A 72,089-nucleotide genomic window follows, 5' to 3' on the forward strand; every position below is an offset into this window, starting at 1 on the left:
TTAATAATATTCCCACTTGCGGGAGATACATTATTATACTCTAATTTATAGGATGTTCCAAATATATTGAGGCATAAAAGGTGGACACTGTTATTGTTTAGGGACAGAAATGTATGTTCCTACTGTATCATTGCCACTGGGGAGGAGGCATTATTGGTGTATTTGAGCATAAAGAAGGACATTACTTCTGAATGGGGCCACAAAAAGGAATTCTAATATTGCATGGCGGTCATAAAAAGGAACTTACGCATAAATACTGTACGGGTGCTACAGTTTTCTACTGTAAAAGAGTCACAAAGGGAGACATCACTACTGTAATATATTGTATTTTTGCAGATTATATTACATGGGGGAACAAAAGGGAAGTACTGTTACTGTGCAGGACACCAGGGTAATACTATGAATCTTTTCTTCTTCTGGAAAAAGTGTGGAGGGTGCTATGGAAGTGATCAGCCATAGATGCATGTGCGTTACTTGATGAGTCCTGGCTGGAAGAAGTCATGGCGGTCAGCGACAGATGAAGAAGAAAAGCAAAAATGAAGGACTTTATTTAGCTGAATTACCGGACAGTCATGGGATTTATCATACACAGTATATGATCTACAGAGCTCCTGTGCATAATGTCACTGGCAGTAAAATTAATGTTAGTACTGTGGTTTTTGATAATGGTCAGTATGGTGGTATTATTCAGTTACTGGGGGGGTGTATTCTTTGTATGTGATATTATTGCCTTATTAGTCTTGATATAGTGGATTTTGTTAATTAACAGGATGGTGGCTATACTCAGACACTATGTGATGACAATATATGTTCACTATGTGGTGGTCATTATGTGGTGGTCATTATGTATCGGTCCCCTTTATGTGGTTTATTACCAGTACTTACTTTTTTTTTATTGGATTTATATATTTTATCTGTATTCTTTTTTAAAGGAGGGAAAGCATGCACATATGTCTTTATAGCTTCTAGAATGACCCGTACCTCTGACCAACATGCCATTGGGGCCCAAGTCTAAATTTTACACCAGGGCCAATAAAAGTTTTTACAAACTTCTGAAATTCTTATAATTGTATTTCAGTAACGATAGAAACAACTGCCGAAAAGATGATGATTGTAGAATAAGAGGAGTTTATATATACTAATTTGTGTGAATATACTATAAGAGGACCGCATACACAAGAGCATTGCATATAGGTTATGCAGATATGCTCTAGCACTTCTCGGCCTATTTGCACACGATCCGCCTAAATGCTGGAGGGCGACCCATGGCTCTGCTATTTACAGTCTCTAATGTAAAAAGATGAAAGTGCATTTAATTCCTACAACAAAGGACACATTTATATGCTAACTCCTCAACTTATAGAAAATGAGATCCAGGTAGCAGACACGGTCATAAATCAATTATTAATACAAGTAAAATGCTGGATATTCTAATGACATTGTAAATGTGAATGTCTTCTTTGCAACATTGCAGAACACATTGTGACTTCTTTCCTTAGGACAGACCGTCATTGTTTGATTAATGGAGGTCACTGATCAGCACAATTAAGGGTCACAGTGTTCCCCCTCCCTCTCCCTATGGAAATAAGCATGAACACAAGCCCGTAATCTGCTTAAGAAAAATCTGTATAGAGCTTTATATTATTACTTATGTTGCTGTTCCTGTTGCAAAATACACTTTAGATTGGCCATAGGTAAAGCCTGAATTTGTGGCTAAGGGAAACAATAGCAGGTTTGAAACGTTTCAGTTTTATAATAAATTGAAGGGAGTGTCACTGAACTTTGCAAAGATGCCAATTAATTTATGTACCTAGTTTCCTGTCCAGGAGGTTATATATCTATTTTTGCAGCTAGGTGCTTGGGTCATCCTTTAAATCCTAAGTAGTAAAACACGGCACTTCTGGAATTCTGGTGGTGCACAAGTAGGATAACCAAATCCGTCAACTGTGATGTAGAAATACTTGGCACTCGTATAGATGTGTTCAAAAAATTATTGAGTGAAGAAATTCCAGAAAAATGAGACGTTTTGGTCAATACCTGACCTTCATCAGTCATCTGTGTGGCACTATACGAGTGCCAAGTATTTCTACATCACATCCTTTAAATCCTGTCACCTATTGGAAATAGCAATCCTAAAAGTCGACATTGACCTTTTAATGAGTTCTGCCACATGACTTGCACACACGTGTTTCGGGATGTTGCCTCTCCTAAGTGCAAAGCAAGAGATCTGATTTGCCTGTATGACAGGCTTAAGACTGGAGCATGTAGACATGTCACTCAACACAAGGAGAGATGTTACTGCTTAGACACTAGTCCTCATGCAGCCAAATCAGATCTCATACTTTGCACTGAGGAGGGGTATTACCCCAAAACACATGTCTGCAAATAGAGATTCTGGTTTGACATTTATCCTAAGCCACGCTCATTGAAGCAAAACTCAAGAATTTTTTTTCAGTGCTGAAGTGGTGCTACGTAACTAAATTCCTTGACCCTAATACTTACCAGCCGTCTTGTGACTGCAAGCTCTGACTGACCGGAGGTCAGAGGTAACGGTCACAAGATCCCAAGGTAAGTCTATGAGAGCCTCGTTCTCATAGGCCCTAGAACTGTAATCTATACATGAACACATCCGCACATCTGTATCCTGTACATGAATACATCACCAGAACCTTAATCAGGCAATCCCATAACAGACGTCATGATCAGGGATACCATGAATTCTCCATTAAATGTCACCTGCTTAACCCAGGAAGATGTATGGATGCTTCTTCAAAATCACTAAAGTAGACAAATCAGCAGGCACAGATGGGTACACCCCCGAGTACTGCAGGAATTAGGGGACATGATAGACAGACCATTATTTTCATATTCAAAGATTCAATAATAACAGGGTCTGTACCACAGGACGGGCATATAGCAAATGTGGTGTCAATATTCAAAAATGGGACAAAAACTGAGCCTGGAAATTATAGGCCAGTAAACTTAAATTCTACTGTGGGTAAAATCCTGGAGGGCATTCTAAGTGATGCTATACTGGAGTATGTCAATAAGAATAACCTCAAAACACAGCATGACCATGGAAGTATGAGGGATCGGTCCTGGCAAACTAATCTGATCAGCTTCTATGAAGAGGTGCGTTCCAGACCGGACCAAGGAAATGCAGTGGATATTGTCTATATGGACTTTTAAAAGGCGTTTGATATGGTGCCATACAAAAGGTTGGTTCATAAAATGAGAGTAATGGGACTAGGGACAAATATATGTAACTGGATTAACAACTGGCTCAATAATAGGAAACAAGAGTACTTATTAATGGAACACATTTAGATTGGGTTACAGTTAATAGTTGGGTACTACAGGGGTCAGTATTGGACCCTCTTCTTTTTAAACATATGAAATAATAATCTTGCTGGTATAATTTTAATATTTGCAGGTGATACTAAACCTTGCAAGGTAGAGGAAGATAATGCAATGTTACAGAGGGATTCACGTAAGCATGAGGCTTGGGCTGAGAAATGGCAATTGAAGTTTAATGTAGAAAAATATAAAGTCATGCACACAGGCAGAGGAAATAAAATGTAAGCAAAATACCCAGGCCCATTTTCCTCATACAATGAGGGGGCAACACTCCATACACTGATATATCGTATAAATCATGTCACAATTGTGCAACATATGGATCAAAAGTGTCACATAAACATGAAATCAAATCCAAAATACTTTATTTCAAAATATAAACTATGACATAACAAATATAAAAAGGGTTGCCTCATAACACATTAATAGGGAGAACAGCTACAGCAGTAGGATATTAATTATATATATACATTTAGCCATTTTTGGCATTCAAAAAATATATTTCATGCACATATATGCAAATTGCACAGATACATTTATATTAAGCAAAATAATCCCACATTTGCACGAAGTCTGAATAACATTGCACACTTTGGTGAGAAGGGGAGTAACCTATTCCCTAACACACAAAAATAAATCTTTTTCTTGGGTCCTGTGTGTCAGTGACCGTATTATAGGAAAATGTTATAGTGTGTTAGAGGTATATTTGCTGCTATAATTAAAGACCGCAGCTAATATTGCTCAACAGACTATTAAGTTCATGTGCCCAGTTGCACATTAGAGACTGCAGCCTGTATGCGGGTACATTACATCCCCACGCTCAATTACACAGAGACCATAGCATCCAGCTCTCCAAATTGATATTTCTTAAATGGACATACAGCTCTGGCAAAAATTAACAGACCTCCACATCAAATCCTTGTCATGGGCAGCCCAATCTCCAGACCTGAACCCCATTGAAAATCTCTGGAATATAATCAGGAGGATGATGGATAGTCACAAGCCATCAAACAAAGAAGAACTGCTTACATTTTTGTGCCAGGAGCAGTGTGAAAGACTGGTGGAAAGCATGCCAAGACGCATGAAAGCTGTGATTAAAAATCATGGTCATTCCACAAAATATTGATTTCTGAACTCTTCCTGAGTTAAAACATTAGTATTGTTGTTTCTAAATGATTATGAACTTGTTTTCTTTGCATTATTTGAGGTCTGAAAGCACCATTTTTTTTTTATTTTGACCATTTCTCCTTTTCAGAAAAAAATACAAAATTTATTGCTTGGAAATTAGGAGACATGTTGTCATAACTTTATAGAATAAAAGAACAATTTACATTTTACTCAAAAATATACATATGAAGAGAAAAATCAGAGAAACTGAACATTTGCAGTGGTCTCTTAATATTTGCCAGAGCTGTATATCCTACTAACAGTGCAAGATGAAGAGTAAGGCAAGATACATATTACCTGAATCCGTGCTGCTGATAGTATGGACGCCGTGTGGCATGCCGTTTCCCCACACCCCGACGCGCGTTTGGCTCGTGCTTCTTTCTCCCCATTCTCCTTTATGAACTATAACCAACACAGTTTCCCCTTTTGAATTATAGCCTCCACACATCCTCTCTTATGAACTATAACCACCACACGTCCTGTCCTTATGAACTATAACCAATACACCATCCTCTCTTAATAATTATAGTGACAACACTGTCAGCCCTTATGAACTATAACTGCCAGCTTGTCCAGTGCTATAAATTATTGCCTTAATATTGTCTCCGTTATGAACTGTAATCACCACATCACGTCCTCTTATGAACTATAGCCATCACGCTGTGCGCTCTGTATGAATTTCTACTTGCCACATCATAGTGCCTCATGAACTATAACCACCATGCTGTCCCCCCTTGTGAACTATAACCAATACAGAATTTTCTTTATGAACTATAACTACCTCATGGTCATCCCTTATAAAGTATAATCATGCTACTGTCATGAAATTTAACTTAGACACCATCCTCCCTTATAACTTATAACCACCACACCATCCTCCTTTACGGACTTTAACAGCCTTACCATTCTCGTATGTGGACTATAATTACAACGTTTCCCGCCACACTGTACACTCTTATAAAATGTTGCCTCCACAACATATTCCCTTATGAACTATAACATCCTCACCATCTTCCTTTATGGCCTATACATTGTGACCTCCCCACTATTTTCCCTTACGTTGTCCCTATTTCCACACTATTTCTCTCTCATTTTAGGCTGTCGCCATCTTCAAAGTATCCATTCCCCCATACTGCCCCTTCTCCATACTGTGCCCACTCTTCACACTGCCTCCTCCACACTAACCCCTTTAAATGCGGTACTTTTGCACTTCCCCTTCCTCATAATGGTGTACCCCCATACTGTAAAAGTTCCCTTAATCTTTGGCTCCTCTATAAAGCACTTACCATATTTCAAGCCTTCATCTTTTCTTGGGTGCTGCGGTGATGTCAAGAGCATGATGAGGTAAACCTCAAGGCCAGGCGCTGATTTGTGCTCCTTTGACCCTGCAGCGCTTGATCTCATATTTATTTTTATTTATTTATTTTACTCATTTACATAGCGCCATTAATTCCACCGCATTATCGGAACTTTCCCCATTGGGGCTCACAATCTAGATTCCTTATCAGGATGTCTTTGGAATGTGGGAGGAAACCGGAGAACCCGGAGGAAACCCACACAAACATGGGGAGAACATACAAACTCCTTGCAGATGTTGTCCATGGTGGGATTTGAACCCAGGATCCCAGGGCTGCAGTGCTAACCACTGAGCCACCGTGCTGCCCTATCTTCATTTGTATTCATGTCTTAAAGATGAGAATAAAATTTATTTCAGGGAACGGCATCCTGCACTCACGAACTAACTGTCATCAACTATTAGTTCAGGCAAACCGATAAAAACTGACCAAATCCAATCCGCATGAATCTAATGTTCAGCCCTCACGGTTAGTGGTGCGGGCAGACCGGTGAGATGTGCTAGCGACTCACTGACACTGCTCACCTTTGTGCTTCTTCTCTGGAGGTCGCCTTCCTCTGCCTACCCTTCATCCTGGCCTTACTCTGTAAGTGTAAACTATAGAATTTAAGTAAAAAATTATATATCTTGGTACCGTGTTAGCCAGTAGATAGAAAAATATTTAGAATTGAGAGTCCTCAGTGGTTGATACCTTTTATTGGCTAACTGAAAAGCTTGTAATTTGTTACCATCTTTTCAGCTAGCCATTAAAAGGTATCAACCCCTGAGGACTCTCAATTCTAAGAAAAAAAAAATATCATTTCACAGGTAAAGCGGCAGTGATGGTAAACAGCCACTGGAGGGCAGCAGAGTACACATTAAAAAAAATGACATTCCATATAAATTCTTGTAGAATATGTGTCTGTACATCAGTTTCATCTTCCCCCAGGTAACATTCAGATCTTCTTGCAGCACTGGAATGAAGAACGGTCTTGCATGGCTCATGTATGAATTGGATTATCGTTAAACTGTAATAATCCAATTTTAACAATATACATTACTTTCATGCAGGGATGGGATTTGATCAGTTCCTATTGGCTCACCTGAACCAGCTGTAAAAGAGGAGGCTGCATGGGAGAATACTATGAACATGGGGATAGCATTATCAAGGGGGCCAGCATTAAGAGATGGTATGGCAATAGGGAGAGCATGAAAGGGAGTAGTGTAGAGACATATTATGGAAGCAGACAACATGGCCGTTATAGTCAAGCAACAAGCAGACAACATGGCCGTTATAGTCCATACAGGGGCATGTTGTGGAGGTTACAGTTCATAAGGCAAGATTGTGTGGGGACAATATTTTAAAGGAAGAGATAGTGTGGCGGTTATAATTCATAAGTGAGGATTGCGTGGTGGTTATGTCATGGCTCCCGGGTAATACTGCTGCAGGGAGAGCTGCACACAGCAGCAAGGGAGCTGAGCAAAACGCCAGGTTACTAACCAGGTAACAAACAGGACCTGAACCATGTGACAGAGTGGGAGGTGGTTGGGGCGGAGCCAGACACCGGGGTGCAGAGGAGACGATACACCCAGGAGAGTAGTCAAAGAAGCTAAGATCAGAAACAGGAGATCACAAAGTACCAAAGGGGAGAGACAAGGGATTGTCAGAAGAGAAGCCAGAGGTCAGAAACCCAAAAGAACAAACGAGCAGAGTAACGCTCGGAGAGCAAGGAACACAAATGCAAAGCGAGCACACACTCCAGGGGTCAGGCACACAGACAAGACATAAGTATAGCTGACAGGGAATCCTAGTCTGGAGTGAGTATAAATACCCCTCCCAGATCCAAGGGGAGGCCAGCAAAATTATCCCTGAGAGAACAGGACATTAACTATGTCCTAACCATGACAGGTTATCTTTCATAAGGTGGAGACATTGGTTTTTATTGTTCATAAGGGGGGCAGGTTTGAGGCAATGTTTTATAGGAGCAGACAATATAGAGGTTATAATTCATAAGGGGGTTGGTATGGTGGATATAGTTCATAAAAATGGGGCAGGTATAGTTCATAAGGGAGATAGTGTGGAGGCAATATTTTATAGGAGTGGACAAAATGTCAGTTATAGTTCATAAGGGGAGACGGAGTGGTTATAACTCATAATGAAGACGTTGTGGAGGCAATATTTTAAAGGGGCGGATAAGGTGGCGGTTATAGCTCGTAACAAGGCATGGTGGTTATAGTTTACTAGATGGTGGCCCGATTCTAACGCATCGGGTATTCTAGAATATGTATGTAGTTTATTTATGAAGATTTTAGAATAATACAATGAATACACAGAATTCGGCTGGCCGGGTGCGACCAATTAGCTTTAGCATGGTTCAAATCCTGCGCCAATTCGCAGCTGGAGTGCGCCTGTCGCTGATTGTTCACGGCCGGCCACGTAGTATATAGCTAAGCCAAGTAGTATATAGCACAGCCACGTAGTATATAGCAGCCCACATAGCATGTAACACAGCCACGTAGTATATAACACAGCTCACGTAGTATATAACAGCCCACATAGCATACAACACAGCCACGTAGTATTTTACACAGCCCACGCAGTATATAACACAGCCCACGTAGTGTATAACACAGCCATGTAGTGTATAACACAGCCCACGTAGTATATTGCACTGCCACGTAGTATGTAGCACAGCCCACGTAGTATATTGCACAGCCCACGTAGTATATTCCATAGCCCAAGTAGTGTATTGCAAGACCGCTACGTCATCTCCTGTCATTGCCGCAATGCATTCTGGGGACTGGAGCGACGCGCGAGGAGCAGGAATGGCTTGGGCTGGATCCGGCGGGCCGTCGGAGGGTGTAATGATTTTTTTATTTTTTTTATTATTTTTAAAATTATATGTTTTTACTATTGAGGTTGCATAAGTAGCCTCAATAGTAAGAAGTTGGTCACACAGAGGGTTAATGGCAGCGTTAACGGACTGCCTTACTCCGCGGTGTAAGGCAGTCCGGTTAACGCTATGTGGGCGCTGACTGGGGGGGAGTAGGGAGGGGGCACTGACTGCAGGGGAGGAGGGAGGGGCCAATTTGCGGCTGGACTGTGCCCGTCGCTGATTGGTCGCGGCCTCGGGCCGCGACCAATCAGCAACGCAGGATTTCCGTGACAGACAGACGGAAGTGACCCTTAGACAATTATATAGTAGATAAGGCAGAATAGCGTACTGTTTATAGTTAAGCAGATTATAGGACAGTTATAGTTTATAAGGGTGGCCGGTGTGGCAGTTATAGTTCATACAGGGGGATGTTGTGGAGGTTGCAGTTCATAAGGCAAGATGGTGTGGGGACAATATTTTAAAGGAACAGACAGTGTGGCAGTTATAGTTCATAAGGAGGAGACATTGTGGTTTTTATTTTTCATAAGGGGGACAGTTTGGAGGCAATGTTTTATAAGAGTGGACAATATGGAGGTTATAATTCATAAGGAGGGATAGTATAGTATTTATAGTTCATAAGAGCAGACAGTGTGATTTATAAAGTTAAAGGGAGTCTGTCATAAGGTTATTGTTATTATTATTATTAATGAGGAAATAATTAAAACAACATAATAATAATGATTCATGAGCTTAAAAAGTTTAGAAAGGACAGTTGTATGGTCAAACTGTTGCACCAATAAAGCATAGTGGGAGCAGAGGTGATGGTGCAAGCCCCCTTCCTCTGTGACCTACTGATGTCAGTGGTCAGCATTGACCGCTCCATCTAAGGGGTAAATAACCAGGTGCAGAGTCATCTCTGATCCCGGTAGTTGCAGCAGAGTGGAAACTGTTATATGCTCCTGACGATCCACTGCTGACGGCGCAGACTCAGCTTTTGAGCTCTTACCATCTCGTACTGAACATATATAACAGTTAATAGTAATACTGTACCGTTATAACAGTGCCAGATATTGGGTCCTTCGTATCCCCAAGTTATGGAAATTACTTTATGTCCTGTTGGAGGGTAGACGTATAATGAATTGTAGTTATAAAAACTGCATAAAGCTTTAAATTCTCGATGTGGATGATGTCTTTGTATTATGTTAAGTCCTGGGCATTCCCATGGGGCAATTTGTCAGTGCCCATCGTATTTGTAGCAGCAGTTGTGAGTATAAATGACATTTATTTACATTTTTTTAATTATATTTTTTTTTCACTGTTTGATTTATTTTATTTTTTTCCTTGTCATCATCTAAAAAAAATTCAAAAATTTTGGACTTTACAAAGTGGCTAGCACTTACAATAGTCTGACACTTCCTTTCACTTTTCATCTTGTCCTGTGTACATTGGGAACTGTCAACATTCATCACATTTCCATCACCGGTTCAGATTACAATAAAAGTGAAACCCTTAATGTAAAAATGGCTGTAAATGTCACAGCGCTGACAATAGGTGATGAGAACAGCTCCTCCTTCTTCCTTCCCTGCCCCGCATGGTAAGCTCTGCACATACCATAGAGCATGCTCACTTGTCTCGTAGAAGTCAGTAGTACCGACCGTAAAGAAAATCTCTGATGCTGCTAATTCAGCAAATCAGGCTGCCCCCAAACATGTAAAGAAAATACAATAAAAATGTACAATAAGAAAATAAAAATATTAGAATGATAAGTGTATGTCAATATATATGCTTACAATAGTATATATTCACTTTATTTCTATTTATTTTACTCACTTATATAGTTCCATTAATTCCACAGCACTTTACATATATTATCGGCACTGTCCCCATTGGGGCTCATAATCTATCAGTATATACTGGAGTGGGGGGAAACCAGAAAACCTGGGAAAAACCCACCCAAACATGGGGAGAACATACAGACTCCTTGCAGATGTTGTCCTTGGTGGGGTTTGAACCCAGGGCCCCAGTGCTGCAAGGCTGCAGTGTTAACCACTGAGCCAACATGCTGCCCATTTAGTCACAATTAGAGGTCACAGTGTTTCTTTATAGCAGACAACGCTTCCTGTAAAACATTCTCCATGGAGGGGCCGGCATCAATAATAACACACCCGGGGTTCTCCATCCTCTTGTATACTTCTTCCACTCTAGAACAACAATAGTTGACATGGTCAGAATTTGTTGGGAGTCCCAACTGTTATTCGCAGTATTTCGTAAGATGACCCAAAAGGTACGAGACCTGTAAGTTGTGGACTGGGCCTCTTTGAATCCCAGAAAAGTTTGCCCTTGTCCTAGTTAGAATTTGCTTTTGTTTCTTTGATTTTGTTACCTTTGTACATTTTGCACGGGTAGCAGTAGAAATAAGAAAACTGCTGAGATGGGCCATTGGCTGATATCATATTAGCACTCCAGATATTATAGGTCAAGAAGACACTTTCTCCCATTCTCCATGGGGGGGGGGGCATGGTTCCAACCCCTAATGCACGAGAAGCTATCCAAAAGTGCTGCTATACAGGAGATTGTGGTTGGCTTAAGAGGAATCTGTCACCCCCTGGACGCTTTCAAGCTATTACTATGGGCATACAGGTAATAAAATGGTTAAAATATTATTACCTGTATGCCTCATAGCTGCGGTCTAGTTGTGGAGAAATAGAGTTTTAATGTTTTATGTTAATGATTTCTTCCAGGCTCCAGGGCGTGCGGTGCCTAGAAGAAATCTCTGCCTCGGGATTTCATTATAATGCCACTTCCCCACCCCCATGCATCTGACACTACCCTGTGTCGTGCAATTTTGTCACCATAGACCCGCACCTGCGCTCTGCACGCACGCTGTTCTGGGTACCTTATCCGCCCTTCTTTGGGCAGTGTCTTCCTCCTGCTTCTGCATCGGTAAGTCACTGCTACTGCGTAGAAGTAGGATGAAGACCGTGCCATTGCAAGGGAGGATAAGGTACCCAGAACGGTGTGAGTGCAGGGCGCAGAGATTTCTTCCAAGCACCACAGCCTGGAATAAATCATTAACATAAAACAATAAAACTCTATTTCTCCTGTATGTCCATAGTAATAGCTTGAAAGCGTCCAGGGTGTGACTTATTCCCTTTAAGGGGCACCCAATAGATTTACCAACTCTTTTTCTGAGAACTTCCCAAGAATGGACAGTTATTATGGTGCCAAGTAACATGATGGAAGTTATGGTGTTACGTTTGTTATTGCCATCTACATTGGTTCACTACAAATGGCTATGACAGACCCCTATCCATGAAAAACAGGTCAGTGAATGTGCCATTTTACGGAATCAGGGATTCTCGAAGAGAAAGTTGTTGCTTCTCCCGGACCATTCCTGCTTCAGATTCAACATGGAAACTGCACATGTGTCTTCTCCGTGGTGAACTGATTTTTGGACTTCTTGAAGCACCAAGGCTGGAGGTGACTATTCTTTGTACACCTCCCTATAGATACACCCCTACATTGGTGTTAGAATGCAGATTGCAGAATAAGTTTTGGGCCCCCTGTGGCACCAGGGCCAGGTGTAACTTCCCAATAAGAAGATTATATTACATCTAGGTAACAACGGCGATTTCGAACAGTCCGTAATATCATTAGGATAATGAGGATACCTACTTTTGTCTAAAAATGCTGTTATCTTCTAATTCCTTCTCTTCTTTGGTCTCCTCAAGTCCCCGTTTGCGGATTCGGCGGATTCTCTCCTCATCACGAACTGTCAGCAGAATAACAAGGTCAGGCTGAAGAAGATCCTGTGGCCACTGGTAGACATCATGGTGGGGATCTGGCAGGTTGCGGATACCACCTCCCACCTCGGTGGCGATAGCATAGGCGGCTGTACTGTGCCAGAACCTATAAAGACCAAGCAAACAGTTTATCTACTAAAGTTTGAGATGAGAATCATCTCTACATCTGAATGCCATCTTACACTTACCTGTCCACAATAACGGGGGATGTTTTTGATGCTTTTGCTATTTCCGCCGCTCCAATGTAATTGCCTATGGCGTAGTAGGCTCTTTTTATCAACGACGACTCTGAATCGAAGATTTTCCTCCATTGGTTGATGGAATCAGGGGGGGATTTAAGTAAAGTTGCATTCAGGTGACTCTTAAGAGACTCTGTCAGAGTGGATTTACCTTAAAAAAAAAATAACATGCTGATTGTACTGTATGTCCTAATGATAGTCCGCAACCAAAATTCATGAGGAAATCAAACTAAAGCTCTGGTCTGGAACCACCTAGAAGTTGAGAAACTAATTCCTTATACATTTTTTTTGTATATAAACCATTCCTCTTAGGGCATGTTCACACTTTGCAGATTTTGCTGCGGATTTTTCCCCAGCGGATTTGGAAAAACCGCATTGAAAAACCGCAGCGGTTTTCCCTGCGGATTTTCCTGCGGTTTCTTCTGCGGATTCCTCTGCGGGTTTTCAACAGCACTTTCCTATTGGTGCATGTTGAACACCGCTGCGGAATCCGCAGAAAGAAGTGACATGCTCCTTCTTTTTTTCCGCAGCAAATCTGCGCGGTTTTTAAAGGGATTTTCTGCAAAGTGGGAACAACGGATTTTGTTTTCCATAGGGTAACATTGTACTGTACGCTGCATGGAAAACTGCTGCGGATCCGCAGCGTCAAATCCGCAGCGGATCCGCAGCAAAAACCGCAAAGTGTGAACATAGCCTTAGAAGTTGGAGGAATCCATAATATTCCTTAAAGGGTGGTACAGTCTTGGAAATCTCTTTTGATTAGCAGAGTCCTCTAACAAGTAGCTAAATATATGGTGTCCTGTTGAGACCCAGACATCAAAATCAAGTGGTAAGTCCTACCACCTGCTAAGAAGAGATTCCCAACAGATAAAGTAAAATAATGTACTTTTATTAATAAACAAGGTTAAAAAGAGCAAATTAAAAAGACAGGGAATATAACCTCCAAGAAAGGAGGGGAAATTGCTGTGAAGCCATATAATGGGACATGTTGATCGTAATGGGGAGGTAGAAAAAGAGAAGGGATGAGAACCCTATCAATTACATCTATATACGTGCTGGAAAGGTGAATACCTGTAGGTAACCAAGCGTTGCAATGTAGTCTACTTGGGGGTCCTGCAGTGCAAATAGACCAAGGCACTTTCCACCAAGAAATCCACAGAAAAAAAGAAGGCACTTACTTGATCCTATCCCTACCCTGAGTGGTACATTCAAAGAAACATATAGGTGAAAAATATATGTTCAATATTTACCTGCCCAAAAATGGTCAATAGTGTCAGGATAGTGTGCAGTGTTCCCCTCAGACCAGACGAGCGCCGTTTCTCTGCTCGCTTCTTTGTTTTACCTTATCTGTTGGGAATCTCGTCTTATCAGGTGGAAGGACTTACCACTTGATTTTTGGTATTTGATGACTCTTTTGAAGTGCCTAGCCTCAATATAGTGTTTTGGACCTATGATTTTGACTCAATAGATATATGCATAGATATATATCTGTCCTGGAGCAGATCAATGTATGCAGAGCAGTCTCAAGAGCTGAGCCCACTCCACACAAGGTTGAACTTTTGTTTCTGCTGATAGTCATCTAGATCTTACTGTCAATCTCTGACACCAGCATTTAAATGGAGTTGGTTGCTAGTGCTCATGTGCACCAGCATCCATCGACTCCTAATAATGCGATTGCGAGATGGCCCCTGCTGAAGGACCGCATGGTTGCCACTTTGGTCATTCAAAGCGGGAGCTTCATAATAGACTTTGATTCCCACTATATACTGCAATACTGTGAATTTTTAGTCCCATAATGGAACTAAAAAAATACATTAATAAAAAAAAGTTTTAAAAATGTAAAAAAAATGAAAATCATCTCTTTTACCCTGTTAAAAATAAAGAAATGAAACAAAATTAATACAAACAAACATATTTGACATTGCCACATCTGTAAAAGTTTGGGCTATCAAAATATAAAATTAATTAACCAGCCTCTACACTGTTGCCGCTACCCTGTGCCAGTCAATGCACTGGTTACCCATTCCCTACAGAATAGAATATAAACTTACCATATATATAGAAGGGGAAGTGCCCCAAAATGTATATCAATGCATAGAGATGTGTTTAGTGCATGTTCTGGATATATCCCCTACATGTATACCACATGGAGCAAAGCCCCCCCCCAGCCTGCTGTAAAACAAAGCTGCCATGAGCTGGAAAAACAAGTTTCATTTAGTACTGAGGGGGTGTATCTTAGTGGACAATAGACCGTGACCTCATCTCACACACCTGGGGCTGGACACACCTCTTTAAGCTGGTCACTTATAAGGGACAAGACCAGGTGGTTCTGCCTCTTTTGCTGTGCCTGCATGCTGGAATGATAATGGACCCACATGGCTTAAGTATACTCTGTATCCCCTTTTCTTAATAGGCCCAGTACTATTCATTAGGGTTAGCTAGCCATAGGTGGGAGGGCTGATATTGTATGTGTGATTTGGGTAATCGGGCAGTTAATTGATTGTTGTGATATTACTGGTTATTGTGAGTTTTTATATTGTGGTGATATTGTTGGGATATCATTGTATACTGCAGTGATATTACTGTAATAGAGTTATAATATCCGTATATATATATATATATATATATATATATATATATATATATATTTATAGTCGCCAGCTTGGGTGTAAATATATATGTATGTTATAGACTGCAAACTTGTGTGTGTAATAAATACCCTTTATTAATAACGGTTTCGTCTCAGTTAGTATATAGTATAAGGAATATATAACAGTTAGTGTATAGCATAAGGTAAAGATAACGTTGAAGCATATTTAGAGGATATTAATTATTAATAGTCAAGTTTGGCGATAATAGTTAATATCGGACCTTATTAGAGGTGTAAGGAGGTTCCCCCTTTTGGTAACTATAAGTTTAATAATTTGTGGGTAGCCCCTATCCTTTAACAGTATATCTTTCACCCACAAAGCTCTCCACAGTTCTATACAGCAGTATTTCTCATCGCTCATTTCTGTCTATCACCCTACCCATGCTCTCTGTTCTGCAACTTACCTAAGACTAACATACTCCATAATCCAAACCTCCCACATCCATCTCCAAGACTTTTCTCGTGCTGCACCAGTTTTCTGGAATGTATTACCCCATAACAATCCGACTAATATCTAGCCCCCACGTTTTTTTAAGCATACTTTAAAAACGCACCTCTTTAGACTTCACTTCAGTAATGTAACTCCTCACTGTTCTCTCTATCTAAATTTTCCTCAGAATCTGCTCCCTCTTATTCACCTGTCTCCACACCCTCCATGCACCCAAAAGCACTTGGTAACTGCACTTAGACAGACACTGGCTGATGACCGGATCATGGAGCTTTATATTATAACCCCTATTAATTATAATGATGGCTGGGCCGTACATAACAAACACATTCATCTACTGTGTCCTGCAGCACCCCAGGTGACCGGTTGCTGCAGTGATGTTGCTTCTCCTTCGGGGAAGGTAGTGTCATGCTCAGAGGCAATGGAGTTCTCTTCACAAGGTAAGGCACACACATGCAACACATTCTGAATCCAGGTCAGGAGGGGGAGCTCAAGACCCGGATTCAGGGGGAGCTTCCCTAAGCTACATGTATCCTGACCTGGAGGAGTGAGGCGAGTTGGAGACAGACACCGAAGTGGAAGGACGTCTGGAGCAGACATGAGAGGCCTGGCTGCCATGAAGGAGCTGCAGCCTCTGGAAGGATAGATAACCTGGAAGGGTTGGATGTGGCGCAGCCGGAAGGGAAGGAGCAAAGGAGAGGAACAGGGCTCAGAGGGGAACAGCGATAGGACACCCTCAGAGCAATAGCACAGATGCCGGGTACCTGGAGCCCAAGGCTTTAGTGGAACTGTACGACACTTGGCAGAACCGGAGGGCATAAGATCATACAGACATTGCCCACACCACACCTGAAACGCAGCAGCACCTGAGGAGCCCGGGGCATGATAGAGTCCCTGTAAAAAAGGCTCAAGCTTCCCAACATGCAGGTACCTGTCTTAGGACAGGGGGAATAGAGGACTCTGCAGGAAGCTTCAGGCAGCAGGGACCTCACCTTTAACGGTGCTAGTTGGAAAGGCTCACGGACCTCTACTGGAAAAGGGAACCCTCCATTGCCTCTGGGCCGGTCGGACCACCATCATCCGTGCCTGGTACCCTGGACTGTGGCCTTCCAACTACAGTAAACCAGGTAAAGACTTACAACTTGTGTCCTCCACTTATTCGTCGGCATTCACCACCTTGCCACACACCTTAGGACCCCTGGGGACCCCGTTTCACCTGTGGGAAGTGTACCATCAGTGCTGCAGTAACATCCCCCAGAGGACCCCTTTAACGCAGCATCGTTCTCACTACTGACCGAACACCACAGGTGGCGTCACAACAGACTTATAAACATTTTTTTCCTTTAAAAGACCATCCCCTTTAGTTGAGTCCCAGGGCCACGGATCGGGTCGCAGCCACCGTGGCTTCCCCTTTAATACCAAGTACCCCGCTGCCCTGGCTGGGCGACTCATGTCCCCACTGTCACACTTCACACAGACGGGCAATGACTCCATAGCCCATGATACTAGATGATGAACGGTTTAGTACAGAGGACAACACAAAAATTAGGTAACATTTGGTATTTAGTAGTTGGTGACCAATGCAGGCTTCATTTGCTCTCAGAGAAAATCATTGAAATTTTATTCAATTCCTAAAGTTTTATAATAACTTGGAAACAATTAGCTGAAGATGTGGAGCCAATAAATGTTCTTACCTGTAGCATCAAGCCCCTCAATAGCAATGATGAGGAAGCGTCCTCTGTCTGGAATTCTGTGCGGCTCCATTGAGGCCAAAACCTTCCGAGCTTCAGGGATAACTGAGGAACACTGCAGGAGAAAGGAGAGAAACATGTCAGTGGGTTCTGCCTCTGGTTTGTTTAGTATCAGCATATGTCCAGAAACTCTTTATAAATTATAGTAGAAAGCGCAATAGTTCTTATTTTATGCACCTCAGCTGCTGCAGAACATCTACATTGAAGGTAGACATAAGTCCATCAGGTTCAAACTTTAACCTTACATGTTGACCAGAGAAAGGAACAAACCCCATGAGACGGACGCTAATAGCTCCATATTGGTCGAAAAATTCCTTCCTGACTCCACATAGAACAATCATACTAGCTCCCTGGATCACCGCCCCATCACAGAATGTAGTACCAATAACCTATGATATTAGATTTTTCAAGAAACGCACACAGGCCCTCCTTGTACTGTTGTAGTGAATTAACCATTACAACATCCTGCAGCAGAGATTTTCATTGTCTCACTACTCTTACAGTAAAGAATCCATAGTCTGACTGCTCGCACTGTAAAGAATCCATAGTCTCATTGCTTGCACTGTAAAGAATCCATAGTCTTACTGCTCGCACTGTAAAGAATCTATAGTCTGACTACTCACATTGTAAAGAATCCACAGTCTGACTGCTCTTACAGTAAGGAATCCATAGTCTTACTGCTCGCACTGTAAGGAATCCATAGTCTTACTGCTCGCACTGTAAAGAATCTATAGTCTGACTGCTCACATTGTAAAGAATCCACAGTCTTACTGCTCTTACAGTAAAGAATCCATAGTCTGACTGCTCGCACTGTAAAGATATCCATAGTCTTACTGCTCGCACTGTAAAGAATCCATAGTCTTACTGCTCGCACTGTAAAAAATCCATAGTCTTATTGTTCACACTGTAAAGAATCTATAGTCTGACTGCTCACATTGTAAAGAATCCATAGTCTGACTGCTCTTACAGTAAAGAATCCATAGTCTGACTGCTCGCACTATAAAGAATCCATAGTCTGACTGCTCTTACAGTAAAGAATCCATAGTCTGACTGCTCGCACTGTAAAGAATCCATAGTCTTACTGCTCGCACTGTAAAGAATCCATAGTCTTACTGCTCGCACTGTAAAGAATCCAGTCTTACTGCTCGCACTGTAAAGAATCTATAGTCTGACTGCTCACATTGTATAGAATCCATTGTCTGACTGCTCTTACAGTGAAGAATCCATAGTCTGACTGCTTGCACTGTAAAGAATCTATAGTCTGACTGCTCACAGTGTAAAGAATCCATAGTCTGACTGCTCTTACAGTAAAGAATCCATAGTCTGACTGCTCGCACTGTAAAGAATCCATAGTCTTACTGCTCACACTGTAAAGAATCTATAGTCTGACTGCTCGCACTATAAAGAATCCATAGTCTGACTGCTCGCACTGTAAAGAATCCATAGTCTTACTGCTCACACTGTAAATAATCTATAGTCTGACTGCTCACATTGTAAAGAATCCATGGTCTCATTGCTCGCACTGTAAAGAATCCATAGTCTGACTGCTTGCACTATAAAGAATCCATAGTCTGACTGCTCACACTGTAAAGAATCCATAGTCTGACTGCTCGCACTATAAAGAATCCATAGTCTCATTGCTCGCACTGTAAAGAATCCATAGTCTTACTTCTCACACTGTAAATAATCTATAGTCTGACTGCTCACATTGTAAAGAATACAGTCTGACTGCTCGCACTGTAAAGAATTCATAGTCTTACTGCTCGCACTGTAAAGAATCCATAGTCTTACTGTTCGCACTGTAAGGAATCCATAGTCTTACTGCTCGCACTGTAAAGAATCTATAGTCTGACTGCTCACATTGTAAAGAATACAGTCTGACTGCTCTTACAGTAAAGAATCCATAGTCTGACTGCTCGCGCTGTAAAGAATCCATAGTCTTACTGCTCGCACTCTAAATAATCCATAGTCTTACTGCTCGCACTGTAAAGAATCTATAGTCTTACTGCTCGCACTGTAAGGAATCTATAGTCTGACTGCTCACTGTTATGGTTCTCAATGGCAAGAGAACATAGCCCAGCAAACATAAGAACTAGCTCTTGGAAGGATGGAAACTAAACTGACCATGAACTAAACCTGCCGCACAACTAACGGTAGCCGGGTAGCGTAGCCTGCGTTTTATCCCTAGACGCCCAGCGCCGGCCGGAGGACTAACTAATCCTGGCAGAGGAAAATATAGTCCTGGCTCACCTCTAGAGAAAATTCCCCGAAAGGCAGACAGAGGCCCCCACAAATATTGGCGGTGATAATAGATGAAAAGACAAACGCAGTATGAAAATAGGTTTAGCAAAATTGAGGTCCGCTTACTAAATAGCAGGAAGACAGAAAGGACACTTTCATGGTCAGCTAAAAAACACTATCAAAACACCATCCTGAAATTACTTTAAGACTCTAGTATTAACTCATAACATCAGAGTGGCAATTTCAGATCACAAGAGCTTTCCAGACACAGAAACGAAACTACAGCTGTGAACTGGAACAAAATGCAAAAACAAACAAGGACAAAAGTCCAACTTAGCTGGGAGTTGTCTAGCAGCAGGAACATGCACAGAAAGGCTTCTGATTACAATGTTGACCGGCATGGAAGTGACAGAGGAGCAAGGTTAAATAGCGACTCCCACATCCTGATGGGAACAGGTGAACAGAGGGGATGATGCACACAAGTTCAATTCCACCAGTGGCCACCGGGGGAGCCCAAAATCCAATTTCACAACAGTACCCCCCCCTCAAGGAGGGGGCACCGAACCCTCACCAGAACCACCAGGGCGATCAGGATGAGCCCTATGAAAGGCACGGACCAGATCGGAGGCATGAACATCAGAGGCAGTCACCCAAGAATTATCCTCCTGACCGTATCCCTTCCATTTGACCAGATACTGGAGTTTCCGTCTGGAAACACGGGAGTCCAAGATTTTTTCCACAACGTACTCCAACTCGCCCTCAACCAACACCGGAGCAGGAGGCTCAACGGAAGGCACAACCGGTACCTCATACCTGCGCAACAATGACCGATGAAAAACATTATGAATAGAAAAAGATGCAGGGAGGTCCAAACGGAAGGACACAGGGTTAAGAATCTCCAATATCTTGTACGGGCCGATGAACCGAGGCTTAAACTTAGGAGAAGAAACCCTCATAGGGACAAAACGAGAAGACAACCACACCAAGTCCCCGACACAAAGCCGAGGACCAACCCGACGCCGGCGGTTGGCAAAAAGCTGAGTCTTCTCCTGGGACAACTTCAAATTGTCCACCACCTGCCCCCAAATCTGATGCAACCTCTCCACCACAGCATCCACTCCAGGACAATCCGAAGATTCCACCTGACCGGAGGAAAATCGAGGATGAAACCCCGAATTACAGAAAAAAGGAGACACCAAGGTGGCAGAGCTGGCCCGATTATTGAGGGCAAACTCCGCTAAAGGCAAAAAAGCAACCCAATCATCCTGATCTGCAGACACAAAACACCTCAAATATGTCTCCAAAGTCTGATTCGTCCGCTCGGTCTGGCCATTAGTCTGAGGATGGAAAGCAGACGAGAAAGACAAATCTATGCCCATCCTAGCACAGAATGCCCGCCAAAATCTAGACACGAATTGGGTTCCTCTGTCAGAAACGATATTCTCCGGAATACCATGCAAACGAACCACATTTTGAAAAAACAGAGGAACCAACTCGGAAGAAGAAGGCAACTTAGGCAGGGGAACCAAATGGACCATCTTAGAGAAACGGTCACACACCACCCAGATGACAGACATCTTCTGAGAAACAGGAAGATCCGAAATAAAATCCATCGAGATGTGCGTCCAAGGCCTCTTCGGGATAGGCAAGGGCAACAACAATCCACTAGCCCGAGAACAACAAGGCTTGGCCCGAGCACAAACGTCACAAGACTGCACAAAGCCTCGTACATCTCGTGACAGGGAAGGCCACCAGAAGGACCTTGCCACCAAATCCCTGGTACCAAAGATTCCAGGATGACCTGCCAATGCAGAAGAATGAACCTCAGAAATGACTTTACTGGTCCAATCATCAGGAACAAACAGTCTACCAGGTGGGCAACGATCAGGTCTATCCGCCTGAAACTCCTGCAAGGCCCGCCGCAGGTCTGGAGAAACGGCAGACAATATCACTCCATCCCTAAGGATACCTGTAGGTTCAGAATTACCGGGGGAGTCAGGCTCAAAACTCCTAGAAAGGGCATCCGCCTTAACATTCTTAGAACCCGGTAGGTATGACACCACAAAATTAAACCGAGAGAAAAACAACGACCAGCGCGCCTGTCTAGGATTCAGGCGTCTGGCGGACTCAAGATAAATTAAATTTTTGTGGTCGGTCAATACCACCACCTGATGTCTAGCCCCCTCAAGCCAATGACGCCACTCCTCAAAAGCCCACTTCATGGCCAAAAGCTCCCGATTCCCAATATCATAATTCCGCTCGGCGGGCGAAAATTTACGAGAAAAAAAGGCACAAGGTTTCATCACGGAGCAGTCGGAACTTCTTTGCGACAAAACCGCCCCAGCTCCGATTTCAGAAGCGTCGACCTCAACCTGAAAAGGAAGAGCAACATCAGGCTGACGCAACACAGGGGCGGAAGAAAAGCGGCGCTTAAGCTCCCGAAAGGCCTCCACAGCAGCAGGGGACCAATCAGCAACATCAGCACCCTTCTTAGTCAAATCAGTCAATGGTTTAACAACATCAGAAAAACCAGCAATAAATCGACGATAAAAGTTAGCAAAGCCCAAAAATTTCTGAAGACTCTTAAGAGAAGAGGGTTGCGTCCAATCACAAATAGCCTGAACCTTGACAGGATCCATCTCGATGGAAGAGGGGGAAAAAATGTATCCCAAGAAGGAAATCTTTTGAACCCCAAAAACGCACTTAGAACCCTTCACACACAAGGAATTAGACCGCAAAACCTGAAAAACCCTCCTGACCTGCTGGACATGAGAGTCCCAGTCATCCGAAAAAATCAGAATATCATCCAGATACACGATCATAAATTTATCCAAATAATCACGGAAAATGTCATGCATAAAGGACTGAAAGACTGAAGGGGCATTTGAAAGGCCAAAAGGCATCACCAAATACTCAAAGTGGCCCTCGGGCGTATTAAATGCGGTTTTCCACTCATCCCCCTGCTTAATTCGCACCAAATTATACGCCCCACGGAGATCTATCTTAGAGAACCACTTGGCCCCCTTTATGCGAGCAAACAAATCAGTCAGCAGTGGCAACGGATATTGATATTTAACCGTGATTTTATTCAAAAGCCGATAATCAATACACGGCCTCAAAGAGCCATCTTTCTTAGACACAAAGAAAAAACCGGCTCCTAAGGGAGATGACGAAGGACGAATATGTCCCTTTTCCAAGGACTCCTTTATATATTCTCGCATAGCAGCATGTTCAGGCACAGACAGATTAAATAAACGACCCTTAGGGTATTTACTACCCGGAATCAAATCTATGGCACAATCGCACTCCCGGTGCGGAGGTAATGAACCAAGCTTAGGTTCTTCAAAAACGTCACGATATTCAGTCAAGAATTCAGGAATCTCAGAGGGAATAGATGACGAAATGGAAACCAAAGGTACGTCCCCATGCATCCCCTTACATCCCCAGCTTAACACAGACATAGCTTTCCAGTCAAGGACTGGGTTATGAGATTGCAGCCATGGCAATCCAAGCACCAACACATCATGTAGATTATACAGCACAAGAAAGCGAATAATCTCCTGATGATCCGGATTAATTCGCATAGTTACTTGTGTCCAGTATTGTGGTTTATTACTAGCCAATGGGGTAGAGTCAATCCCCTTCAGAGGTATAGGAGTTTCAAGAGGCTCTAAATCATACCCACAGCGTTTGGCAAAGGACCAATCCATAAGACTCAAAGAGGCGCCAGAGTCGACATAGGCATCCGCGGTAATAGATGCTAAAGAACAAATCAGGGTCACAGATAGAATAAACTTAGACTGAAAAGTGCCAATTGAAACTGACTTATCAAGCTTCTTAGTACGCTTAGAGCATGCTGATATAACATGAGTTGAATCACCACAATAAAAGCACAACCCATTTTTTCGTCTAAAATTCTGCCGTTCGCTTCTGGACAGAATTCTATCACATTGCATATTCTCTGGCGTCTTCTCAGTAGACACCGCCAAATGGTGCACAGGTTTGCGCTCCCGCAGACGTCTATCGATCTGGATAGCCATTGTCATGGACTCATTCAGACCCGCAGGCACAGGGAACCCCACCATAACATCCTTAATGGCATCAGAGAGACCCTCTCTGAAATTCGCCGCCAGGGCGCACTCATTCCACTGAGTAAGCACAGACCATTTACGGAATTTTTGGCAGTATATTTCAACTTCATCTTGCCCCTGAGATAGGGACATCAAGGCTTTTTCTGCCTGAAGCTCTAAATGAGGTTCCTCATAAAGCAACCCCAAGGCCAGAAAAAACGCATCCACATTGAGCAACGCAGGATCCCCTGGAGCCAATGCAAAAGCCCAATCTTGAGGGTCGCCCCGGAGCAAGGAAATCACAATCCTGACCTGCTGTGCAGGATCTCCAGCAGAGCGAGATTTCAGGGACAAAAACAACTTGCAATTATTTTTGAAATTTTGAAAGCAAGATCTATTCCCCGAGAAAAATTCAGGCAAAGGAATTCTAGGTTCAGATATAGGAACATGAACAACAAAATCTTGTAAATTTTGAACTTTCGTGGTGAGATTATTCAAACCTGCAGCTAAACTCTGAATATCCATTTTAAACAGGTGAACACAGAGCCATTCCAGGATTAGAAGGAGAGAGAGAGAGGAAGGCTGCAATATAGGCAGACTTGCAAGTGATTCAATTGAAAGCACACTCAGAACTGAAGGGAAAAAAAAAAAAAAAAAATTTTTAGCAGACTTCTTTTTTCTCTCCTTTCTCTGCCAATTAATTTAACCCTTTTTGGGCCGGTCAAACTGTTATGGTTCTCAATGGCAAGAGAACATAGCCCAGCAAACATAAGAACTAGCTCTTGGAAGGATGGAAACTAAACTGACCATGAACTAAACCTGCCGCACAACTAACGGTAGCCGGGTAGCGTAGCCTGCGTTTTATCCCTAGACGCCCAGCGCCGGCCGGAGGACTAACTAATCCTGGCAGAGGAAAATATAGTCCTGGCTCACCTCTAGAGAAAATTCCCCGAAAGGCAGACAGAGGCCCCCACAAATATTGGCGGTGATAATAGATGAAAAGACAAACGCAGTATGAAAATAGGTTTAGCAAAATTGAGGTCCGCTTACTAAATAGCAGGAAGACAGAAAGGACACTTTCATGGTCAGCTAAAAAACACTATCAAAACACCATCCTGAAATTACTTTAAGACTCTAGTATTAACTCATAACATCAGAGTGGCAATTTCAGATCACAAGAGCTTTCCAGACACAGAAACGAAACTACAGCTGTGAACTGGAACAAAATGCAAAAACAAACAAGGACAAAAGTCCAACTTAGCTGGGAGTTGTCTAGCAGCAGGAACATGCACAGAAAGGCTTCTGATTACAATGTTGACCGGCATGGAAGTGACAGAGGAGCAAGGTTAAATAGCGACTCCCACATCCTGATGGGAACAGGTGAACAGAGGGGATGATGCACACAAGTTCAATTCCACCAGTGGCCACCGGGGGAGCCCAAAATCCAATTTCACAACAGCTCACATTGTAAAGAATCCATAGTCTGACTGCTCTTACAGTAAAGAATCCATAGTCTGACTGCTCACACTGTAAATAATTCATAGTCTGACTGCTCGCACTGTAAAGAATCTATAGTCTGACTGCTCACATTGTAAAGAATCCATTGTCTCATTGCTCGCACTGTAAAAAATCCATACTCTTACTGCTCGCACTGTAAGCCTGCCATCACACTAGCAGTATTTGGTCAGTATTTTACATCAGTATTTGTTAGCCAAAACCAGGAGTGGAACAATTAAAGGAAAAGTATAATAGAAACATATGCACCTCTTCTGCATTTATCACCCACTCCTGGTTTTGGCTTACAAATACTGATGTAAAATACTGACCAAATACTGCTAGTGTGACGACAGCCTATTGAATCCATAGTCTTACTGCTCGCACTGTAAAGAATCTATAGTCTGACTGCTCACATTGTAAAGAATCCATAGTCTGACTGTTCTTACAGTAAAGAATCCACAGTCTGACTGCTCGCACTGTAAAGAATCCATAGTCTTACTGCTCGCACTGTAAAGAATCCATAGTCTTACTGTTCGCACTGTAAAGTATCCATAGTCTTACTGCTCGCACTGTAAAGAATCTATAGTCTGACTGCTCACATTGTAAAGAATCCATTATCTGACTGCTCTTACAGTAAAGAATCCATAGTCTGACTGCTTGCACTGTAAAGAATCCATAGTCGGACTGCTCGCACTGTAAAGAATCCATAGTCTTACTGCTCACACTGTAAAGAATCTATAGTCTGACTGCTCACATTATAAAGAATCCATAGTCTGACTGCTCACACTGTAAAGAATCCATAGTCTGACTGCTCGCACTATAAAGAATCCATAGTCTGACTGCTCGCACTATAAAGAATCCATAGTCTTACTGATCGCACTGTAAATAATCTATAGTCAGACTGCTCACATTGTAAGGAATCCATAGTCTCATTGCTCGCACTGTAAAGAATCCATAGTCTTACTGCTCGCACTGTAAGCCTGCCATCACACTAGCAGTATTTGGTCAGTATTTTACATCAGTATTTGTTAGCCAAAACCAGGAGTGGAACAATTAGAGGAAAAGTATAATAGAAACATATGCACCACTTCTGTATTTATCACCCACTCCTGGTTTTGGCTTACAAATATTGATGTAAAATACTGACGAAATACTGCTAGTGTGACGGCAGCCTAATGAATCCATAGTCTTACTGCTCGCACTGTAAAGAATCCATAGTCTGACTGCTCTTACAGTAAAGAATCCATAGTCTGACTGCTCTTACAGTAAAGAATCCATAGTCTGACTGCTCGCACTGTAAAGAATCCATAGTCTCTTACAGTAAAGAATCGCTGTCTGTGATGATGATTAAACTTTCTTTCCTCCAGGTATTAGTGATTCATAGTTCAGTTTTTGAAAAGTGTCTTTCTTTTTCCGTCACAATGCATTGTTTTGTGAAAAAAACGGATCCAGCAAATGTTTCTGCTGGATCCGTTTTTTTTCTCATAGACTTGTATTAGCAATGGATTGTGACAGATGGACTTCCGTTTCATCTGTCGTGCGCTGGATTATAATGTTAAAAATAAAAAAAAATTAAAAATCGTGATATTCTCACCTTCCGGCGGCCCCCGCAGCCTTCCCAATGCTCGAGATGCTCCCGGCAGCTCCCGATGATGCCTTGCAAAATGACCCAATGACGTAGCATCACGTGAGACCGCTACGTCATCACAGGTCAGTGTCTCGCAAAGCATCACTGGGAACGGGAGCATCGCGAGCATTGGGAAGGCTGCGGGGGCCGCCGGAAGGTAAGAATATTACAATTTTTTTTATTATTTTTAACCTGGGTTGTGTTGTGTATGCATTTTCGCAGCGGAAAAACGTGGGGAAGACGCATACACATGTGCACATAGCCTCGACGGATCCATCAAAAAAATGGACCCAGTGCATCCGTTTTTTACAATCTGCACAGGATCCATCTTTTCAAGATTTTGTCGGATTGTGACTGATTGTAAAAAAAGGAAGTGTGAAAGAGGCCTAACAGGTGAGTAATGTATTATGAAGTTTTGCAGCTGAGGTTTGTGTTATGATGTTCTGCAGCAGCTGTGATGTGCACTATAATGTTCTGCACTGTCTGGGGTGGACTTTATGATGTTCGGTTGTAGCTGAGGTGTGTATTATGACGTTCAGCAGTATTTGCGGTGTGTAGTATGTTGTCCTACAGCAGATGAGGAGAAAAATGATGTCCTACACCGGTTGAAGTGCATGTTCTTAGGTTCTGCAGCAGCTGAGAAGTATGCTATGAGGTTCTGCGGCAGCTAAGTATTGAAGTTGTGCAGCAGTTTAGGTGTCTATTATGAAGTTGTGCTGCAGATGCCGTGTGTATTATAAGGTTCTGCAACAGCTGAGGTGTGTATTATGAGGTTCTTCAGCAGATGAGGTCTGTATTTTGAGGTTCTACAGCAGATTAGGTCTGCATTATGAGGTTCTGCAGCAGCTGAGGTGTGTTATGATGTCCCACACCAGTTGATGCGTGAATTATTAGGTTCTACAGCAGCTGAGGTGTGCATTATGATGTTCTGCAGCAGCTAAGGTCTGGATTATGAGGTTCTACAGCAGACTAGGTCTGTATTATGAGGTTCTGCAGCAGCTGAGGTGTGTGTTATTATGTCCTACACCAGTTGTGTGCATTATAAGGTTCTGCAACAGCTGAGGTCTGTATTATGTGGTTCTACAGCAGATTAGGTCTGTATTATGAGGTTTTGAAGCAGCTGAGGTGTGTGTTATGATGTCCCACATTGGTTAAGGTGTGAATTATTAGGTTCTGCAGCAGCTGAGGTCTGTATTATGAGGTTCTGCAGCATCTAAGGTCTGGATTATGAGGTTTTACAGCAGATTAGTTCTGTATCATGAGTTTCTGCTGCAGCTAAGGTGTGTGTTATGATATTCTACATCAGTTGAGGTGTGTACTATTACGTTATGCTGCAGCTGAGGTGTGTATTATGATGTTCTGCAGCAGCTGAGATGTGTGTTACGATATCCTACATCAGTTGAGGTGTGTATTATTAGGTTATGCTGCAGCTGAGGTATGTATTATGTTCTGCAGCACCTGAGGTTTGCATTTTGCTGTTGTGCAGCAGCGGAGGTCTGTATTATCATGTCCTGCAGCAGTAGAAACACAAGACTGTACAATATATGTTGCAGCTGCTGAAGAACTTATTTATTAAAAAAATGTCAGATAATTAATGGTTGATTTTCTGTAAACGTAACCTACAACAGGTTGCTTCCACTGGCAGAGATAAGTAGTGCCCATGGAGCGCCGCTCATCTCTGTAAAATACAGAATATACAGAATATCCTCTCACCTCTTCCAGTACGTCACATGCATCTTGACGAGAGTAGAACACGGCAGAACCTTTAATGGTGTCCACAAATGGAGATGACATTGGCTGCGCCACTCTTAATACTCGGGACCTTGTTGTCTTCTTCGCTTCTCCATTCAGCTCCCATAGGTGTTGCCAGATGTCTTCTTCCTCCGTACTGTAGCTGCACAGCTGGATGTCCTCTTGGTAGGCCATAAGGACGTCACACAGTCTCGTCTGGACATCAGGGCGGCAATGAAGGGGCGAGATGAAGAACCCCTTCTGTAGAGACCCATGGAGGTCCTCTGGACAGTAGGAGATCATTCTTAAGATCTCGCTTCCTGGAAGCTGCTGAGATAGCTGCTGTCCTAAAGACTTGTGCAGTCTAGCAGATTTGACCCTACCTGCACTAGTTAGACATACCGAAAAGGCAAGTCCTCCCTGAACCAGCATCGGCCAGTCATTGGGGGTCATGGATGGAGCCCGAGATCCGTGATTGTATGATTGGAAATAAAAGGGATTAGGGGAATATCTGTTTGGTTCCACAGCAAACATGCGGGAAGTGGAAGCACTGGCCATCCCTTTAAAGTCTGCAAGTCCAGATCTTACATAGAAGTGAAGCTGCAGGAAAAGTTGGTGTCTTCTCCAGCCTGGCATCAGGACCATCTTATATAAAACCACCCACGAATGAGAAGGGTTCATGTCATTACTAGAGAGAAGAGAAACTGCAACTACTGAGGAGAATAGAAACTCACATGGTGATGACATACCGGTGTTTGCTTCCAGGCTAGTTTCTGTTTCCTGACTGGTGACCTCACGCTGCTCACTTTCATTTTCCCAGCTGAGCTGTTCTGTCTGCTGCTGCTTATCTGACGGCAGATTATTACATAAGGGAAAGAAACCAAGCACAATAACTTATGCCCTTACCTGTTCTTTATGTCATTCGCCTCAAACCTCACTTGAAGGATTTATCTTTAACATATCTGTTGGGTCATGATTTTGTGGCACTTACTCAGGGCTGCCACTAGAAATTTTGGGGCCCCATACTGGCAACATTTTCGGGGCCCCCTTGAGACTCCGCCCAAGCTCCACCCCAGCCCCGCCTCCACACTCCACCCCTCGAACTGTCCACAGTCCCACCGCTCTCTCTTGGAAAAACTCCACTTCTCACCAATCACACATTGAGGGTACGTGTCCACCTTCAGGATGGCCGGCGGTTGCTGCGTCGGAGCGGCAAACCCGCTCGGCGCTAAGCCCCGCCCCCTACTGTGACGCGATGATGCCGGATGTGTTCATTGCACACATCCGGGATCATCGCACCCCACACATAGGGCCCTGTGTTATAGCTTGCGGCGGCGCAGCTGCCGCAAGGAACACGGACATGCTGCTATCTTAAAAGAAGCGCCGTATGTCCGGAGTCGCAGGGCCGCCGGGTGCGTGTTACCACGCTTAGTGGAGACGGGATTTCATAAAATCCCCTTCACTATGCTGGAACATCTGGACGCTGCGTGTTTGACGCTGTGGCCCCACGCACCGTCAAACACGCAGCGTTTACTTAACGTGGACACATACCCTAACAGTTCCCATCACCAGATTACACATATAGCCGGCAGCTTTTGTTTTGGCCAAAAGATTTTGTAAGCCGCCACCATAACACGGTAGACTCTTTTGGTGAGGCCCTACTCTGCTGTAACCTATTAAATATTTGTTAAAATATGCAAAACAATTTAGGTATATTTTTATTTATTTTTCAATTTTTAAAATGACCAATAATATCACATAAAAAACAAATACCGCTACACCATGACCAGATGACATATTACCACCACAGTGATCGAATAATATCACATACAAAGAACAAATACCGCTACACCATGACCAGACCGCATATTACCACCACAGTGATCGAATAATATCACATACAAAGAACAAATACCGCTACACCATGACCAGATGACATATTACCACCACAGTGATCGAATAATATCACATACAAAGAACAAATACCGCTACACCATGACCAGACCGCATATTACCACCACAGTGATCGAATAATATCACATACAAGGGACAAATACCGCAACACCATGTCCAGACCACATATTACCACCACATAGTGACTGAATACTACAATTCTGATCAGTAATAAAAAAAAAGCACCACACTATCACCATAAGGCCGGAGACACACTGGTGCGACATACGGCCGAGTCTCGCTGGTTAAAAGCAAGCTGTGGCACCGGCACTCCGGAGCGTGCAGCTCCATGTATTGCTATGCAGCTGCATTCTCCGCTCCGGAGTGCAGGTGCCACAGCTTGCTTTTAACCAGCGAGACTCGGCCGTATCTCGCACCAGTGTGACCCCGGCCTAAGTGCCATTATACACAGGAGAGCTGTACTTAGTATGCAGTGTCTGTGTACAGATAATACAGTGATCACTAGTGAAATTATACACAGGAGCTCTGTATACAGTATACAGTGTATAGTGTCAGTGTACAGGTAACACTGACTTACCAGTGACGTCTCTAGGTGAAGTCCTTCATCTTTCATCCAGCACAGACCGCCATCATGTCTTCCAGCCAGGACTCGTCTCTGCAGGAAATAACAGAGTTATCTCGAGCTCCGCTTGTAGAACACATTACTTAATTTTTCCCAACTTCTACATTACACAGCATAAAGAAAAAGAGGCGACATAGTGTCACTCTACACAGTAACAGGACCGCCCCCTCATTTAAAACAGTGTCCTCAAAAAATAAATACATCACTGCAGTAATAATATCCCTTAATTAGTCCCTATGGTAATAATATTCGCCATCCTGGCCCCGTGTGTCTCATTCCTGGCGTCAGCCATATGTTCTCCCATCCTGCCCTCATGAGTATCCTTTCTGCACCATATGATCTCCCCATCCTGCCCCATCTGTCTCCATCATATCCATCCTGCCCCATGATCCTGCACGATCTGTCTCCAATTCTGCCCCCAGTGTCTCCAATCATGCCCCATCTGTCTCCAGTTATGCCCCCATGTCTTTCATCATACCCCATATCTCCATTCTGCCCGTGTCCAGCATCATTCATAGCCCCCGTGTCCAGCATCATTCATAGCCCCCGTGTCCAGCATCATTCATAGCCCCCGTGTCCAGCATCATTCATAGCCCCCGTGTCCAGCATCATTCATAGCCCCCGTGTCCAGCATCACTCATAGCCCCCGTGTCCAGCATCACTCATAGCCCCCGTGTCCAGCATCACTCATAGCCCCCGTGTCCAGCATCACTCATAGCCCCCGTGTCCAGCATCACTCATAGCCCCCGTGTCCAGCATCACTCATAGCCCCCGTGTCCAGCATCACTCATAGCCCCCGTGTCCAGCATCACTCATAGCCCCCGTGTCCAGCATCACTCATAGCCCCCGTGTCCAGCATCACTCATAGCCCCCGTGTCCAGCATCATTCATAGCCCCCGTGTCCAGCATCATTCATAGCCCCCGTGTCCAGCATCATTCATAGCCCCCGTGTCCAGCATCATTCATAGCCCCCGTGTCCAGCATCATTCATAGCCCCCGTGTCCAGCATCATTCATAGCCCCCGTGTCCAGCATCATTCATAGCCCCCGTGTCCAGCATCTCTGCCCCCGTGTCCAGCATCTCTGCCCCCGTGTCCAGCATCTCTGCCCCCGTGTCCAGCATCTCTGCCCCCGTGTCCAGCATCTCTGCCCCCGTGTCCAGCATCTCTGCCCCCGTGTCCAGCATCTCTGCCCCTGTGTCCAGCAGGGACACAAGGATACGGACGCAAAGATACTTTATATGTGTACCACCTCCACCTGTGCCTTGTTGGAATGTGCAGCAAATAAACACCCCCCCTCATTGAATCCATGCAGGCAGCAAACCAACAACCCCCCCCCCCCCCCCCCCCCGGGCCCTGTTTGAATCCATGCAGGCAGGCAGCAAACAAACCTCCCCACCCCCGGGCCCTGTTTGAATCCGACCCCCCCCGTGCAGGCAGGCAGCAAATAACCCCCCCCAAACAGGGCCCGGGGGTGGGGGGGGTTTATTTGCTGCCTGCCTCAGCCTGCACCACGGGTCGGATTCAAACAGGGCCCAGGGGTGAGGGCCCGGGGGTGAGGGCCCGGGGGTGTTTATTTACTGCCTGCCTGCACGGGGGGTCTGATTCAAACAGGGCCTGGGGGTGGGGGCCCGGGGGGGGGGTTATTTGCTGCCTGCCTGCATGGGGGGTCTGATTCAAACAGGGCCCGGGGGTGGGGGCCCGGGGGGGTTTATTTGCTGCCTGCCTGCACGGGGGGTCTGATTCAAACAGGGCCTGGGGGTGGGGGCCCGGGGGGGGGGTTATTTGCTGCCTGCCTGCATGGGGGGTCTGATTCAAACAGGGCCCGGGGGTGGGGGCCCGGGGGGGTTTATTTGCTGCCTGCCTGCACGGGGAGTCTGATTCAAACAGGGCCTGGGGGTGGGGGCCCGGGGGGGGTTTATTTGCTGCCTGCCTGCACGGGGGGGTCTGATTCAAACAGGGCCCGGGGGTGGGGGCCCGGGGGGGGTTTATTTGCTGCCTGCCTGCATGGGGGGTCTGATTCAAACAGGGCCTGGGGGTGGGGGCCCTGGGGGGTTTATTTGCTGCCTGCCTGCACGGGGGTCTGATTCAAACAGGGCCCGGGGGGGTTTATTTGCTGCCTGCCTGCATGGGGGTCTGATTCAAACAGGGCCCGGGGGTGGGGGCCCCCGGGCCCTGTTTGAATCAGACCCCCGTGCAGGCAGGCAGCAAATAACCCCCCCCCCGGGCCCCCACCCCCGGGCCCTCACCCCCGGGCCCTCACCCCCAGGCCCTCACCCCCGGGCCCTGTTTGCATCCGGAGTCTGGACGGACGGTACTAACCCTGCTCGCCCGCCGCCGGCTCCACTCGTCTGGTCCGGTCTGCAGAGCAGCTCCAGCATCCTGCACGTCCTCGGTCCTCTCATCGTGCGGTGGTCCCCTGCTGCCACCGGCCTGCCTCTTCTGCTCCGCCGTCTGCTCCACCGCCGTCCGCAGCAGGCACGTGGCACACCACACGCTGCTCTGCTCTGGAATGAGGAAGTGGAGCAGGGCAGCGTGTGACGTCACACGCCCATGATGCACCGGGCCCCTTAAAGCTACAGCGCTCATTTAGCCTGCATTTACACACACCAGACGCGGAGACGCCAGCCCACAGGTAGTTAATTGGCTCAATGGCAGCGCAGCAGCTGCAGCAGCATGAATAAAATGTCAGAGGGGGCCCGAGCAGAGCGCGGACCGGGTTGTCAGCGTGCTCGGGCGGCGGGCCCCCCTTTTTGCTCCTCATCTCCGGGCCCCATACAGCAGTGATGCCTGTCATGCCCTGATGGCGGCCCTGCACTTACTAATATGTAAGCATACCTCCCAATCCTGAAAGTTATTGAAGAGGGACATAGCCTGCACAGGGTGCAGTGACAACTTTTAGTTTACATTAAGCCATTTCCATAACCTCACCCAGTTGTTTATGTGTGTCCATACAGAAATATTACTCCTAATGAAGCCTATTAGTATCTCACAGAATACGTCCCTATTATGGCCCCACAGTGCCTACCACACACAGTATGATGCCCAAGGTGCCCACAGTACAATATGACATCACACATATAGTGTGATGATGGCAGTTCCACACAGTATGATGCCCACCGTCCCCCCTACACAGTATGATGCCCCCCACAGTCACCCTTACACAAAATGATGCCCCTGTGTCCACCCACAATGTAGGACCCGCCAATACATAGTATACTTCCCCCACATTCCCCAGCCAACATATAATATGGTGCCCCACATTGCACCCCAATACACTATATGCTCCAGGTGTCCCCCACACATTATGATGCCTACAGTCCCCCCTCAAATGCCTTATGATGCCCATAAAATAAACATATTTTGTATAACCATGTCTGTAAAAGCCTTATCTATCAAAATATAAATTTTATAAACCCATATGGTAAATGCCATAAAATGAGAAAAAAATTGAAATGTCACAATTGTTTTTTGGTCACCGCACGTCCTTTAGAAAAAAAAAGGCAATAAAAATGTCTAATATAACCCAAAATTGTACCAATAAAAATGTGAGCTCACCACGCAAAAAAACAAGTCTCCATATTACTCTCCAACAAAAAGTATGTTGCCCTCTAACCGTTCCATAGAACAATGTCCCCACAGCTACCCCTCCACACATCATGATGCCCTCCAGTGCCCCATGCAGTATTATGGCACACACTTGATGCCTGAACAGGCCTCCCATACTGTATGATGCCCCCCAGAGAATGAATTCCTGACCATGGCCCACACATCCCACTTCCCATGTAACTGAGCTGCTGCAAGTCATTGGGTTTCTACCCAGACAGGATGGTGAGTAAGGATGTGATGGCTCCCTGTACCTCCCTTATATTCAATCGCATCTGTTCCTTGAGGGCACAGATACAGTTAAAATTGGGACATACCACTGATCTTATGGGAATCGCAAGATTCGGGACTGACCCACTGAATCCAGGATGTTTGGGAAGTGTGTGTAAGTTTTACAGGTTTTCCTTCTGTACTTGTAAGTGCAGATTTTCTCACAAACTGCAAAGAGTTCCTGTCTTTAAAATGGCTGCTTAAAAAGGATAGTACTAAAAAATAACAAAAATTTAAATTAAGTGCACAGAGGATAAACCATTAAATATACCTAAATAGTGTAAGAAATACACTTATAAAATGTGTAAATTGTCTCTTATGAAGCCTGTAAGAGAGAGAAAGCCTTAAAAAGTATTCAAAGAAAAGTTAAAAAATATAATGTGAGATCCCTCAAAACATAAAATAATACAAATTATACCGGACCCTGGATACTGAAATTTGAAAAATCTTATGTTATCAGTGATCAGACATTGTATTTCCTGGAGGATCATGTGACCAGACCTGTCTATCTGCCTCCTCCAATTGAAAAAACAGTTTTCCTGTATGCAGTGTTTTTCTATTGGAGGAGACTAATTGACAGGTCTGGTCACATGATCCTCCATTACTGTGCATTCTGAGAAAAGGAGAACTGTGCTGTCTTTGAGGAAGGAGGAGAACCTGAAACACCTATATATTAGTAGGTGCCGCAAATAAGGCCCCCAATACATCTGTTTACAAAAAAGTTGAAATCCCTTTATCTATCCTTTGAGTTCCATCTTTCAAGCCTGCTTTTAGGAAGTTCACCAGCCACTGCCTCCAGGCAGAGAAAAAATGGAAAGGTGGCCATGCACGGGTAAAAAGAAGTTTTCATTCTGTTCCACAGAGGTGAATAACTGGAAAGACTCACAGGCATGGTCACCTCTTCATACTTTCGGCAGTAACCTCTCCAAGCCGGATATAGGTCATGGACCCGTCTTCCATAATGGTGCAGGTACCAGAGGTGAGACCCATACCGGCTATCAGACATCTGTGGCATATGAGATCTGAGATGGGAATACTCCCGGTAGCCCTTCCTGACGTAAGGTGAAGGTGAGAGTTGTGTCAGGGGTGGACATACCATTGGTGTGACCCAAGCTGTGCAGCCACAGAGGGGTCCAAGAGGTAAAGGGACCCACTTCCACGTCCAAAGCACCTCCACTCTTAATGCTTGGGACCTTGTTGTCTTCTCCGCTTGTACATTATGATGAGCTATGGGACTGCACATGGCCATATCTTGTTCTTGCACAGGGTCCGATCTTGGGCCAGGTTATACAGCCAGCATCTGCCACCAACAGAAGTTAGGGGAACTAGCTCCTATCAATACAGTTTAGCTACTAAATGTCAATTCCAGACAGCAGCATTCAAGGGAGTGTCGAATTCAGAGCCGATTCGGGTTGGATTGGCATTGGACCTTCTCAATGCCCACGCTGCTGCCATCTTGGTACTCCAGTCCAGAAGACCTTCATTTTCACTATATTCTGCAATACTATGGGGTTTTCAGTACATAGAATAAGCGATCAAGAAATAGCATGTTCCCTCAGGGGAGCAGTCCCCTAAGAGAACATTAAGGAAAAAAAATATATTAAAAAAATGTAATAAAAGATCAACGTTTGAATCACCTTTTCCCAGGTAAATAAATTAATTTATTTGGGTTCGCCGCATATGTAAAAGTCCAATTTGCGATAAGATAAACGTAATTATCCTGCAATATAAATATAAGGAGAAAGAAATTGAAATGACAAAATCACTCATTTTTTTTCTGCTGTACCTCCGCCCAAAATATGTCATAAAAAGAACCCCTGACACAGATGCAAGAAAAAAAAGTTACCGATCTAAGAAAATAGTGACACAAACCAAATTTTTCTTTCTTATTTACAAACTTCGAAAAAAGATTTAGCCACTAGAATATAAAAATTCGACTTCGACAATGCTTCACTCATACTGACCTGAAGAATAATATCGCCAGATCGTTATTATCATACAATGAATGCCATAAAAAAGAAATAAAAAATGGCAGAATTGCGATTGATTTTCACTATCGTAACCCACTTAGAATTTGTCAATACATTCTAGGGTAAAATTAAAAAGTAACAATCATCTCGCAAACAAACCCTCATAAGCTTATTTATGTTAATGGAACAATAAAAAAAATAGGATTTTCTCCTGGAAGAAGGGGGGGCGATGCATTGATATCACACGTCATTAATTCTTATAGGGTCGCATAAATGTGTACAGCCGGTGTCACGTGTCTGCAATCTTGACATATTAGATTTAGTATGATAGTCACATAGAATCAAATGTATCCCCCTATGGTAGCTGCATGTCGTATATTATATGCTGGTTTATAGAGAAATTGTATATGGTCCCAAAATGTAAGTGATGATGTGTCCACTTGGAGTTGTGTCGTATATATGTCTATAAATCTACCGTCTCCTATGAACACATAAAGTATTGTTCTTTACAATAATATGTTGTGTAATAAAGGAAGAAGAAAAGAGACATTTGAAGTTTTGAATAAGTTTCTTAAAATGTCATTATAAACTGTGCCACTAGAGGCGCAGGTGAGCAGGTTTCAGATTTTGGATTTCTCATGAATGGAAACTGAAACATCTGCTGTCAGCCCATGGAGGAGGCACAGAGCAGCATATATAAGGAGTAGGGTGCATCCAGAATTATCCACTTTTCCAAGATGATGTCCCTGTGTTTGTTCCCCATCATGGAGATGCTGACAGCAGTCTGGAGGAATATGACATTCCTGCTGGAATGTATGAAGATGCTTTCTTCCTGGTGCTGGCTGGAGGTTTTTGGGACAAAAAATATCTCTTCTTCAAAAATGAATGCACCTCAGAGTTCTGGGCGAGTAAAGCCTCTCAGTGTGAATTATCACTTCACAAGGCAGTGCAATTACAAATGTGGCTTCTGCTTCCACACGGCAAAGACGTCTTTCGTGTTACCCATAGAAGAAGCCAAGAAAGGATTGTCCATGTTGAAAGATGCAGGTGAGTCACTGATGGTTGATTTATCTTAAAATGCAAGATGAAGATTTTGTACATTTTTTACCAGTAAAACTCCAGTCTGCCAAAACTAAATGTTTCCCCTCTTGGTGTTTGGGCGTTGACATTTTCAGACAACTTCTGGGTTTTGTCAAAGGATGGAGATATCAGGACCTTCGTAGCTGTCTCTGCCGTCATCATAGGGTATGGGGCTGTGTTGTGGGGCTGCGATGGTTGAGGTAAAATTATGGGATCATCAATGGTGGAACTTGAAGCTCGTGGGCCCCAATGAAAAATCTCCAACAGGGACCCCAACTATCTCAGGTCTTTAATAATAATAATTTTAAGGAACTTTTGGGCCTCTGTGCTACTGCAACCCCTGAGCCGGTTGTAGATGCGCCCTGGGGGTCTTGTTTGGCTTGGGCAGTGTGTTATGGCATAATGATTATCGGACACCATGTTTTGTGGTCTTCTTTTTGTGATACCCTGTATCGGCGTCATCTGTGGCCAACACTTTGTTATGGGTGCACCAGTAATAGCACCACAAAACAATGTTAGTCTTGGCGCAAGCATTTCTTGGGGTCACCTTTTTATACTCCAGTGTTTTTGGTTTACATTAGACTGACATCATGTTATGAGGGAACTTTTGTCCAAGGCACTGTTATTGTGCCTTCTTGATTCACTCATTTATTATTGGGGCATCTGTGGCTCATACCATTAAGAGATCAACTTTGGCTGGCACTGTGTAATGTAGTTATCTTTGGTTATGGGGTCATACATCATAGCAAGTAACATAGATTTCACTTTTATGGGGGCAGTGGGATTAGATTTTGTTTTTGTAAATGGCCCAAGTGCGAACATGCTCTTATAAGTTGCTTGTAAACCAACTTATGCTCCAGCACATTCTTTTGGTTTTGCTGAAGTTTCTTGTACTTTGTATAAACAGCGGCGTTGCTACCCCTTTTTTGAGCTAGGCATTTCATTTCTAAAACTTTCTGTGGCCGGTTGTCTGACCAGTCGGATCTGGGATCTTCTCTGCCCCCATGTACTTAGAGGTCCTCTGGCACAAGGTGAGGTTAATACTGGAGGATAGAACTGTCCTGATTGGGGTACAACTTGTCGTGGTGGGATGGCTTTTATTATTCATTATTATAATCTATTATTAATATCTGCTCATTTTGCTTCTATTTCTACCTTATATCTTGTCTATTAGCATTTTATGGGTGGGTATTATGGGGTATCCTATGCCTACAACATATTTTGTGCTCTTTCGGGTGATCATGTGTGGCCAGTTCTCGGTAATGGAGGCATCTATAATAGTATCAGCTATAGTGAACATCACAGTGCCAGGCTTGGTCTGAGGATTTATTGAACTTGCAGAAGGAAGAAAGGAAACTTTATAACTCTTGTATCTAAATTGCTGTTTGCTTTTCTTTCTTTCTTTTTTCAAGGTATGGAGAAAATCAACTTTTCTGGAGGTGAACCATTTCTACAGGAAAGAGGAAACTTCCTAGGAAAACTGGTTGAATACTGCAAAAAAGAGCTGAAGCTGCCCAGTGTCAGCGTTGTGAGCAATGGAAGCCAGATCACTGAGAAATGGTTTAAAAGCTACGGTAAGTGACCGGCGCTCATCAGTAGGAGCATCATTTAAAAAGGGGCACAGTTAACATTTATTATTAAAGAAGCCTGCCATCAATATTTTTTGTATTAAATGTGTGTATATGTGCAAGTAATGTATTGTGAGTGTATTATTATACACACCTACCGCTGCTCGCTCCGGTGTCCAGCGACCTTCTGCTCCTCTTCTTGGTGACGTCACTGCAATTACGACTATACGGTTAACTCTACGCTCTGTGTGTGTGAGCCGGAAGTCTCTTATGGAGACTCATTTTTACACTCCATAGGCTTACATTGTAAAAGGCACTTCTGGGCCACGTAGCGAGCAGCCAGCCAGAAGGTGAAAGAAACAGATTTCCTCAATAAGATATCTTATAAAGTTTATATTTTTTACATGCACTATTGAATTATAAAAAAAAAAACCTGACGGTTACTTTTTAAACCAGAATTTCTGATTCCGGAGCACAAATTATTAAATTCTGTGTTTTCTAGGAGAACATTTGGATATTCTTGCTGTGTCCTGTGACAGTTTCAATGAAGAAGTCAACAAGCTCATTGGTCGAGGACAAGGAAACAAAAATCACGTGGAGAAGCTGATGAAGATCAGACAGTGGTGCTGTGACTACAATGTGGCTTTTAAAATCAATTCGGTCATCAACAGTTACAACGTGGAAGACGACATGAGAGCCGAAATTACCATGATCAGCCCAGTACGCTGGAAGGTAGGCTGGAGTGAGGAAATGGCTGTGCGGGAAATCAGGAACTTCGTTACCGATTCCTTAGGACTCGCGTTGTACTCTTTAGTCTTAATAATGGGCATCAAGGAGTAAGAGGCACCCAATTCATGATTTAGGTGCATCTTATCCCTGGCGGGCACCTCCGTGTAGTCCAGAAGTATGTTTCTGGAGAAAGTTAGGCAACTACGGTGGAACAACTTTTGAAGAATTTGTCAGTTGGTTTTCCTCCTCTCATGCCCAAGTTTTGCTGCCTTTAAAAGTATATTCCTCCAGAAATTTGGTGAAAACACGTTGATAAATCGGAGTCTTAGTATTTAAGACTCTCTAAGACATGTCACATTCTGTATGAAAAAGAGCGAGTGTCTGTGGTCAACTATTCCTATTTGTTTGAAGGCTGCAGCAAATATCAGCTGATTGCCCTCGAGCAATGAGATGTCATCTAAAGGAAGGCGCAGGGCCACCACAGGAGAAAAGAAGCATTATTCATTTATTTTACACACTTATAGCTCTACTAGATGGTGGCCCGATTCTAACGCATCAGGTATTCTAGAATATGTATGCGTAGTGTATAGCACAGCCCACGTAGTATATTGCACAGCCACGTAGTATATTGCACAGCCACGTAGTATATTGCACAGCCACGCAGTACATTGCGCAGCCCACGCAGTACATTGAGCAGCCCATGTAGTACATTGCGCAGCCCATGTTGTATATTGCGCAGCCCACGTAGTACATTGCGCAGCCCACGTAGTACATTGCGCAGCCCACGTAGTACATTGCGCAGCCCACGTTGTATATTGCGCAGCCCACGTAGTATATTGCTCAGCCCACGTTGTATATTGCACAGCCCACGTAGTATATTGCGCAGCCCACGTTGTATATTGTGCAGCCCACGTTGTATATTGCGCAGCCCACGTAGAACCTGGAGGAAAACCACACAAACACGGGGAGAACATACAAACTCCCTGGAGATGTTGTCCTTGGTGGGATTTGACCTCAGTGCTTCAAGGCTATAGTCCTAGCCACCGTCGTGCATGATGAACACTGAAATCAATGACCTCTTTGTGTAATACATAGCCATACTCAGTTCTTTTTCGCTGAAAATATATTTACTTTCACTATAGCTTTTCCTTTTTAACTCATTCCCGACAAAGAATATACTGGTACATCTTATATCGTGTGCTCATCAACGGGCTCAGCTTACACAGCGTTTATACAGCCAGCATCTGCCTCTATGACCAATAATCAGGGTTAGATCCTAATTTAAATAATTAAATGCCACTGTCAATTTTTGACAACAGCAATTAAGTAGCGCATAGCAGTTGTGGAGTGCGCCGGCTCCCATTGGCACTCTGCGACATAGTCAAAGGATGCTAATGAGATGCCAGAGACCTGTGGAAGACCCTGTCACTGCCATCTTCATCCTCCTGTGAAGCCTAGCTACAGGCCAGGCTTCATAAGAGACTATAAGGTTCACTACATACAGCAATATTATGGTACTGTAGTACAAGTGATTAAACAACCTCAGATTTAAGGAAGTAAAAAAGTGCAGTGTAATGTAAAAAAAAAAACAGTTTTAAAAAACATTCCAAAAAGCATAAATATAAGAATTGCCCCCATAAAAGAACTAAAAAAAAGTGTTAGGCATCTGAGAGTATACAATTATTTAACCATTAAGTTATATAAGTTAAAATTGCTGTTTTTTTGTTGTCGGACACCTTTACTTGCAAAATGCTATAAAAAGTAATTAGAACACTGTATGCACCCAGAATGGTTCCAATAAAAAGCACACTGCTCTTTTGTTTTGTTTTTTATTTCCCCCCCATTTGGAATTTATCTTTCATTAGAATATATGTTACAACTTGTCCTTCAAAAAACAAGGCATGTCGAGAGAAAAAGAAAATGACCAGAGTTTCCATATTGTCATTTTCATCATTTCTTAGGTGTTCCAGTGTCTCATTATTGATGGGGAAAATTCTGGAGAAGAAGCGCTGAGACAGGCTGAGAAGTTTGTTATAAGCGACGAAGAGTTTAAGGATTTTCTGAATCGTCATAAAGACATCAAATGTTTGGTTCCAGAATCCAACCAACAGGTATTTATTCCGATTCTTAACTTTGTCGCTTATTTTTTTTAATTTCAAACTTCCCCATGTGATCGTCTGACGTGTTCTCTACTTTTCTAGATGCGGGATTCATACCTCATTTTGGATGAATATGTAAGTCGATACCATTTTAATGTATTTTGTGTAATGTAATAACGATTCTCATTATTAGATTTTGCACTCTCTGTGAGGCCACAAGACTAGTAAGGCTTCTTTCACACTTCAGTTGTTTGGCGTCAGTCTGCTCCGACATAGTGACGGATCGACGGATCCGTCACAATTGTTGAGAAAACGGTTCTAACGGATCCGTTTTTTTGACGGATCAGTTACTTGGGGGTTGTCTGGGAAAAGTATCTACTTTTTGGAGCATGCGCAATTGAAAAAGCAGATTGGGGCGACGGATCCGCCGAAATGACGGTCGCGACGGATCCGTTGCCCATAGGCGGCCATTCTATGGAATGGTGGACGCGACGGATCCATCGCGAACCGCCATTTCGGCGCAGACAAAAAACGTTATAATGTCCGTCAATGTCTAGACAACGTCCGCGAATTTCGACTGATCCGTCGCATGGCGGATGGAACGGACGACCATCCGCCACAATCTGTCGCTAATGCATGTCTATGGGAAAATAGCGGATCCGCAAAAAAAAAAATGGCGGATCCGCTAATTGAGGAAAATGGCGGTTTCAGACTGACGCCAAAAGACTGAAGTGTGAAAGAGGCCTAATAAAGGAGATGTCTGGTTCGGACATTCCTTTTAAAAAAAATAATCGCCCAATAACAGGCTGATCACAGGAGAGTGTGAATTTGTACGTAAACTTTACGGTAAATATTAGAATTCTTCCCAGCGCCACCATAATGTAAATGAAGTATTACGCAATTCCCACTACATTGAATCGAGTGTCAAAGGTTTCTAATACTTTGCTGCATGCTCTGGAAATCTGTGCCTGATGGTGCTGTACATTCACATTTGCTGGAAAGTCACAGGCTGGAGATTAATGTTGTATAGTAATTAGTGATGAGTGAGTGTCCTCGGTTAAGGTACTATCCGAGCATGCTCATATCCTAATCAAGCGTTTTCGACGTGCTCGAAAAAAATGCTCGAGTTTCCGCAGCTGCATGTCTCGTGGCTGTTCGACAGCCGGAACACATGCAGGGACTGCCTAACAAACAGGCAATACCTACATGTGTTGTGGCTGTAACAAACAGGCAATACCTGCACATGTTGTGGCTGTCAAACAGCCACAAGGCATGAAGCCACAGTAACTTGGAGCATTTTTTTCCAACACCGAAAATACTGTATTAGGCCAGTCTCACACGTCCAGATAATTCCGGTACCGGAGAAAACGGTACCGGAGTTATCCGTGTCCGTGTGCTCACGTAGGCCATCCGTGTGATGTCCGTGAGTACGTTTTTAAGGTCCGTGTGCTGTCCGTGTGCTGTCCGTGTCCGTGTATTCCAACAATTTTTACAATTTTAACCCTATGACAGGGAAAACGCACACGGACAGCACACGGATGTCACACGGACAGCATCCGTGCGTGGTACGTGTTTACACGGACCCATTGACTTTAATGGGTCCGTGTGATCCGTGCGCTCCCACGAACACTGACATGTCTCCGTGTTTTGCAAACGTACACACGGTCCGGGAAAAATCACTGATATCTGCAGAGACACATTCATTTTAATTTGTCTACGTGTGTCAGTGTCTCCGGAACGTCAGAAAACTGTCACTACACGTACCGGAGCCACTGACGTGTGAAACCGGCCTTATGGTATGAGCTTATCTGAGCACGCTCGCTCATCACTAATAGTAATATAATGGAGGAAAAAAACTAACATCAGCCCCACCTCATAAGACTATGCTGACAAGTTTAGTAACTTTTTCCAATAACAACCAGCAGAACTGTGACTTTAGCTCTGGAGTGTAATACAAGTATAATGAAGGCTGAAATCCAGGATCAATGCATGAAAAGTACAAAGTTACTCTACAGAAGCTGCAGTAAATAGAGGAGCGGAATAGCTATGTGCTAATAGACCTACGGTACTAACGGTTGTCTGATATAGAAAACCCATTCCTAATACCCTAAAGTGTCCATACCTACAGGAACTCCGATATTCTAACCCTGCTCATTATTTTAATCTCACTTTTATTCTAGATGCGTTTCCTTGACTGCAGAAATGGACGGAAAGATCCTTCAAAGTCAATCTTGGATGTTGGAGTTGAAAATGCCATAAAGTTTAGTGGTTTTGATGAGAAGATGTTTTTTAAAAGAGGCGGGAAATACGTGTGGAGCAAAGCAGATCTGAGACTGGACTGGTGATCAGAGCAGATCTGGGACTGGACTGGTGACCAGCGCAGATCTGAGACTGGACTGGTGATCAGCGATTGGTGTCTTCTAGCTGGAGTCAAGTATGGCAGCTGAACAACAAGCAATGACTTCACTAGAGGATTCCTCAGTGTCATCTAGAATCGTCCATCATTATGATTTTACTCAGCTTAAGATATGACTTTTCCCAACCTTTGGCTGAAGTTAGTCCAGGAATGGAACATGAACTCCAAATAAGACCAACTTCCATGAACCTCAAATATTACAAAAGACCATAGCAAAAGATCAATATGCATTTTAACTGAAATTATTATGCTAAAAACAGGGAATTTTGTAAAAAACAACAAACACTAATGTAATATTAATAGAAGTATTCTCAGCCACACTTGCCAGCAGCATCTTCAGTCGCAGAGGCCCTGTTATCCAGATAGGCGCGTCCAGAGGTGGGAGCTGTATATCCTCTGGATATGCCATAAGCGTGGCAGGACCACCTCCTTAAACTAAATGCACCCCCTTCCCCTGCTTTCCTCGTTCTTCCCTTTTACTTGGATCCAGTTTAAAATGTTGGATATTATTCTCTCCCGTTGAGATGTGTCTTATATGGCCACCAGCAGCTGTGAACCCCTTAGGTCTACAGCTGTGAAATCGACTTTCCAAAAATATTTTTTTTTGCTATTGTTTGGTTATTTATATAGAAATATAAAACCTAGCACTCGATTCTTTTAAAAATATCTAGAGTAACTTTTTGTTATTTTCACTTTTCCAGTTAATTTTGGCTCTCAGCCGCGTAGAACATAACGCTCATACCAGGAAACCATCAGTAAGCGGGCTAGATTCTGCTGACGGATCTTTATATGACTTTATTTCTATTCCAAATACATTTGCAAGGATAAATGGGGCTGTAGATGAATATCACACACTCGTCTGGTCATAAATCTAAAGTTTTCTCTACGATATGAAGAAAATTCCGATTTTTATTTATGCTCGTTAGGAAAAGGCCATGTAACGAAATATCTTTAGCGTGATATAAAAATTGTTTATATTGTGGAAAATACTATGAATTTGCATGAGGTTTTTTTATGATGAGTATAAATACCATAAATGCAGCAATTGTCATATTTAAAGTGGTGGAACATTAATAGACAAACCTTTTAGGGTTAATGGCCGAGAAAACTTTTAGGGACACACAATAAGAATGACAAACCATTAAAAGAACCTTGCTGATGGTTTCCAATTAACAGAAGTAAGTTTCATTCAATATTTCACAGAGTATATAGGAATATGTGTTACAGTAAATGTTAGGGAATAACAAGTACTGGAAATGTTGAGGTTGAACAGAAAAAAAAAGTAGAACAATATTTGTTAACATAAAATCTATTGTATTTATTTTTCGTTTTAATTTATGTTTGCTTAATTGCACTTTACCATAAAGAGTTTGTATTTTTCTACTGCATGTATTGTATTTTGCACTGACGTTTTGCAGAATAAAGTCTGGATGTTGCTGTTTTTAAAGGAGTCTGACAAACAGTATGGGAGAGATTGAGGCATTGGTAATGGAGGAACACGTGATATATTGGTGTTGCTGAGACATGGATGGACTATTCATAATCCGGTTGTAAATCTTACTGGTTTTACGCAGGTCAAATGGGAAAGGGGTGAGACAGAGGCAATAGGAGAGGAAGGGTATGGAGAGGTTGAAACCTTGTAGGTGGAATTACATAGGAAGCTAAATACTGAAAAAGTTATTTTCAGTGTAATCTATAGACCCCCAATGCAGTGTCAACTGCATAAACAGATGGAGTGGGCTGCACCATGGTGATTATGGGAGGTTATAACAACCCAGGTACTGACTGGGGGTCATGGTTCTTTTTCAACCTCATAGGGGAGAAAATGCCTCTGCTAGTTGCAGGACAATTTTATGGGCCAGGTGGTGGAAAACCCAGCAAGAGGAGGCACTCTATGGGATCTGCTCATTACTAACCATAAGCAAACCGAAAGAAATTAACTGGACTATGTTGGAATACATATGTGGTGCCATGAAAAGTCAGGAGATGAAAATGCCTGTGAACTCTGATGGTGTGAGAAGCCAGATCTTCAGCCATTTTTACACACACACACACACACACACACACACACACACACACACACACACACACACACACACACACACACACACGTAATTAGTGTAAAGGTTATTGTAAAGTCATAAGGATAGCAGCCCCCTCACGGGAGAACTATCGAGGCTAGGAGAAGTAACTGCGCCCCTTGGATTGTTGAGTGGTGCTGGAGATTAAGGAGGCCAGCCTGTGCCTTTGCTGTCGTCACTGTCGGGACACCAGCGAAATCTGTGCAGCCGCATGAGACATGGTGTCCTGCACAGTTCAAAAAGTGCCCAACTGCAAGGCAACATCAGTTAGGGATCGGAGGAAAGCTATCTAGACACGATTCTTACTTGTACTCAGTTAGAAAAGAGCTTGGGTACTTTCATGTAATCATGAGGTGTCGTGGATGTGTAACACCCCTGGTAACCGGTTGTTACAGAGATGTTGCCTTCCCTTCGGGAAGGGTGATATCACGCCTGGAGGCAAGGAGGATTCTCTTGACCAGGTTAGGCACTCACATTCAACACATTCCGAATACAGGCCAGAAGGGAGAGCTGTGACCCGGATTCAGGGGAGCTTCCCTTAGCTATATGCATTCTGGTCTGGAGGAGGAGCCAGTCAGTCTCCAGGAGGGAGAGTTAGCAGAAGGATGTCTGGAACAGACAGGCCGAGCAGCCACGTGGGAGCTGCAGCCTCTAGAAAGAGAGATAACCTGAGGGGTTGAATCATGGAGGAGCTTAGAGGAAAGGAGCACAGTGGAGGAAGAGGCTTGGAGGGGACCAGCGTTAGGACACCCTCAGAGCCAGAGCGTAGTAACCAGGCACCGGGAGCCTGAGGTCGTGTTGTTCTCCAGGACGTGCGACAGAACCAGAGGGCATAGGACTGTATGTCAATTGCCCACACAAAGTCTGAGGTGAAGCAGTAACTTGAGAGCCCGGGTCATGATAGAGACCCTGTAAAACGGCTCACACTGCATATCGTACAGACATCAGTCTCAGGACAGGAGAGAGAGGACTCTGTCAACAAGCTACAAGCAGCAGGGACCTCGCCATCTATCACATGTAGGAAAGGCTTACGGCCCTTACCTGGGAGAGGGATCCTCTATTGCCTCCAAGCTGGCCGGACCACAGCTTCCCGGCACCTGGTACCCTGGACTGAGGACTGTTGTCATCAGTAAACCAGGTAAAGACTACAACTCTGTGTCCTCTGTTATTTGTCGGCATACACCATCTTGCCATACACCTTGGGAGCGCTGGGGACCTACTTCACCTGTGGGAAGGTATACCATCTAGCTGCCATACCATCACCCCAGAGGACCCCTTTAAGCAGCGTCGGTCCCTACTGACCGAATACCACAGGTGGCGTCACGAACAATAGACTTTATTTACAATTCCCTTTAAAAGACCGTTCCCCTTAATTTGGGCGCCCAGGGCCATGGACCGGGTCGCAGCCACTGTGACATCCCCTTTAAGTACCGGACCCGGTACCGAGTACCCCACAGCCCTGGCGGGCGACTCAGATGCCAAGGTCCAGGTGGAGAGGAGAAGTCTTAGTGCACGTATAGTGCTATATGCAGCGGGAGCGAGGAGCTGCTACAGATTACCGGAAAAGACCCGGGGTCATCACACCATGAGGGGCTGTGTGTTCAGTGTACTGAATAACTGTGGAGAGCTGTAATCATCATCAACTGCTCCAGGTAAAGTGATTTTTTCCTCTCGCACCTGGACATTGCTTATTGAGACGGGCTGATCCTGCTTCCCTTCCATAACTTTACCCTTTCTATTATGCTGAGGACGGCCTGACTGTTGGTCGCCATTACGCCCGGGCTCAGTGGAGGCAGACCCAGACAGAAAATGGGCGTCACTAACAGGATTGTAGCCTACTGTTCCACCTACCTGAAGACCTGCCTCAGAATTGTGACACAGAGGCCAGTGAGAGACTGCAACATCAGGAAAGTGAAGAGTATTAACCCCGGGTTAACTGTAAAAGGAGATGATAGCTATGTGATACACTAATAACATACCCGCAAGGGAGGGAAAGAGCAGATTACCGAGCTAGAGCTGCTAGTTTCCATGGAAGCGATACCACCACTCCATCTTGCCGCTCACAATGACATATATCCCTGGTGCCCTCTGGCTACCGCAGTATAGTGGTGGACCCCACGCTCTGCAATAATTTAAGGAAAGGCTGCAGAATTTCTTTGAGCTATAGCCTTTCACAAAGGCACAAAAGGTTACTATTCTAATCAGTGAACGCACTGGTGCTGCACAGCGAGACCCAAGTCCAGGCCCGATGCTAAGAAACAAACTATAGAAGCAGTGCTCGCTAAGTTAAGAGACACCTTTGATACCGGCTGTTATGTCCCATGAATGAGACATTTTACAGACTGTCCTGTACATTTTACATGCTGTTTTGCAGTTTCTCATGTTGTTTATTGTTGCTATGTGTTCCTGTGTTTTGCATAGCTTAACCCCTTTCTGACCTCGGACGGGATAGTACGTCCGAGGTCAGATCCCCTGCTTTGATGCAGGGCTCCGCGGTGAGCCCGCATCAAAGCTGTTTTGAACAGCTGACATGTGCCCGTAATAGGCACGGGCAGAATCGCGATCTGCCCGCGCCTATTAACTAGTTAAATGCCGCTGTCAAACGCAGACAGCGGCATTTAACTACCGCATCCGGCCGGGCGGCCAGAAATGACGTCATCGCCGACCCCCATCACATGATCAGAGGTCGGCGATGCTTCAGTATTGTAACCATAGAGGTCCTTGAGACCTCTATGGTTACTGATCCCCGGTAGCTGTGAGCACCACCCTGTGGCCGGCGCTCACAGCACACCTGATTTTCTGCTACATAGCAGCGAACAGCAGATTGCTGCTATGTGGCAGAGCCGATCGTGCTGTGCCTGCTTCTAGCCTCCTATGGAGGCTATTGAAGCATGGCAAAAGTAAAAAAAAAAGTTAAAAAAAAATGTGAAAAAAATCAAAAAAATATAAAAGTTTAAATCACCCCCCTTTCGCCCCAGTCAAAATAAATCAATAAAAAAAAATCCAATCTACACATATTTGGTATCGCCGCGTTCAGAACCGCCCGATCTATCAATAAAAAAAAGCATTAACCTGATCGCTAAACAGCATAGCGAGAAAAAAATTCGAAACGCCAGAATTACGTTTTTTTGGTCGCCGCGACATTGCATTAAAATGCAATAACGGGCAATCAAAAGAACGTATCTGCACCAAAATGCTATTATTAAAAACATCATCTCGGCACGCAAAAAATAAGCCCTCAACCGACCCCAGATCATGAAAAATTAAGACGCTACGAGTATCGGAAAATGACGCAATTTTATATTTTTTTTATTTTTTTTTTTTTAGCAAAGTTTGGAATTTTTTTTCACCACTTAGATAAAAAATAACCTAGTCATGTTAGGTGTCTATGAACTCGTACTGACCTGCAGAATCAGGTCAGTTTTAGCATTTAGTGAACCTAGCAAAAAAGCCAAACAAAAAACAAGTGTGGGACTGCACTTTTTTTGCAATTTCACCGCAATTGGAATTTTTTTTCCCGTTTTCTGGTACACGACATGGTAAAACCAATGATGTCGTTCAAAAGTACAACTCGTCCCGCAAAAAATAAGCCCTCACATGGCCAAATTGATGGAAAAATAAAAAAGTTATGGCTCTGGGAAGGAGGGGAGTGAAAAACGAACATGGAAAAACGAAAAATCCCAAGGTCATGAAGGGGTTAAATCCTCCCTTTTCATCAAGTTTGTCCCTTCTGTCTCCCTGTGCTGGGTGTCATGTCACTTCCTTCTTCTTCTCCCTGAGTACCAGTCTCCATCTTGGCTTCATTAGAGGCACATGTGCTTTCAGCTTGTCTTAAGAAAGTCTTTTTTACCTGCTGCTGTTTGTATGCATTCAACAAAAATTCTTAAAGAAATCAAAGTCTCTTCTGGATTCTTCATAACATGTGTGCCGGCAGCTGAGTAAAGCTATCTGCGAACGTCGCCAATTGTAAGTAGGGTGAAGAGATTCAGCATCTCACAGAGCCATATTTGCAGCCAGAGGCCCCGGGGACAGAATACCGGCACAACAGAAAAAATTAAAATGAGGTTTTTCAGCTGCAAACAAAGACCTCAGGAGACTATAAGGGAATATGCATAAAATCTGCAGGAGGCCCTGAGGGCCATGCAGGAGACTGATCCTGGAAGCATCCGAAGGGCTTATAAAATGATAAAAGAGCAGTTCACACCAGGACTCCTGTCCACATGCGCTAAGGTGCAGCTGCGGATGCTGCCTTTCCAAAATACTGATATGGATTCTGCACAATTCAAGGACCGTTCTATTATTATTATTATTATTATTATTATTTATTATTATAGCGCCATTTATTCCATGGCGCTTTACAAGTGAGGAGGGGTATACATAATAAAAACAAGTACAATAATCTTAAACAATACAAGTCATAACTGGTACAGGAGGAGTGAGGACCCTGCCCGCGTAGGCTCACAATCTACAGGGGATGGGTGAGAATACAGTAGGTGAGGATAGAGCTGGTCATGCAGCGGTTTGGTTGATCGGTGGTTACTGCAGGTTGTAGGCTTGACGGAAGAGGTGGGTCTTCAGGTTCTTTTTGAAGGTTTCGATGGTAGGTGAGAGTCTGATGTGTTGTGGTAGAGGGTTCCAGAGTAGGGGTGATGCGCGAGAGAAATCTTGTATGCGATTGTGGGAAGAGGAGATAAGAGGGGAGTAGAGAAGAAGATCTTGTGAGGATCGGAGGTTGCGTGTAGGTAAGTACCGGGAGACGAGGTCACAGATGTATGGAGGAGACAGGTTGTGGATGGCTTTGTATGTCATGGTTAGGGTTTTGTACTGGAGTCTCTGGGCAATGGGGAGCCAGTGGAGGGATTGACAGAGGGGAGAGGCCGGGGAATAGCGGGGGGACAGGTGGATTAGTCGGGCAGCAGAGTTTAGAATAGATTGGAGGGGTGCGAGAGTGTTCGAGGGGAGGCCACAGAGCAGGAGGTTGCAGTAGTCAAGGCGAGAGATGATGAGGGCATGGACTAGGGTTTTTGCAGATTCTTGGTTGAGGAATGAACGGATTCGTGAAATATTTTTGAGTTGAAGTCGGCAGGAAGTGGAAAGGGCTTGGATATGTGCTTTGAAGGAGAGATCAGCGTCAAGGATTACCCCGAGGCAGCGAGCTTGTGGGACTGGGGAGAGTGGGCAGCCATGCACTGTAATGGTTAGGTTCGCTGGGGGGGTCGCGTGAGATGGGGGAAAGATGATGAATTCTGTTTTGTCCATGTTAAGTTTCAGAAATCTAGCGGAGAAGAAGGATGAAATAGTGGACAGACATTGAGGGATTCTGGTTAGTAGGGAGGTGATATCTGGTCCAGAGATGTAGATCTGTGTGTCATCAGCATAGAGGTGATACTGAAAGCCATGAGATTCTATCCATATCCTTCAAGAGCCTGCCGATGCGGTCAACTTGGTAGTGGGCAACCCGATTGCTCCTACCCAGCACAAGACCCCAGGTTTCCGCCAATCTTTACCTTAGACAACTGCGCATGCCCAGTGACTACTTCCGGGCACCGACCTGCTGTCCTTGACTTCCCTCATGTCTCTGTCTGGGAATTAATTATCTATTTATCATTCATGCGATTTCTATTTGATTAACCTCTGTACACATGTAAAGCTGACACCATGTGGCATACACATTCAGCCTTACCCCTGAGGAAGCCACAACAGGTGTGGTGATACGCGTGGGGACTCTGCTCCTCATTCTACTACTATGGCTCATACAAAGTTTTCTTTTACCCATCACTGTTGGGTTGGCTAGGTATATTTCTTTGAACCTTTATTCCCATTACCAGGACTCATGTATGTTACCATCGTTTAGATAAGTCATCCATTCGGCTGTCATTATAGTGCACATATTCAGCCCCATATTGGGCATTTCTTAGACCATACCATTTATTTGCATAGATATACCTCTGGTTTATGAAAACATTATTGTGTGCATATTCTGCCCTACATTGGGCATTTCTCATATTACACCATTTTGTTCACATACTATAATTTGTATACTGGTATATAGTGAGGAGTCTGGTTTATTATAATAACCTTCTATATTATTATTGGCTAATGAGGATAGGTGTTAAGCTCTTCCATCAGTGCTTATACATTGTTTGGGCACTTTTTGCCTTTTTAAGTGTTTTTGTTTTCATTAATTTGTGTATTGTTTCACTGTTTTTGTGTAATTTATTTATATTGAATAAACTTATTATCTTGATAAGGGGATCCCATAGCATTTGCATACTTTTTTACTCTTTTTCCCAGGCAACATATTTCACACCTGCATGGTCCTTTGTCAAATGTTGAAGCTCTCCAACCATTCCACAATTTCTACCTACAATACAATACACCCATTGGTGGACACAGACAGAAAAGGGCCCTTGTGCTATATCAATATATGGACTCTTTGCAGTCTAGTAGCCCATCATAATACACGAATCCACCTGTACTGGAGGTCGAAATGGACCCCCTGCTTCTTGGGCCCCAGGTTGCACCAATGACAAGTCCACCCGTGAATAGGCCCTTTGATCCAGAGGCTTCAACATTAGAGTCTGAGACGTCGAATCTCTATAAAGCACCCAAACCCCATTAGAAATTCACATAAATTCACTGTACAATAGCATTAAGCAGGTAAATGGCACTTTGCTTTCCGTGCTTATTATAAGTGAAACCTTTGAGCAGCACCAAAGGGTTTCAGCTTCAATGAGCTTCTTCATTCTAATTCTTGTTTTTGGTTCAAATTTATAGATCTCGTGAATGCGATATTCAGAAATATATCTCAAAACTTTTTTTTCTTTTTTCGCCAGAATTTCTTTTTAGGTTAGTAATAATTATTACTTTGGCCACCAGGTGGTGCAGTGATACTTTTAAAAAGTAAAGAGGCCACATGCACAGGGCCTGTTTTTTTCACCTAGTGTATGTGTATATTTTTACTATGTAACAAACATAATTTGTCAAAATATGTATTATTATTTATTAATTATTTATTTCTTACTATGTAACAAATGATACTAAACGGATGGAAACTCTACATTCACTTTTTAGTTACATACAAAAAGCTTGTACAATGAAATATTATCACTTTTCTGTTCCCTAAACACCATTATAATATTATGACTGCAGACTCACAGTTTTAGGGCTCACTCACACGAGCATGTAACATGTCTGAGGCTCTCCGATGTTTTATTGTATAGCACTGGACCCAGTGTTATAGGGCATGGCCAACCAGTGCTTTTTTTCGTATGCCGATTAGGCGAGTCTAAGGGTATGTGCACACGTAAGAATTTCTTGCAGAAAATTCCTGAAGAAAACCAGACATATTCTACAAGAAAACCGCATGCGGTTTTTTTCGCGTTTTTACCACGTTTTTTTCGCGTTTTTTTCCAGAGCTTTCCCAATGCATTACATAGTGGGAAAAACGAGAAAAAAACGCAAATTAATGAACATGCTGCATTTTTTACCGCGATGCGTTTTTTTTGCAGAAAAAACGCATCATGTACAAAAATTTCAGAATGCATTCTAAATGATAGGATGCTTAATGTTTGCATTTTTAATGCGTTTTTCTAGCGAAAACAATGCAACGTGTGCACACAGCCTAAAGGTGTGTGAAACATGAGACTGCACTCAGATGTCATCATCCCCCTCTGTCTCTGATGCAGCAGGTGCAATGGCGTCATCGTGCACCACGCTGTGCCGGACAGTGGTGCTGCTGTCATGAGGAGACGTGCTGCAGCGGGAAACGAGGAGAGGTGAGTATTGTATTTATTTGTGGGGCTGGCTACATTACATAGTATGGGGGCTGCATTACATTGTATGGGGCTGGCTGCATTACATTGTAAGGGGCTGGCTGCATTACATAGTATGGGGCTGGCTGCATTACATTGTAAGGGGCTGGCTGCATTACATAGTATGGGGCTGGCTGCATTACATTGCATGGGGGCTGCATTACATTGTATGGGGCTGGCTGTATTACATTGTATGGGGGCTGCATTACATTGTATGGGGCTGGCTGCATTACATAGTATTGGAGCTTGCTGCATTATACTGTATGGGGGCTGCTTTACATTTTATGGGGGCTGCATTCCACAGTATGGGGGCTGCCTTGCATTTTATGGGGGCTGCATTACATTGTATGGGGCTGGCTGAATTACATAGTATTGGTCTGGCTGCATTACATTGTATAGGACCTGGTTGCATAACATAGTATGGGGGCTGCATTACATTGTATGGGGCTGGCTGCATTACATTGTATGGGGCTGGTAGCATTACATTGAATAGGAGCTGGCTGCATTACATAGTATGGGGGCTGCATTACATTGTATTTGGCTGGCTGCATTACATTGTATGGGGCTGGCTGCATTACATCGTATGGGGGCTGCATTATACTGTATGGGGGCTGTCTTACATTTTATGGATCTGCATTACATTCTATGGCGCTGCTTTACATTTTGTGGGAGCTGCATTACATTTTATGGGGATGCATTACATTCTGAGGAGCTGCATTGTACTCCTGTGTGGGGTTGCATTGGACTCCTGTGTGGGGCTACATTGTGCTATATGGAGGACTATGGGGGGTGTATTATACCGAATGAAGCACTATGGGGTGTGTATTATACTGTGTGGAGCACTATAGGGTGTTTATTATACTATACCCTATACTGCATACTCTGCCGCTATGGGCAGTACGCCCCTGCCTGCAAGGGCCCCCTCCACCTTTGGGCCCTGGTGCAGTTGCCCCAGCTGCACTGTCGGTATGTCCAGCCCTGGTTTTATGGTACATTACTTTTAGGGAAGGGCATGTGCACATGTTAAGTATTTTCCGCAGACATTTATGCTGCAAATACTGAAGTGTTGGCAGTCAAAAAGCAGAGCAAAATGTGCTATTTATGATGCATTTTGTTCTGCATTTTTTCCCAATCATTTGTGTGTGCGAAAAACTGCAAAAACAGTAAAAGAATTCACCTACTGCAGGTTTGAAACTGTTTCAAATCTGCAAGGAAAAAATAAGCAGTGTGTGCATGAGACTTCAGGAATCTTGTTCACTTTGCTGGTACAGTAAAACGCTATGTCTTTCGAGGCAAAACTGCACAAAAAAATACTGTAAAAAACGCAATGTGTGTACATACCCTTAAGAAGGAGGCAATAATACTTACTAAAGGGGGCACTCTGGGTATTTGTTTGAAGGGGGCATTCAGTGGACATTGCTCAGGTGGCAGAATACTTACCTTTTCCTGGGTTCTGGCACCATGCTGTTTATGGGTCATTTTTAAGGATCGGATAGTTGCGCTTTGGATGCATATGAAATGTGAAAAAAAGAAGATTTCCTAGATGTTAGAGTAAAAAATCCAGAGCAGATTATGTACAGTGGTTCTTTGCTGAAGTTCTGGAACAGAGGCCGCTGTAAGGCCATGTGCACACATTGCGGAAAGTGGTGCGGATTTTTCCGTACTGATTTTGGTAATTCCGCAGGTAAACCGCACTGTGGATTTCCTGTGGAATTACCTCGATTTTTTTGCGGATTTTGTGCCGATTCCACCTGCGGTTTTACACCTGCGGATTCCTATTATGGAGCAGGTGTAAACCGCTGCGGAATCCGCACAAAGAAATGACATGCTGTGGAATAAACGCTACGTTTCCGCACGTTTTTTTCCGCAGCATATGCACTGCGGATTTTGTTTTCCATAGGTTTAGGCTACTTTCACACTAGCGTCGTGCACTGCACGTCGCTATGCGTCGTTTTGGAGAAAAAACGCATCCTGCAAAAGTGCTTGCAGGATGCGTTTTTTCTCCATAGACTTGCATTATCGACGCAGTGCGACGCATTGCCACACGTCGCAACCGTCGTGCGACGGTTGCGTCGTGTTGCGTCGGTCCGTCGCCACCAAAAAAGTTGCATGTAACGTTTTTTGGTGCGTCGAGACTGTCTTTTCCGACCGCGCATGTGCGGCCGGAACTCCGCCCCCTCCTCCCCGCACCTCACAATGGGGCTGCGGATGCGTTGAAAAACAGCATCCGCTGCCCCCGTTGTGTGGCGCTTTCACTGCTTGCGTCGGTACGTCGCAACGACGCAATTCGTTGTGCTTCGTACAACGCTAGTGTGAAAGTAGCCTTACATGGTACTATAAACTCAGGGAAAACTGCTGCGAATCTACAGTGGCCAATCCGCAGCAAAATCCGCAACGTGTGCACATAGCTTTACCAGCATCAGATAAAAATTGGTTTAAGCAGATGTGGAATTCTTGGACAGACAACGAGAAGGAAATATTTTCGTTTTCCTTGTATAGAGCTGTGGATGAGTCAGAGTAATGCCATTCTCCGAATTCTTCTCTCCACATGATCTCCGGCTGACTGCTGGAGGCCCACCACCATCACCACCACCGCACTGTCAGTTCTACTACATCCTATTTTCAGCTTTCAGCCTATCTGACATCAGAGGGAAACTGGACATTTTTTTTTACGAGTAATGAAAGCGGGGCAGGAAAACTACCAACTACAGTTTATAGAAAAGTAGTTATTTTTGTAAAATGTCCAGCGCTGCGGTCTCTTTTATGTAGCTGGAAACTGTCATTTCCCTAAAAACCATTGCACAGAAATAGAGGTGGAAAAAAAAGACTGAACACAACTTTCTACTGTGTTTAAAGCCAAATTCGAGATTATTTGTTTTCTTTTAATACTTCGTATTATTCTTATATTCTCTTAATTTGTTTTTATCTCCGGTATATTTTTTATCTCCTGTATATATATTTTTGCTTTGCAGCAAGCACCTAGACTGTGTCTCATTGAGTTATATAATGGTGTTGTCAGCTTGTCCTGCGCAGAGGTTACTGTGCAGAGAGGGGGGAACGGAGGAGCGTAAATTACCTGTTGTCAGTGGTGTGATCCGTTTCCAACTTAGAATCTAGGCGCTACCAATTAATCCTGCTCCCTGAAAATGACCAAGGAGAAAAACCTGCTGTAAAGTCTTATGCAGTGTCAGCTTTTTGTGAGGCCTCAGGAATATGGAAGGAAATTACAGTACACCAAATGTTATTTTACTCAATAGAATCTTTTGGGAAAAAAAATGAATATTTGAGTAAATCGCAATCCTTTTCGCCCAGGCTGACATCATACATTGCAGCAGTATACAGCGAGTAAAATACGTATTGAACCCGTCACCAATTTTCTAAGTAAATACATTTCTAAAGGTGCTATTGACATGAAATTCTCACCAGATGTCGGTAATAAATCATCCGATCCACACAGGCAAAGAAATCAGACCATAGATGTCCATAAATTAAGTTATGTGCAATAATGAGAAATTACACAGGAAAAAAGTATTGAATATGCTTGCTGAAATGTAATTAATGCAAGCCTATGTTGGCGATGACAAGCTTCAAGATGCCTCTTGTATGGAGAAACTAGTCGCATACATTGCTCAGGTGTGATTTTAGCCCATTCTTACACACAAACACTCTTCAAATCCTGAAAGTCCTGTGGGCTCCTTCTATGAACTCTGAGCTTTAGTCCCTTACATACATTTTCAATTGGATTCGGGTCAGGTGATTGGCTTGGCCAACCTAGCAGCTTTATTATCTTTCCTTGGCTGTGTGTTTGGGATCACTTAATGAAATTTCCACCCTTGTTTAATCTTCATCATCCTGGTAGATGTCAGCAGATTTTTTTATGTCTCAGTACATTTGTCCATGTATCCTTCCTTCAATTATATGTAGTTTGCCAAAATCGTAAGCTGAAAAACAGCCCCACACCATGATGTTCCCTCTACTGTTGATATGGTATTTTTGGATTGATATGCAGTGCATTTTGGCCTCCAAACATGGTGTGTATTATGGCATCCAAAGAGTTCAACTTTGGTCTCATCTGACCAGACTATAATCTCCCAATATTTTGCAGCAGGTTTGTCTAAATGTTGTTGATCAAACTTTAAAAGCTCTTGAATATGCTTTTAGTTCAGCATTTGAGTCTTGCTTGTTGAGCGTGCATACAGCCATAGAGGTTGAATGTATTATTGTTTTCTTTGAAACAATTGTTCTGTCATGATTGGATTGGCGAGTAAACTGGGACCAGGGGCACCTTTCCTGTCCCTATCACTAGGGGGCGCCCTAACTCGCCCTGTTCCCCGGGATACCTCAGATGACGAGGATGCCGGGGCCTCCACCCTTGCCCTGTCGCCTAACTGCAGCCCTGCGTCTTTCCCCTTCCCCCACCCAGGGAAGAGAGGAGCTACCGTGTACCGCAGTACACCAACCCGACAAACAGGGGAACAAAGACAAGGGTAAAAGAAAACTCCACTCACACAAAATATACTCTCACAAATAACAAAGGTATTAACCAGGGAGTGAAGGACGGTGGAAGAAAATAAGGCAGGTAAGGATAAGGAACTTCCAAGGGCCCAAACCGAGCAACATTCGCACAATAAATTCCTCCAGCTCTCCAGACACCAGCTCCTCACTACTCCAGGTCTATCTAGCAAGTGCTAACTCAGACAATGATCTGGGCAGAAGGCCTAGCTTTTATAGGAGAGAGGAGTGGCTAACCGAGCACAGCTGAAAGCAGGGATTTCCACATGGCCAATTAACCCCTGTCCTGCTGAAAGAAAACAAGCACCTTTAATACGCCGGAGAAGTGCTTCTTCTAAGCGGCGAAGCAGGAGCCATCAGACGCTGCCGTCTTCTGGTACTGCTCTGTCACGGTAACTCCGTGACATGTACCTGCTGATTCCAGATCTTTCTGTAGCTTTCCACATTTGGTCTTTGGATCTTGGATAATGATAATTCTGATGATTCTTTTCACTCTTTTGTCTGAAATCTTTGGGGGAGCACCTGGTAAAATGATTTTTTCTCCACTTCTGTATTATTTCTAAAACAGTGCTCATTGGAACCTTCAGTAGTTTATAAATTCTTCTGTTACCAATGCCATCAGTATGTTTTGCAAAGGTCTTAAGATAGCTCACTGATTTTACCCATCATGAGATGCTTCTTGTGTGGAACCTTGGTAATGAGGCACCTTTTTATAGGCAATCAGTTGAACCACTTATTTTTCACTAAAGGTACCGTCACACTAGGCGATATCGCCAGCGATCCGTGACGTTGCAGCGACCTGGATAGCGATATCGCTGTATTTGACACGCAGCAGCGATCTGGATCCCGCTGTGAAATTGCTGGTCGCTGCTAGAAGGTCTGCACTTTATTTGGTCGCTAGGTCGCCGTGTATCGCCGTGTTTGACAGCAAAAGCAAGGATACCAGCGATATTTTACACTGGTAAGCAGGGTAAACATCGGGTTACTAAGCGCAGGGCCGCGCTTAGTAACCCGATGTTTACCCTGGTTACCAGCGTAAAAGTTAAAAAAACAAACAGCACATACTCACCAGCGCGTCCCCCAGCCTCTGCTTCCTGACACTGACTGAGCGCCGGCCCTAAACTGAAAGTGAAAGCACAGCGGTGACGTCACCGCTGTGCTGTTAGGGCCGGAGCTCAGTCAGTGTCAGGAAGCAGAGGCTGGGGGCGCGCAGGTGAGCATGTACTGTTTGTTTTTTTAACTTTTACGCTGGTAACCAGGGTAAACATCGGGTTACTAAGCGCGGCCCTGCGCTTAGCAACCCGATGCTTACCCTGGTTACCCGGGGACCTCGGCATCGTTGGTCGCTGGAGAGCGGTCTGTGTGACAGCTCTCCAGCGACCAAACAGCGACGCTGCAGCGATCGGCATCGCTGTCGCTATCGCTGCAGCGTCGCTTAATGTGACGGTACCTTAAGTGTCAGTATTGCATTCTAATTACTTGTGTGTGTAATAGGTAAGGGATTATTCCCCAAAACGTGTTATTCTCTATCCCTAGAACAGGGGATAATTTGCTGATGGCTGGGGTCTCACCACTGGGATCCCCAGTAAGGGCTCATACTCACTTGCGAGCAACTCGGATGAGTGTCTCATATTAAAACCCGGCGCTGCTGCCGACACTCAGATGGGAGCGTGCGGCCGCATAGGAATACATGCAGCTGCACGCTCCGCTCCTCTGTGCTAGGTGCAGTGCTGGGTATTGCCGTGCGAGACTCATCCGAGTTGCTTGCAAGTGAGTATGAGCCCTAATTCTGAGAACGGACCTCTGCAGCCCCGCCTTCAATGGAGCAGACGAGTGCATGCTTGGCCTCTACTCAATCACTGTCTATATGACTGCTGGCTTCTCCCTACCTGCTCCCCTAACAGGTCTCTCCCTGTGTGCATGTATAGGAAGAGACCTGTCAGTTATTTCTAACAGGTGGGAAGAAGCTGCCGGGGACCCGCCTTAACAATAATAATAATAATAATAATTTTATTTCTATAGCCACAACATATTCCGCAGCACTTTACATTTTAGAGGGGACTTGTACAGACAATAAAAGACATTACAGCATAACAATAATCACATAAAAACAGATACCAAGAGGAATGAGGGTCCTGCTCGCAAGCTTACAATCTATGGGGAAATAGGGGAGACACGAAAGGTGGAAGGTAACAATTGCTTTCGTTGTTCTGACCAGCCATAATGTAAGAAATCGGGTGTTCATGTAAAGCTGCATGAACCGGTTATCAGCCAGAATTTGTAAAAGTATAGACACAGAGGGCTATTAAATGCATAAAGCATGTGAGAACATGATACAACGAATCTGGTTATGGTGAAAATTTTGAATGGGCCACACAGGGATAGTTAAATAAATGTGTTGAGGCGGTAGGCCAGTCTGAAGAAATGCATTTTTAGGGCACGCTTAAAACTGTGGGTATTGGGGATAAATCAAATTATCCTGGGTAGTGCATTCCAAAGAATTGGTGCAGCACGTGAGAAGTCTTGGAGACAGGAGTGGGAGGTTCTGATTATTGAAGATGTTAACCTCAGGTCATTAGCAGAATGAAGGGCATGGGTAGGTTGGTAGGCTGAGATGATAGAGGAGATGTAGGGTGGTGCTGATCCATATAGTGCTTTGTGGGTGAGAGTGATAAGTTTATATTGAATTTAGGAGTGGATGGGTAACCAGTGTAATGACTGGCACAAGGTAGCGGCATCGGTGTAATGGTTGGTGAGGAATATGGTCCTGGCTGCAGCAGTCAAGACAGATTGGAGAGGGAAGAGTTTGATAAGAGGGAGACCGAATGATAGAGAGTTACAATAGTCCAGATGAGAATAAATAAGAGCAATGGTAAAAATCGAAAGTAAGAAAAAAAGTCAAATTCTGGAAATGTTTTTAAGGTGTAGATATGGGGGGGTGAATGAAAGCTCTGAATTAAATATGACCCAAGACAGCAGGCATGTTGCTGGGAAGTAATGGTAGAACCACACACGGAAATGGCAATGTGGGACATAGGTAGGTTAGTAGAGGGAGAGAACATCAGGAGTTCAGTTTTTGACAAAATCAGTTTCAGATAGGGGGAAGACATGATATTAGAGACAGCGGTAAGGGTACCGTCACACATTGAAATTTCCATCGCTACGACGTTACGATTCGTGACGTTCTAGCGATATCGTTACGATATCGCTGTGTCTGACACGCTACTGCGATCAGACACCCTGCTGAGAATCGTACGTCATAGCAGATCGTTTGGAACTTTCTTTCGTCGCTTGATCACCCGCTGACATCGCTGGATCGTTGTGTGTGACAGCGATCCAGCGATGTCTTCGCTTGTAACCAGGGTAAACATCGGGTAACTAAGCGCAGGGCCGCGCTTAGTAACCCGATGTTTACCCTGGTTACAAGCGTAAACGTAAAAAAACAAACCGTGCATACTCACCCGTCGGTGTCCTTCAGGTCCCTTGCCGTCTGCTTCCTGCACTGAGTGCCGGCCGGAAAGTGAGAGCAGAGCGCAGCGGTGCATTATATTCCTCATCAGAGTAACCACAAATGTACTCGTTCCATAGCCAGTACTGACGTCAATAGGAAGAGACCTGTTTCTAAGGTAATATCCAGTACAGGAGCTTCTCTGAGTCACGGCTCATAAGGGCTAAACATGTATTTATAACTGCCAGCTGCGCTCGGGTAATTGTGACAGGACCGGGAACATTCTCCGATCACCGATCAAAATATATGTCTCTAAATTAGACGCTAAAACATGCAAACATAAAATTCACCTGAGATCCGGTAAATGTGATAGTATCAACGGATTAGGTTGTTGTCCACGCTCGCGCTGGATTGTTGTTCACGTTCAGACTGGGTTGTTGTCAATGCTCAGACTGGGTTGTTGTCCACGTTCGGACACCTGAGTGTTGTCCACGTTCGGACTAGATTATTGTCCATGTACAGACTGGATTGTTGTCAATGTTCAGACTGGATTGTTTTCCACGTTCAAACCGAATTGCTGTCCACTTTCAGACTGGGTTGTTCTCCATGTTCAGATTGGATTGTTTGTATCGGGAACCGAAACCCTGCGCATGCACTCTACTATGGGTCAATCTTTAATTATTTGTTCCCATCAAAGTGGTAATTTAACCCCTTCACCCCGAAGCCTGTTTTCACCTAAGTGACAGGGCCAATTTTTACAATTTTGACCACTGTCACTTTATGAGGTCATAACTGTGAAACGCTTCAACGGATCTTGGTAATTCTGAGACTGTTTTCTCGTGACATATTGTACTTTATGATAGTGGTAAAATTTCTTCGATATGACTTGCATTTATTTGTGAAAAAAATGGAAATTTGGCGAAAATAGTGAAAATTTAGCAATTTTCAAACTTTTAGTTTTCATGCCCTTAAATTAGAGAGTTATATCACATAATATAGTTAATAAACAACATTTCCCACATGTCTGCTTTACATCAGCACAATTTTGGAAACATAATTTTTTTAGTTAGGGAGTTATAAGGGTTAAAAGTTGACCAGCGATTTAACATTTTTACAACAAAATTTGCAAAACCATTTTTTTTAGGGACCACCTCACACTTGAAGTGACTTTGAGGGGTCTATATGACAGAAAATGCCCAAAAGTGACACCATTCTAAAAACTGCACCCCTCAAAGTACTCAAAACCACATTCAAAAAGTTTATTAACCCTTCAGGTGCTTCACAGGAATTTTTGGAATGTTTAAAACAAATTAAACATTTAACTTTTTTTCACAAAATTTTTAATTCAGATCCAATTTGTTTTATTTTACCAAGGGTAACAGGACAAATAGGACCACAAAAGTTGTTGCTCAATTTGTCCTGAGTATGCTAATACCCCATATATGGTGGTAAACCACTGTTTGAGTGCATGGCAGAGCTCGGAAGGGAAGGAGCGCCGTTTGACTTTTCAATGCAAAATTGGCTGGAATTGAGATCGGAACCCATGTCGCGTTTGGAGAGCCCCTGATGTGCCTAAACAGTGGAAACCCCCCACAAGTGACCCCATTTTGGAAAGAAGACCCCCTAAGGAACTTATATAGATGTGTGGTGAGCACTTAGAACCCCCAATTGTTTCACTAAAGTTTAGAATGTAGAGCTGTGAAAATTAAAAAATCATTTTTTCTTTCCACAAAATGATCTTTTAGCCCGCAATTTTTTTCCCCAAGGGTAACAGGAGAAATTGGACTGCAAAAGTTGTTGTCCAATTTGTCCTGAGTATGCTGATAACCCATATGTGGGGGGGAACCACTGGTTGGGCGCACGGCAGAGCTCGGAAGGGAAGGAGCTCCGTTTGGAATGCAGACTTAGATGGATTGGTCTACAGGCGTCACGTTGCATTTGCAGAGCCCCTGATGTACCTAAACAGTTGAAACCCCCCATAAGTGACCCCTATATTGGGAACTAGACCCCCCCAAGGAACTTATCTAGATGTGTTGTGAGAACTTTGAACCCCCAAGTGTTTCACTACAGTTTATAACGCAGAGCCGTAAAAATAAAAAAATATATATTTTTCCACGAAAATGATATTTTAGCCCCCATATTTTTATTTTCCCAAGGGTAACGGGACAAATTGGACCCCAAAATTTGTTGTCCAATTTGTCCTGAGTATGCTGATAACCCATATGTGGGGGGGAACCACTGGTTGGGCGCACGGCAGAGCTCGGAAGGGAAGGAGCTCCGTTTGGAATGCAGACTTAGATGGATTGGTCTACAGGCGTCACGTTGCATTTGCAGAGCCCCTGATGTACCTAAACAGTAGAAACCCCCCTCAAGTGACCCCTATATTGGGAACTAGACCCCCCCAAGGAACTTATCTAGATGTGTTGTGAGAACTTTGAACCCCCAAGTGTTTCACTACAGTTTATAACGCAGAGCCGTGAAAATAAAAAAATATATATTTTTCCACGAAAATGATATTTTAGCCCCCAAATTTTTATTTTCCCAAGGGTAACGGGACAAATTGGACCCCAAAATTTGTTGTCCAATTTGTCCTGAGTACGCTGATACCCCATATGTGGGGGGGGAACCACCGTTTGAGCACACGGCAGAGCTCGGAAGGGAAGGAGCGCCGTTTGGAATGCAGACTTAGATGGATTGGTCTGCAGGCGTCACGTTGCATTTGCAGAGCCCCTGATGTACCTAAACAGTAGAAACCCCCCACAAGTGACCCCATATTGGAAACTAGACCCCCAAGGAACTTATATAGATGTGTTGTGAGAACCTTGAACCCTCAAGTGTTTCACTACAGTTTATAACGCAAAAATTATTTTTTAGCCCCCGGTTTTGTATTTTCCCAAGGGTAACAGGAGAAATTGGACCCCAAAGTTTGTTGTCCAATTTGTCCTGAGTACGCTGATACTACATATGTGGGAGTAAACCCCTGTTTGGGTGCACGGGAGAGCTCGGAAGGGAAGAAGCACTGTTTTAGTTTTTCAACGCAGAATTGGCTGGAATTGAGATCGGACGCCATGTTGCGTTTGGAGAGCCCCTGATGTGCCTAAAGTGGAAACCCCCCAATTCTAACTGAAACCCTAACCCAAACACACCCCAAACCCTAATGCCAACCATAACCCTAACCACACCCCTAACCCTTATCCCAACCCTAATCCCAACCGTAAATGTAATCCAAACCCTAACTTTAGCCCCAACCCTAACTTTAATGGCAACCCTAACCCTAACTTTAGCCGCAACCCTAACCCTAACCCCAACCCTAGCCCTAGCCCTAACCCTAGCCCTAACCCTAACCCTACCTTAACCCTAATGGGAAAATGGAAATAAATACATTTTTAAAAATTGTATTATTTTTACCTAACTAAGGGGGTGATGAAGGGGGGTTTGATTTACTTTTATAGCGTTTTTTGGTGGATTTTTATGATTAGCAGCCGTCACACACTAAAAGACGCTTTTTATTGCAAAAAATAGTTTTTGCATCACCACATTTTGAGAGCTATAATCTATCCATATTTTGGTCCAAAGAGTCATGTGTGGTCTTGTTTTTTGCGGGACGAGTTGATGTTTTTATTGGTACCATTTTCGGGCACATGACATTTTTTGATCGCTTTTTATTCCGATTTTTGGGAGGCAGAATGAACAAAAACCAGCAATTCCTGAATTTCTTTTAGGCGGGGCGTTTATACCGTTCCACCTGTGGTAAAATTGATAAAGCAGTTTTATTCTTCGGGTCAGTACGATTACAGCGATACCTCATTTATATCTTTTTTTTATGTTTTGGCGCTTTTACACAATAAAAACTATTTTATATAAAAAATAATTGTTTTTGCACCAATTATTCTGAGAGCTATAACTTTTTTACTTTTTTACTGATGATGCTGTATGGTGGCTTTTTTTTTGCGGGGCAAGATGACGTTTTCAGCGGTACCAGGGTTATTTATATCCATCTTTTTGATCACGTGTTATTCCACTTTTTGTTCGGCGGTATGATAATAAAGCGTTGTTTTTTGCCACGTTTTTTATTTATTTTTTTGCGGTGTTCACTGAAGGAGTTAACTAGTGGGATAGTGTTATAGAGCGGGTCGTTATGGACGCGGCAATACCAAATATGTGTACTTTTATTGTTTTTTTTTTAATTTACATAAATAAATGGATTTATTGGGAAATTTTTTTTTCTTTATTTGGGGATTTTTTTTTTTTATACATTCTATTTTTTTTTTTACTTTGTAACATTGTCCCCCGCCTCCCCGCACCTCACAATGGGGAAACAGATGCGTTGAAAAACAGCATCCGCTACCCCTGTTGTGCGGCACTTTCACTGCTTGCGTCGGTACGTCACAACGACGCAATTCGTCGTGCGTCGTACGATGCTAGTGTGAAAGTAGCCTTACTTTAAAAATGTTTTACAAATTGCCTTCTACAGCCGCTGAATTACCCTGTCTATTGTAGGCTGCAGAATGGGTAAACTGAGAATCCATCATTGAGGGGTCTGACTGGAGAGTTTGTCACACTTTTATCAGCTTTCTTTTCTGAGTTCCTCTCAGCTGATTTATGACCCCAAACCAGTTCAAAGTTGCATGTGCAGAGAAACCAAGAGCCCGTAGAAGCCAAATGGTGCAAAATGTTTAATGAATGCCAATTGAAAATTGCATTTTCTTTTTAGCCCAAAATACATGCATTTAAGTAAAAAAAAAAAAAAAAAAAAAAAAGGTTTCTGCTTTTTAGTGAAACATTTTGCTACACCATAAGTGAGGTAATATAACCAGTGGAATCCCCACCAATTCTGACAACTGATTGGCTGTATCTTAACTGAGAAGTTGTAGAAATTGATAAAATATGGTTGGAGGGAGTGCGTTGCTGGTTTGAAGTATCTTCAAGCAAATTATTAAAGGTTTTTTATTTTCGATCACATTTCGGTGCTGGACAGCAGGGCCAGGACAAGAGGTAGGCAGAGTAGGCACCCTCCTAGAGTGCTACCTCCTGCCTTCTATGGGGGGTGCACTTTGGGAAAAAAATGTGACATTGTGGAATACCTGCGTCCACCCAGCGTCTTTCTACGGTTGCAAGCATTCAGCACACTGAAGGCCAAGGCACTGGCACACAGGTGAGCAGTGTCAGTCACTGACCACCGCTCAGCCTTTCTCTACCTGCACCCTGACTTCGCTCCATCCCTGAATTCAATTGTATTAGTGTCTATAAGATGCAGAGGAAACAGAAGTCAGCACCGCCGGCACAGGAGCCCAGGAGCTGTAATCAGCTTCCTGCTCTGCCAGGAACTCCAAAAGAATGCAGGCCACTTCCGCCCTGCACCTTCTTGGATACCGCGCACACTGGGGACATTGGATGGATTGATGAAATTACTACCATCATAACTTGTAGGGGGACAGTGTGAGGAGGGACTACAATTTGGAGACAACAACATGACGAACAGTATGAGGATTCCTGAGCATTTTCCGCAAAATTCGGTAAATGATCGAGTTTCTGCTAAGCCTGTGATCTTACCGCCGGTAAGATCGTTACTGTTGGTCAGAGCTCTGCGGGAACAGCGGGTCCTGCAACTGTGTCTGTGACCAGCGGTACGGTAAATCATTACCGCCGGTCAGACAGCCTCAGTTCCCATGCTGTCATTTGACAGCGTGAAGCCGCAGTTGTGATCGGACGTAACAATTTTGCCTCCAGTCACTGGTGTCAGCTGAAGGGATTACTACTCCCGACAGCTGCTGCCTCTAATAACGGCGAGAGCAGGAGCAGCTGATGGGAGTATTCATCAGCTGGCACCTGCGCTATAAATTAAAAAAAAAAAAACAAGCTGCGTTCCCAGCCGGGTTGAACTGCACAGTGACAAAAAGTCCAGTGAATTCACCACAGTTCAGCTCAGTGAGTTCACCACAGATCACCATGAGAAATTTCTCACAGTGATCGGTGGTAAACTCACTGAGCTGAACTGCGGTGAACTCACTGGGCTTTTTCTCACAGTGCTGAGCTCACCGCAGTTCAGCCCGGCTGGGAACACAGCCTCAGTGACCTGCGTTAACCTTGATGATGTCACCACTGCTCACTGATGCTGCGCTCGCAGCAGCTCATTCATCAGTAGTTCTCAGGCTGGAAGGTCGTATCTTGGCCCCCAGACATTGATTACGGCGTGGGACAAAACATCAGACAGGTAAGGGAAATGGTTGTTTTTTATTTTCTATTTATTACAGAAGACAAGGGCTTCAATGGATTGGGTGTTAGGTGAGTATAACTGTGTTTGTTATTTTTAAATAAAAATGGAAAAGTGTGCTTTGTTTTTATTTCAAATAAAAGGCTAATTCTGGATATATTTATTTACAATACAACCATAAGATTAGTAATGGAGAGGTGTCATATAGATGCCTCTCCATTACTAATCTGTGGGCTTGATGTCACCAGACAGTACAAAGGGGACATCAACTCCACATATAGGAACCCCACTTTCCACCACCAAAGGGCAAGGGGGAAGAGCCGTGCAAAGTGCCAGAATTGGCTCACCTAATAGATGCGCCTTTTCTGGGTAGTTGCAGGCTGCTATTTTTAGGTGGGGGCAATATTCATTACTAGGGTTGAGCGAAACGGGTCGATCATTTTCAAAAGTCGCCGACTTTTGGCTAAGTCGGCGTCTCATGAAACCCGATCCGACCCCTGTGCTTGTCGGCCATGCGGTACGCGACTTTCGCGCCAAAGTCGCGTTTCAATGACGCGAAAAGCGCCATTTCTCAGCCAATGAAGGTGAACGCAGAGTGTGGGCAGCGTGATGACATAGATCCTGGTCCCCACCATCTTAGAGAAGGGCATTGCAGTGATTGGCTTGCTGTCTGCGGCGTCACAGGGGCTATAAAGGGGCGTTCCCGCCGACCGCCATCTTACTGCTGCTGATCTGAGCTTAGGGAGAGGTTGCTGCCGCTTCGTCAGAAGCAGGGAGAGCGTTAGGCAGGGTCCACTAACCACCAAACCGCTTGTGCTGCAGCGATTTCCACTGTCCAACACCACCTTCGGTGTGCAGGGACTGTGGAAGCTATTTTTTTTTTTTTTTCCCCTCAGCGCTGTAGCTCATTGGGCTGCCCTAGAAGGCTCCGTGATAGCTGTATTGCTGTGTGTACGCCACTGTGGAAACCAACTGCTTTTTTCAAAGCACATATCCTCTTGTTCCTTCCTTTCTGCACAGCTATCTTTTTTGTTTGTCCACACTTTTTATTTAATTTGTGCATCAGTCCACTCCTATTGCTGCCTGCCATACCTGGCTTACATTACTGCAGGGAGATAGTAATTGTAGGACAGTTTTTTTTTTTTTTTTTTTTTTTTTTTTGTGGGAGATTAAGATTGGCATTTCTGCTACAGTGCCATCCCTGTGTGTGCCATCTCTCACTGAGTGGGCCATAGAAAGCCTATTTATTTTTTCCGTGATTTGTGTTCTAAAATCTACCTCAACACAAAAACACTACATCAATCAGTGGGAGAAAAATATTGGCCTCAGTCAGGGCTTGTGTGCCACTGCTGTGTGTGCTATCTCTCATTCAGTGGGCTATAGCAAGCCTATTTTTTTTTTTTTTTTTTAATATTATTTGGTTTCTAAAGTCTCCCTGAAAAAAAAAAAAAACCTAAAAAAACAGTGGGAGAGTAATATTGCCCTTTCAGCTTGTGTGCCAGTCTTGACTCCTGGGTGTGCCACCTCTCTCCCTCTCATTCAGTGGGCCATAGAAAGCCTATTTATTTTTTTTAAAAAATATTATTGGGTTTCTAAAGTCTCCCTGAAAAAACAAAAAATACATAAAAAAACAGTGGGAGAGTAATATTGCCCTTTCAGCTTGTGTGCCAGTCTTGACTCCTGGGTGTGCCACCTCTCTCCCTTTCATTCAGTGGGCCATAGAAAGCCTATTTATTTTTTCCGTGATTTGTGTTCTAAATTCTACCTCAACACAAAAACACTACATCAATCAGTGGGAGAAAAATATTGGCCTCAGTCAGGGCTTGTGTGCCACTGCTGTGTGTGCTATCTCTCATTCAGTGGGCTATAGCAAGCCTATTTTTTTTTTTTTTTTTTTTAATATTATTTGGTTTCTAAAGTCTCCCTGAAAAAAAAAAAAAAACCTAAAAAAACAGTGGGAGAGTAATATTGCCCTTTCAGCTTGTGTGCCAGTCTTGACTCCTGGGTGTGCCACCTCTCTCCCTCTCATTCAGTGGGCCATAGAAAGCCTATTTATTTTTTTTTTTTAATATTATTTGGTTTCTAATTCTCCCTGAAAAAAAAAAAAAAACCTAAAAAAACAGTGGGAGAATAATATTGCCCTTTCAGCTTGTGTGCCAGTCTTGACTCCTGGGTGTGCCACCTCTCTCCCTCTCATTCAGCGGGCCATAGAAAGCCTATTTATTTTTTTTTAAAAATATTATTGGGTTTCTAAAGTCTCCCTGAAAAAACAAAAAATACATAAAAAAACAGTGGGAGAGTAATATTGCCCTTTCAGCTTGTGTGCCAGTCTTGACTCCTGGGTGTGCCACCTCTCTCCCTTTCATTCAGTGGGCCATAGAAAGCCTATTTATTTTTTTTTTTAAATATTATTGGGTTTCTAAAGTCTCCCTGAAAAAAAAAAAAAAACCTAAAAAAACAGTGGGAGAGTAATATTGCCCTTTCAGCTTGTGTGCCAGTCTTGACTCCTGGGTGTGCCACCTCTCTCCCTCTCATTCAGTGGGCCATAGAAAGCCTATTTATTTTTTTTTTAAAATATTATTGGGTTTCTAAAGTCTCCCTGAAAAAAAAAAAAAAAACCTAAAAAAACAGTGGGAGAGTAATATTGCCCTTTCAGCTTGTGTGCCAGTCTTGACTCCTGGGTGTGCCACCTCTCTCCCTCTCATTCAGTGGGCCATAGAAAGCCTATTTATTTTTTTTTTTAAATATTATTGGGTTTCTAAAGTCTCCCTGAAAAAACAAAAAATACATAAAAAAACAGTGGGAGAGTAATATTGCCCTTTCAGCTTGTGTGCCAGTCTTGACTCCTGGGTGTGCCACCTCTCTCCCTTTCATTCAGTGGGCCATAGAAAGCCTATTTATTTTTTTTTTTAAATATTATTGGGTTTCTAAAGTCTCCCTGAAAAAAAAAAAAAAACC

At 43.7% G+C, this 72,089-nt stretch overlaps 2 protein-coding genes across 2 annotated transcripts; one reads left to right on the plus strand and one right to left on the minus strand.

The window, feature by feature from the left end:
* Positions 1–10,526: 10,526 nt before the first annotated feature.
* CMPK2 (cytidine/uridine monophosphate kinase 2) lies at positions 10,527–29,666 on the minus strand. Its single transcript, XM_077293045.1, has 5 exons — positions 28,773–29,666; positions 17,568–17,679; positions 12,725–12,926; positions 12,409–12,642; positions 10,527–10,934 (listed from the first exon to the last, which is right to left on the minus strand). Exons 1-5 carry the CDS (start codon positions 29,535–29,537, stop codon positions 10,814–10,816), a joined length of 1,434 nt encoding a protein of 477 aa, XP_077149160.1. The 5' UTR covers positions 29,538–29,666; the 3' UTR covers positions 10,527–10,813.
* Positions 29,667–37,824: 8,158 nt separating this feature from the next.
* Positions 37,825–46,516, plus strand: RSAD2 (radical S-adenosyl methionine domain containing 2). The gene is made up of 6 exons (XM_077293047.1): positions 37,825–38,217; positions 39,663–39,824; positions 40,321–40,550; positions 42,509–42,658; positions 42,749–42,781; positions 44,827–46,516. Exons 1-6 carry the CDS (start codon positions 37,908–37,910, stop codon positions 44,989–44,991), a joined length of 1,050 nt encoding a protein of 349 aa, XP_077149162.1. The 5' UTR covers positions 37,825–37,907; the 3' UTR covers positions 44,992–46,516.
* Positions 46,517–72,089: the final 25,573 nt, after the last annotated feature.

This window comes from Ranitomeya variabilis, chromosome 2, assembly GCF_051348905.1.
Source record: "Ranitomeya variabilis isolate aRanVar5 chromosome 2, aRanVar5.hap1, whole genome shotgun sequence".
NCBI lineage: Eukaryota > Metazoa > Chordata > Amphibia > Anura > Dendrobatidae > Ranitomeya > Ranitomeya variabilis.

Bases quoted from the DNA above. Each gene is read 5' to 3' on its own strand.
- CMPK2 (XM_077293045.1), bottom strand. From the start codon at position 29,537: ATGTCATCACCATGTGAGTTTCTATTCTCCTCAGTAGTTGCAGTTTCT. The intron at 12,643-12,724 runs GTAAGTGTAAGA...TGGTCTTTATAG, and splicing joins TCCCCCGTTATTGTGGACAG to GTTCTGGCACAGTACAGCCG. The intron at 10,935-12,408 runs GTAGGTATCCTC...TTGTTGTTCTAG, and splicing joins AACAGCATTTTTAGACAAAA to AGTGGAAGAAGTATACAAGA.
- RSAD2 (XM_077293047.1), top strand. From the start codon at position 37,908: ATGATGTCCCTGTGTTTGTTCCCCATCATGGAGATGCTGACAGCAGTC. The intron at 39,825-40,320 runs GTAAGTGACCGG...TGTGTTTTCTAG, and splicing joins GAAATGGTTTAAAAGCTACG to GAGAACATTTGGATATTCTT. The intron at 42,782-44,826 runs GTAAGTCGATAC...CTTTTATTCTAG, and splicing joins ACCTCATTTTGGATGAATAT to ATGCGTTTCCTTGACTGCAG.